General features: G+C 45.4%; 1 protein-coding gene across 1 annotated transcript; it reads left to right on the forward strand.

The window, feature by feature from the left end:
* The first annotated feature begins 6816 nt into the window (after positions 1-6816).
* Positions 6817-49232, forward strand: CUNH1orf94 (chromosome unknown C1orf94 homolog). The gene is made up of 7 exons (XM_017527997.2): positions 6817-8028; positions 27537-28225; positions 31135-31395; positions 32460-32635; positions 38932-39009; positions 42652-42848; positions 48772-49232. The coding sequence occupies exons 1-7, from the start codon at positions 7709-7711 to the stop codon at positions 48845-48847; spliced, it is 1797 nt and encodes a 598-aa protein (XP_017383486.1). The 5' UTR covers positions 6817-7708; the 3' UTR covers positions 48848-49232.
* The last annotated feature ends 22857 nt before the right edge of the window (positions 49233-72089 follow it).

Here is a 72089-nt window from a genome sequence, read left to right on the forward strand (position 1 = left end):
CAGAGCATTTGGGTCCGTGGGGACGCCAGAGCCACCGATGGAACAATTGTGGGTCTCCAAATCAACATGTCGAGGAAAGTCAGCCACCAACCAGGAACACCCACACTGTAACGTTATAAAAGAAAAGATCTTTACCAGTGTTAAGCAACTGAAATATTGAAGTTTGCTACAGCAGCTAGCAATACTCTTATACAGGCATCCTTGTTTTTTGCATAGTATCTTGTGTAGTCATTTGATTACTCTTCACTTACTCTTTCGTTCATTTGTTCATGCCACACTGAGCTGCATGTCAGAGTCTGTGCTAGGTGCTGAGGAAACAAATATAAAGAAGAATAAGACATTCCCATCGCCCGTGTCCTCTGGGGGTTGATAGTTTACTGAGAAGAGAGTTAAACAGCAAAGCATGATTGATTACTCCATAAGACATATAGCACGTGATAAAAAGAAGAAGGGCTCCTAGCTCAGCCTATAGGAAGGGGCAGATGAAAAGCAGCACTTTTTAGAAAGAAAACACAGAGTGGGCCAGTACAGGGACGGACAGTGGAAATAGGTTAGAAATTTTCACAGGGTGGAAATAGGCTCTGTTCTGACTCAACAGTCTTTCTATAACTGCCAGCTTTCTTATTTGTCCCTGTTGGTGGGTGGGCAACTCCTAGGATGGAAACCTCTTTTCTCCTGAGTCCCACGGCCTGTAATGTGTCTGGCATTCTCTCTCCTCAGATGTCTCAAAGGAGTCTCACCCCACCCGCTCCTCCACAGCCTACCTAGACCTGGGCTTACCCACTTATAGTTCTCCACCACAGCATGCCTCTCTGCTCAGCCCCCCATTTCAGGGAACAGTTTCCACATCCACCCAGATCCTGAGCCGGAAACCTATTTATCCTGGATTCCCATCTTGCCCAGTCCCCACATCCAAACCGTCACTGAGCCCTCCAGATTCTGCCTCCTAGACACCTCCCAGATTCTAACCAGAGTTCACAATGGCTGTGTTTCAGGTTACTTATAACAACTGAGTAACAGGTGCCCATTTCTGCTCTTGCCCTATTCAATGCATCTTCCTCTCTGCCACCAGCTGTCTTTTCAAAATGCTCACCCGATTTTACAGCTCCACTGTCTTCCCCAGACTTTCCCCCATATCCTACAGAGTAAAATCCAAGCTCCCTGCTAGGCCCTCTCTAGAAGAGCCTCCATCATCGGTCCCTGCCAGCCCCTCTAGCCTCAGATCTCCCTACTCCCAAATCCCCAAGCTCCAGCCATTCTGACACCCCTGCAGTCCTGCAATGAGCCATGCTTTCTCTCCCCATTCCCCTGAGTCCTTCTGTGTTTTGTTCTCTCTGCCTAGAAAGCTCCCCTCCTCCTTCTGTGTCTGGCCTTCTCCTATTTGCCCTTCAAAATTCAGTCCAGGTGACAGTTCTTACAAGTAATATTTGTCAGTAACATTCAGAGTGTCTGGTACATGATGGACATTCAGGGAATTGTTGCTGGGTGGGTAGATGGATAGATGGATGGATGGATGGTTAAGTAGGTGTTCAGTAATGTTTGTGGAATGGACCCAAAGGTATCTCTTCTAGACTTCATTATTTGAGTTCCTTAAAGAAATGCCTCCACTGAGTTATGATTTAATGTTATGCTGTCTTCAGAGAACCCTGATGTGAGAAACTGATGAACTTAACAGCATCTCTGTCTTTTATGAAAACAGAATTGCATATATTGCCCACTATGTTACTCAGTGTCCTTTATACAAGGACTCATGATAAATTCATGCTTGGGGTTATTTCCTGGAAACATTTTGTCTCTGCAGACGAAGATGTGTATTTTCTGCTGTCACAAAATAAAAACTCTGCCACCTAACGTGTTTCCATTTTTGCTTTAGCTGACAAATAAGGATACCCAATTTTATTGCCTTATTACCTCCATGCAGTCTGACCAATTCAGGTACTTGAAAGTAGCAACTGTTTCTGCTTTCTTTAGATGGAGTCAGTCCTTCCTTTATTCTTTGATGCTGTAGTTTGTACTTTTTAATCTGAAAGCTGCCTCAGATCATCTCAGCAGTAAGATAGAAGTCTTAAGTGACTGCATTTTAGTGACCAATGTCCTGGCATGGAAGTTAGGGAAAGAAGGGCAGAATACAGAGCTTCTAGCTGAAGGGTTTTCCATAAAGGGCCTCACCAGGAATCCTTGGCTCATTACTGGGGTCTGGCAGAAAGACCAAAGCAGGAAGAAAGCCAGCTGAATTCTGACTTTGTTGCCACCTTACTGGACCACCACTGCCACCACCATATTCTTTTCTCCTGTCATCTATGACCTTCCTTTTTCCTAACTTTAAGTGGAGATGTCATAGGCTGCCATCTTTACGTTACTGGGCTGTCAATAATAATAGCTAGTGATCATGATAATTATACATTTCTTTTTATTGAGAGCTCATCCTAAGCCAGGCACTCTGTTGAGAACTTCATGTGCATTTCTGTATTTAAACCCTCTCTCTACCCAAACCTATTGTTTTTACCACTTTGCTGATGAAGAATGTCAGAGAAGTTAAGCATATACAAAGCTGCCTTTATCAAGCAGTAGAACAGAAATTCAAATTCAAGTGTGTCAGCTGCCACCACCGGAGCTCTTAACTGCCTCCTCTCCTGTGGGCAAGGAATGAGGCAATAATAAGGGATAAACCCTCAAGAAATGGCAGAGATCACTGATGGTGTTGCCAGGAGAGAGAAGCTACAGAGTCACAGCTTTGCTTTCAGAATACTCAAGGTACCTTTTCAAAATCCTGGAAATGGCTGGCTGCTCTGCAGCCCTGTCCTGTTGCTGAGACAACATAAGGGGGAGGCCCATTCCTGTGAATGGCAACTCTCTCTCTTCCCTTCACTCTTGTGGTCAATTCCCCCAAGATATTTGCCTGGGATATCCCTAGCATGGATCCTGCCTCTAGGCAGTTTGACCCATTGAGCATTATTCGTATGGGAATGGGTGTCCCTCTGGGTTTTAGGGACCTACAAAGACGTTTGAGTCCTAAACATTTGATGATTAGTCCTACAATCCAAAGAAAACTGCCACATGGAAATCAGTAAATATTTAATTAAATGCAGAGTATAACATTATGTCAACTTCATTAACTGTTGAATTTAGTAGTCATAAAAATTTCATTGCATTTGGTAACAATTTGTAGGTTGGAGTTTTCTCTCTATGCAAGATTTCTCGAGTGGGCACTAAGATTGGTGAGAAATCACAGCCCATCACAAATTAAATAAATTACTCATGGCCAAAAACTTTCAAAAGCAAAATGGCAAAAATCCTTTCAATTTTCTTCTATAGCCAAAAAGTTATTTTTATGGTGAGAGGTGGGTGTGTTTAAAATATGTTAGATGAGGAACCTAAAAGGACCTACAAGAGTAAGCAGGCTCAGGGGCTAGGACGATTGTAAAAGAGCTTAGGTCATTTCCACCTTTCTGAGTCTTCCAGCCTAGCCATGTTTGTGTCAGAAATGAAAGCCAGGTGAGGAGAGGCTTTGACTGGGTGGGAGGTAAGGAGAATTGCCTCCTCCTTAGGCCTTCCTGGTTCCACAGAGGAAAGTTAAGAATCCGAGAATTCTAAATAATGATAGCCAATATTCATTGGATACATGCATTAACCAAACTATTATAAGCACTTTACATGTATTATTTCAATTGTTATAAAACAAGTCCATGAAGTCAGTATTTTTTTTTATCTATATTTCACAGATGAGCAAACTGAGACATTGAGTTTAAACCAACCTGCCCAGGGTAATGTAGGTAGTCAGGAAGAATTCAAGAAGTTTTCCAAGCTAAAAATAATTCACAGATGAAATGGTGTCCATGACCATTAAATGCTTCATTTCAAACTCTAAAAAGACAGACCAAGCTCGTCTTCTTCACTACTTATCTTCAGTACCTCAAACAGTGCTGGGCATAGATACATGTGCTAGAGGAACATAACTCCATGTTGGATGGAACCAGTTTATACCACACTGCTGTGTACCAGGCATTTATGGAATGCTTTGCCCCTGCCTCCTTCACTAGGTGATTCTATCTAGGGTAGACATTTTTTCATCATCTCTAATCCCTGTGTCCTGCACAATTTTAACCCATGATGAGTGCTCAAAAATGAACAAAGCCTGGGAAGGCATAAGTGATTCTGTGAGTCCATTTCTCCATCACAGAACAACTTGCCCAGTACCACAAAATTCTCCCCCCTACACAAAAGCTGCTATTCGGAAACTCCAAAGGCATGCATTTCAGTGTAATTAACAAGCAAACTATTGTATAACACTATCTGCCAGTTATTGTTCAAAGGACTTTCCATGAGTTAAGCAATTGTTTAGTAATACAACATCTATAGTAATTCTACGAAGCAAGTATTCTTTATTATCATCCCATTTTAAAGATTAGGAAATCAAGTGTTATGGGCTGAATTGTATGCTGCAATCCTAAACCCAAATACCTCAGAATATAACTGTATTTGGAGATCAGTTCTTTAAAGAGGTAATTAAGATTTTTTTAAAAAGCCATTAGGGTGTGTCCTAATCTAATATGACTGGTGTTCTTTAAAGAAGAGATTAAGACAGGGACACATATAGACCATGTGAGGACATAGGGAGAAGACAGCCAAGTACAAGCCAAGGAGAGAAACTTCAGAATGAAACTAACCATGCCAACACCTTGATCTTGGCCTTCCAGCCTCTAGAATGGCAAGGAAATAAAATTCTGTTGTTTAAGCCACACAGTCTGTGGACTTAGTTATGGCACCCCACCAAACTAATACACCAAGGCACAGAGTCACTTGCCTAAGGCTACATTGCCAGAAAACATGAACTCAGAATCTGAACCCAGGAACTCTGGTTCTCAAGTGTATGTATTTCATGATAATGGAAATGCTCTCTGTGTTATCCAATACAGCAGCCAGTAGCCACATGAGCACATAATACGTGGCTCATGCAAATGAGGAGCTGAATTTTTCATTTAATTTACATTAAAATAAAATTAAAACAACCTCATGTGGCTAGTGGCTACCATATGGACATAGCTTTATACCATTTCTAAGTACATCACTTAAGATTTTTGCAGAATTTTCTAGAAATCTCATCTGTGCACTCTAAAAACATGCTCTATCTTTGTTCCTTATCCCCGCTGTATTTGACTTTTTTGCAGTCCTTTCTGATTTAGCCCCTGTAGCCTGGTCTCCTTTGAGGGAGAGACGGAACAGGAAGAGTGAGTGAGCTAGCTAACTTTCCAGAATCCTGGGGCCGGGGCAGTGCAGGGTCGTTGGCGTTCTGCTCTAAGCTTAGGTGTTAGCCAACCAAATGCCAAGCAGCACAAACACTGAGTGACATTTTCAGAACTATTAATATTTCATCAGAAATGATCACTTTTCCTTTAAATACACTATTTTAAAAGGTTTTCTACATTCTTAACTATAATTTTATTCAGTCTAGGCCCTCGGAATTTTCCCCAAAGGAACATGTCTTCAATTTTGTAATGAAAATCAAAGGGGAATGAAGCTCGGATTTCAAAATTTAGAGTCAACATTTCCAGGAACTCAGCCCCTCTGTAAAGAGCAAGGTTGTATATTGGGCACTTACTGTATACCAGGCACTTTACATACAGTATACCATTAATTCATCCAACACATATTTCTTGAGTGCCTACTGTGTGCTAGAAACGTGATCTTCATAATTATTAACACCATTTTACAGAAAGGGAATCCTTCAGCCTGGACCAGCATGGAATGTTGCCTTCCCCTCTTCTCCCCAATGTCTCACTTTGATATTAGGTTGGTGCAAAAGTAATTGTTTTTGCCATTGCAAGTGATGACAAAAACCGCAATTACTTTTGCACCAACCTAATAGTTATTTTCCATCAGAACCCCATTGCCTCTGTAATTATTGCTGCTTTACCTGCTTGGCTAGTTTGCATCGATCTCTCCTCACTAGTAGACAGGCTAGTGGGAGCAGGGACCATGCCAGTTTTGCCCACCCTTAGGCTTCTTCAGTGCCCAGCAACTCATCAGGCACAGAGCAGGGGTTGTATCAGCACTGGGGGAATGATGAATGAGGATGGGAGAAGTTCACAGTTGCTAGGGTCACATAGCTGGAATGTGAGTGTCAGGATTCAACCCAGCCCTGCATTTATAGACTGCCATCTTCCTCAATTTATGTCCATTCTTCTTTCTTCCTTCTCCACCCTCTTGCTCTTCCTCTTCAAGGGTATTACTGGAGAAACAACCCCCAGATTCTTGGGGCCAGAGAGCCTCCCCCAGCGGAGGTACTCTGTCAGGGCCCAGTTGAATGAAGCTGCTTCCATGAGGGAAGGGGCCTGTTGATCAGCAGACAGCTGACTTAGCCCTTCTCCCTGAACCTCGGACCCCCTACCCCTGCTCCCACACACCTACTGAAGCTCTTCAGTGGTCAAGGGCTAGATCAGGCCTAGAGTGCTGGGGTCTGAGTCTCAGCTTCCCACTTCTTAGCGGGCCTTGGACACAATCCTTCACGACTGAGATTTGCTTTCCTCACATGTAGAACGATAATAAAAAGTACTACTAATTTCACGAGTTTTAATAGGATTGAATGTGAGCCCAGCGCTTGGCACAGGGCAAGCGCTCCGTAAAATGGCAGTTAGGACTAAAAGGCGGTCGAGGATGCTGGGGGGCGGGGGGAATCCCAGGCAGGAGCTGAGGTTTGCGTGGAGCGGCGACGCGTTTGGCTTTGACTTCTGATCCCTGGAAGAGCCCTGGGGTCCTTTGGGCCCCACCCGCACCCACCCGACCGGCGGGTCTTGGGCTCCGAACCCGGAGCGCCCCGCGCACCGAGCCGTTGCGTTTGCGTTTGAAACCCACAGAAGGAATTCCGCCGCTCGACGGCGAAGGTGTGGGAACCACTGGCAAGCAAACTGGTGGGAGCCGCCGGGCCCAGCCTGCCCTGCCTAGTCAGCGCGCTCTTAAGCCGCCGGGCCCTTCCGGGTGCCCACCCCGCAGCGCGGCGCTGCCGGAACAGGGGTCTGCTGTGGGCCGGGGCCGGAGGGCTGTGGGCCCATCCACACACGCCTCACCTCCTCTTTCCGGGGGCGGCAGAGCAGCAGCGGGAGAACTGGGGCAGGAGGGGCAGGTCGAGAGAAAAGCGGGAACTGGGCCGGGGGCGGAGGGGAGGTGGGCCGGGCCGTTGACGCTCGCTCTGCGCGGGGTTCCCTGGGAACGCCCAGGCGAGCGTCTCCTGCGGGGCCCCGCCCCCAGAGCGCCTAGTGAGGTCCCAGGCCCGCACCCAGCCCTCCGCGGCGCTTAGCGGGCGAGCATGGGCTGAGCCCAGGCGCCGCAAGGTGTCACGGCGGCGTCGCCAGGGGGCAGTGCCAGGGACTGTGGGGAGAGCCAGCCTCCCCCTCCAGCTGTTCCCAGATGTCATTCTGCCCGCCCAGGCGCCTGGTTCCTGATCTCCGGGGCATTCCACGGTTCCTAAGCTACTGGTTTTTGTTGACTTTTAAATATTTTCTTCTGAGGGAGACGGGGAGGGGGGCAAAAGTCAGGGAAGAGCAAGTAGAAACAAATCAAACTAAGCCCCCCTCCCCAAAAGAAAGCTGTCCTCCACCCACCCCTGCCACAGAAATCAAAGGCCTCTGAACCTAACCACCTTGCTGGAGCGACAGCCAGACAGAACTGACCCACTTCTGCCAAGCGCCATCCTCCTCTCCCTGTCCGGTGAATGAGGGGTGGTGGCGGATGTCTTCCAGCCCTGGGTGGACAGAGGGGCTTCCAGAAAGAGAGGAGAAGGATGGCCAGTGGGAATGGGCTTCTTTCGTCCTCGGCCCTGGTGGCCAAGCGCCCCTGCGCCCTGGGCCCATTCCCCAGATACATCTGGATCCACCAGGACACACCCCAAGACAGCCTAGACAAGACTTGCCATGAAATCTGGAAGAGGGTTCAGGGCCTGCCTGAGGCCTCACAGCCCTGGACCTCCATGGAGCATCTCTCTGTCCCCATGGCTGGACCTATAGGAGACCATGAGCTCAGCTTCCAAGAAGAGTGAGTACTCCCCTACTCGGTTGGCAGCAAGGGAGAAGGGAGGAGATGATGTCTGACTTTCTGAGGGAATGTTCTGGCCCAGCGTTGAGGCTGGTGAAACCCGAAAGGCTCTATACTCCCCTCTCCATGGTCCTTTGCTCAAGCTTTGTAGAAGAGCTGACCAAGATTCTGCAGTTACCTGGTTGAGGAGCCAGGTTAAGGCTATATTCCAGGCTGCCTCCTCACCAGCTCACTAAACAGGCGTTTCTCATCCTAAAGGCATATGAATCTGAAGTCCTTGAAAAACCACCCTAGACAAGGCTAAGGGTTATATGGCTCATGGCTTTCCCCAGAAGCAGCTAGAAGATCCTTCCCCTCTCCCACCTAAAGGCAAGGCATTCACATGGATGAGTCTGATGGTTTTAAATCACATCTGGAATTCCCTAATACAGGGAGCAGCTGTCCCATTCAGCCTCCACAGAAGCTGCTGCAAGAGCACACATCAAAATATTTACTGGGAAGGCACTGACATATTCAGAGGACATAATAGAAAATTAAAGTGCGAGAAGATGTCTGTAAATAGCCTGTTTCCTGGATAGGAAATCCTGTGTCTGGGAAACACAGAGCTAAGTGTTTCTCCATGAGGGCAAAGTTGGGCAGATATTGTTAAGGATGGATATTTGAAAGGAGAGGAAGGAGTAGAGAGGAAAAAGGGACCTCGTTAGGAAAAGAAAGTAAGTCCGCTGTGGTTATTAATACCGCCATTGAGCACTTATTTCACGTTTTGCATCTTCAAAGTGGACTGTAAGCTTAATTAATGCTCCCAGAGTCTCTATGAGGCATGTATTAGTGTCCCCATTTTACAGATGGATTAAGTGTTAATAATTAAGAGCTAATGAAAGATTAAACAATAATTAAGTGTTGCCTGCTCCAACACATGCTACAGCTCGGTTCAGAGATGCTCTGGAGTCGGGGAGCCATTCAGGCATTTATCAGCTGCCTCGGGTTTCAGGGATGTCTGAGCAAGAGCTAAGAAGAAAAGCAAAGTGTAACTGACACCCAGCTCTGCACCACCTTCTGTCCCTCTGTGGGCTCGTTTGCTTACTGCAGATGAAGGTGGAAGACTTTGGCGAGTCCTGCCCCCCTGCCCTGTACTCAGCACGACATGACTTAGACGAGAATGGCCATTCTACAGCCCAAATCCTGCTGTCAGGCCCTTCCGTGGCACTGAGCCCTTCTTCTCTGCCCATTGCCATCTGCTCTGGGACAGGGCCTTGGCAGGAGGACCCATGGGGCTGTGCTCAGCTCTCAGTGGCCAAGTAGCTGATTGTCCACTTTGTGGATCAAGGGTCAGTAGCAATTTCCAGTAGATGGCACCCTCTTTGCCAGGTCACACTGAGTTAATGGAGACAGACTCAACTTCCAGTCTGCACTTGGCTGAAAATTGAACTGGTGCACCTTTGGCCAGCTGCTTAACTCCATTTGGCCTTGATTTCCTCATCTGCAAATTGAGGATGATATGTGCTGCCTTGTCCACCTCAGAGTTGATAATGAGGATCCAATGTGATGGGAGACAGGGAAATGAAAGATGTATTATACAAATAGGGCTGCCCTTAACATGTACTTCTTCAGGTTGAGATTTGCTGCTGTTGTTGTTTGCTTCATTCTGGGGTTTCATACCTCAGGGTGCTTCAGGGGTCACTGTGGAGTCGAGTGGGCTGGTTACTGGGCCCCAAAATCCATTTCAGCCAGAGCTGTTTAGCTTTTATCAGTTTTACTTACTGGAGTTCTGAGTAGGACTGAATTTGGAAAAAAATGTTTCTGCTATTGAGAAGAGAGATGGGAAACCACTGACTTAGATAAATAAACAATATCCTAATTGTCAACCAAGCAGAACACAATGAGCTAGTCTTTTTGTTGTTGTTGTTGTTGTTGTTTTTGTTTTTTTCCTTTATTTTTCTTTTTTTATTTTTAAAAGACAGGGTCTCGCTGTGTTGCCCAGGCTGGAGTGCAGTGGCTATTCACAGGCGCGATCCCACTACTGACCAGCACGGGAGTTTTGGCCTGCTCCGTTTCCGACCTGGGCCAGTTCACCCCTGCTTAGGCAACCTGGTGGTCCCCTACTCCCGGAAGGGAGGTAGTCTTAAAATAAAGGCAGTATGCTAGTGGAGTCAGATAATTCTGGTTTCAGATTCGTTTCAGCCCCATGCCATTTGAAGAATTTGTTACTGTTTAATTTATCTGAACTTTGGTTTCCTCATCTGCCAAGCACAGATTAATACTATGCATTTTGTAGGGTCGTTGGAATGATTAAATGTGATATTTAAACATTTATGGCAATAATTCAGATATGTAAAAATTCCTTGCAATTCGGGTGTGATCACTTCTTTAAGCTCTACAATTATTGCATGAGGTAGGTAGTCTTTTAAACTTCCCACCTCTTTCTTTTTACTTTTTATTATGCAAATTTTCAAACACATAGAATAGTATGGTGAATACCTATATGTTTATCACTGAGTTTCAATAACTATCACATTGCGCCATTCTGGTTTCAAGTGCTACCCGCACCCCCTCCATTTATAAGTGAAATTCTTTGTACAGAGAACGTAACTGAGCTTTGGAGGGGTTAATTCTCTGCCCAAGATCCTACAGTTAGGAAGTGGTAGAGCTTCAGAAATGAAACCCAAGATCACCTTGGCCCTGAGGCAATAATGTCAGTTGTCTTCTCTTAGAATCTGAGGCATCTTTGAATAGCAAAGTATTTGGAAGTCCCATGTTCTGAATGATCACACACAGATTGAAAAGCCAGGGAGCTGTTCTTATTGTTTCTAGAATGACTTCAGGTGCACAAGACACCTCTCAGCTAGTCTTTCCACTGCTTAATTTGTAGACCAGTTTGGGTGGTATTTTCTTGTATTGGGGTAGATAGGTAAGCGCATTCTAGAACTCTTTTTGGCCAGAATTTATTTTTCTTGACTCTGTAACTATATGTCATAGGAACCCAGACATTTCAAATTTGAAAGAGATTTTTGAGGCCATCTGCTGCTGCTTGTCCCTGCCAAGTAGTGCACTTAGACCATTTGGACAGTTTCTCAGATGGGGAGCTTACCACTTCCCTTTGCTGCCCCTTCCCTTGCTATGAACCCCCTCAAAAGACCATTCACTTTCTGTCACTGAAACATGTCTCTATCAAACTAATTCCCATTGATCTGGATTCTGCCCTTAGTACTCCAAGCCAAATCCATCTCTTTTTTCTCTCAATAGGCCTTTAGATAGTGAAATACAGCAAGACAGCAACAACATTCCTCCCAGAATATTTCTGTCTCTATAAGCTAAACACCTCTGGTTTTCTAAGTTTCTCCCCATGTGCCAACTTGGTCAGTTTTCTGTCCATACTGATGGTCCTTCTGGCAGTGTAACTTTGAAAACGAAGTACAGTAATCCAGGGGTGATCCAATCCATGTAGATTTGATCCTCCCTGTCTACATCCTGGTTCCTGTTAATGACAGCCAATATCACACTCACTTTTCACCCCAAGCCGACTTTCAATCTGTGGACACATTTTGAATTTATTCATTCATTCAGTTATTTATTCAACAGATATTTATTAAACATCTATATGCTAGAACTGTGTGAAAAACTAGGGGGATGGAGCTGTGAACCCCATTAATTCCTGCCTTCCTAGAGCTCACATTCTAGTACAGGAGAGAAAAGAAGCTAGTAAACTCAAAAGCTGTGATAACTTTGGAATGTGAAAATGATAGTTTTCCAGTTGGAGCAGACCCATAAGAAACACATTAAAATAAACAAGATAATTTCGGCGATAAGTGTGATGATGAAAGACCACCTTGGCCCTGAGGCAACGGTGTTGGGTGTCCTCTCTTAGAATCTGAGGCATCTTTGAATAGGCAAAATATTTGGGAGTCTTATGCTCTGAATGATCACACACAGTGAAAAGCCAGGGAGCAGAATGAAGTGATAGGGAGGCTGCAATCCCAGCGCTTTGGGAGGCTGAGGTGGGCGGAACACTTGAGCCCGGGAGTTGGAGACCAGCCTGGGAAACGTGCCTAGACCTCATCTCTACAAAAAATACAAAAATTAGCTGGGCATGGTGGCACACACCTGTAGTTCTAGCTACTCGGGAGACTGAGGCGGGAGGAACACTTGAGCCCAGGAGGTCGAGGCTGCAATGAGCCAGGATTGCACTACTGTACTCCAGCCTGAGTGACAGAGTGAGACCCTGTCACAAAACAAAAACAAAAGGAAGAGCAAATGCAAAGACTGTGAGGTGGGAGTGAGCTTTGAGAGGGACCGCGAGACTGGAGAATAAGGAGGGATGGGACATGGCCATGGTATAGGTATGTCAGAGACAGGCAGGCAAGGCCTCAGGGGGCTGGAGGGGAGTTCAGGTTTTATTCCACATGATATGGAGCACTTTTGCAGGTTTTTAGGAAGGGGTGTAACACGAACAGATTCACTAATGTTTGAATCTCTCTGTCCAGCTTCTGCATGGAGATGGTTTGTAGGTATGTGGGAGAGGAAGTGGGAGGCCTCTGGGAAGATACTGTCAGAGTCCATGGGAGACTGAATGGTTGCAGTGGCTGGGTCAGAGTGACTACGGCAGGGATGGAAAAAGTGGAGGATTCAATGTGTGTTTTAAGAGGAGCCAATGGACCTGCTGGTGATTTGGGCACACAAACAGAAACCTTGAGGCTCATGCTGTGTTTCATGCACTAGTTCACTTGACAAATAAGAATGGAGGAGTGTATCAGTATCAATGTGACTGGGGTGTTGAGACCCAACACTCAGTAACTCAAGGCTGGTGAAATGAAGGGTCTCAGAGCAAAGGATTCCAACCTGTGGCCCATGGGATCTCTGAAATCATTCCCCAAATGCTGAGAGCCATGAGGATGTCTTTCAGGCAAAAGGATGTACAGAAGCTTTCCTCAGATTTTCAAAGAGGTGTTGACCCGTCCAAGAGGAGAAAACACTAGTAAATAGCATTAGACTCCAGAGATCTCCAGAGCTCCTTCTAGTCTAAGACCTCAGCTTGAGTTCCATGTCTCAGTCTTGCCTCTACCACTCCCACCACCAAGTTTCAAGCTTTTAAAATAATAATGACAATAAAAGACGTTATGTATTCCAAGCTTGAGCCCCTGGTTGGACAGTGGTGCCATTTACAAAGGTGGGGAAGAATTAGGGAGCAATGGTTTTTGGGGGAGAAATCAATAGTTCTGTCTAGTGCTGATTTAACTCTAAAATCTTGTTTAGTTATCTTTTAATTAGTCTTAAATTTAGGCTTAGAGAATTATGAGTAGCCACTTATTCAAGGATTACTTATTCATTCATTCCCCTAATCTCTAAAACTTCAAAGCTCCAGAATGAGGGCTTTAGATTTGCTGTTGACTCCATTGCCTAACTACAGAATGACATTTGTTCATTTCTTCATTTATAAATTCATTCAACAAACACAACTGCCTTCTCAGTCCCAGGCCCTATGCTGGGTCCCAGGGATACAGAGATAAGTGGAACAGAAGCCCTTACCTCAAAGAGCTCCCAGTCTAGTGAGTCGGATGAACACAGATACATCTGACAACAATGACATTCAACAAATATTGCCGGGTGCAGTGGCTCACTCCTCCAATCCTGGTACTTTGGGAGGCCGAGGCAGGTGGATCACATGAGGTCAGGAGTTTGAGACCAGCCTGGCCAACATGGTGAAACCCCATCTGTACTAAAAACACAAAAATTAGCTGGATGTGGATGCAGGTGCCTGTAATCCCAGCTACTCTGGAGGTTGAGGCAGGAGAATCGATTGAACCTGGAAGGAGGAGGTTGCAGTGAGCCAAGATTGCGCCATTACTAGCCTGGGTAATAAGGGCAAAACTCTGTCTCAAGAAAAAAAATAGTGTGTACCTATTATTGAAATGTCTGAAAAAAATACAATGATGGAAAAGCTGGGGACAGTCTCCGGCCTCCTTTATGAACCTTCAACATCTTGCAAAAGGCAGATCACAACACACTATAATAAGTGTTCTGAGGCTGAAGTGCCAGTGCCATGGAAGCACACTGAGAAGACACACAACTGGACTTTGTACTTGATCACTGGACTGGGCTTAGTACTTAGGGAAGGCTTCCTGAACAAGGCTGAGGGAAGCAAGCTGAAGCAGCAACAGATGAGACCCATGCACTGTGTGACGAAAGATGTGGGTACAGTTATCAGGGAGCAGGGATGTCATGATTACTAACTGCAAAGGTTTCCATAATTGTGTCCCTTAGCTAGGTCTTGAGAAGAGAGAAAGAACAGCCTACAGAAAGAGCCCAGCAGGTGCAGGGAAAGATGAGAAGTTCCACAGGAAGTGTAGCATCTGTTAGTGACCGGGGGAAAGTGGCTGGAGCTTGCTGGATGTGGGTGGCTTCCCTGGATGCTTCCAGACCCTCTGTCAGCACCCAAGAATTTCCCACTTACCCATCATAACAAACCTGGTCTGCAGAGTGGAAAGGCTTTGGCAGGCATTATTCCAAGCCAGACTCAGATATGAAGATAAATCTCCGAAATAAAATAAATCTGTTTAAGCATTTGAAAAACAAAAAACAAAAAAAGCAGAAGTGATTTATTGATTGGCAGCTTTCTGAGGCTATTTGTTGCAAGAAGGAAGAAAGCTTTTTTGCACTTATTTTGGTAAACTTTCACTGTTGGCTTCAATTGGCCAGTTCTCCACGCTGGTGAACGAGTGATATTTGGGAACCCACTGGGCTTCCTTGCTTGAATGGTTCTCCCAACAAGCAATCCTTTGTGCTCCTGCTATTTAAACAATTGGATGAACCTGACTTCTCTGGAAAAGTTGTTTAGAATACATAGCCTCTTTTGTTAGCATTATTCTTTAAAAAGTTTGAAACCTTGTGATGGAAGTGATAAAGACAAGACTCAGAAATGGAAACTCAGGCTGATGTCTTAGACTAGAAGCCAGCTGTGAAGATCTTTGGAGTCTAATCTCAGCTAGTGGTTCCTCCTCTTGGAGGGCTCAACACCTCTTTGAAAATCTGAAGAAAGCTTCTGTGCAGCCTTTTGCCTGAAACACATCCTCACATCACTCAGTATTTGGGAATGATTTCAGAGACCCTGTGGGCCACAAGTTGGAATCCTTTTCTCTGAAACCCAACCCTTAGGCAAGTATCTCCCCCCTTATTTTTTTATTTTTTTTTTTTTGATGTGAAGTCTTGCTCTGTCACCCAGGCTGGAGTGCAGTGGCACCACCTCTGCCTCTCAGGTTCAAGCAGCTCTCCTATCTCAGCCTCCCAAGTAGCTGAGATTACAGGCATGCACCATCATGCCTGGCTAATTTTTGTATTTTTAGTAGAGATGGGGTTTCACCATATTGGTCAGGCTGGCCTTGGACTCCTGAGCTCAGATGATGCACATGCCTCGGTCTCTCAAAGTGCTGGGATTACAGGCGTTTGAGTCACTGTACCCAGCCTTTCCCTCTCCTGAGCTTCCCAATGCTGGGTCTCAGCACCCCTGTTCTTGTTTGCCAAGTGAACTAGTACATGAAACACTGCTGGCAGACCCTGGTCCTTCCTTCCTCCAGCCTGCCACATGTCCTAGCCGCCCACCTCCATGATGGTCTTTGACGCCTTGCCTCTCTGCTCATCTCTCCTCTGCAACCCTCATCACATCTCTTCTCACTGCATTTGGTACCTTTCCCCCAGGATTCCCTCCACCCTTCGCCAATTTCATCTTATGGAGCAGGTCAACAGCACTGCTCAGACATCTTTCATGGCTCCACATGTCCTCTGGTCCCTTGGCCTAGTCTTTGGAGGTCTCCGTAATAGCCTGGCCTCCATCTCTAGATGCACATTTGCTGGTCCCCTGCACATGCTCTATAAACCAACAGGAGCTACCAGCAGGTGCACATCGCCTTGCCTTTGCTCATGTTATTCCACTACCAGGAATGCCCTTCTCTCATATCTCTGTCTATCTAAATCTTATCCATCCTTAAGGACCTAGAATAAGTGTGTTGCCCTCTGAATTATTTGTTGTTCATATCATTTAACATTTTTCCTTCTCTTCTTTCCACATTCCTGTTTTTAATTAAATAAACAACTATATTCCACCTCTTTCCTAAGTGTCTTAAGGTGGCCCAGATAACAAATAATAATAATAATAATAATAATAATAATAATAATAAGGAGACAGGTGAATTAGAGTCCCAGCACACTTTCTAGCCATAACCAAATTCCCCTAACTTTCCGTGCCCTATTTTCCTCATCTGAAAAAATGGGAAAAGTCAGAGAGACTCTTTTAAGGGATTACTATGAAAGCAAATGAAATGATATACATAAAGCTCACACAGCACTGCGAATAAGAGAAGGATTCATGTTCCTCATTGTCATCACTGTCATTTCATTGTCATCATTGTCATTATCATGGATAAAATGACAGGACATAATTGATATGGGACAAGGAGACATATACGCCAGGAAACTTAAGCTGAAGGGAAACTACTCAGCTGATGACAGCGTCTGGTTTGAGATTCTTGGCAGCCAGGGCAAAAAGGGAGATCATAGCAGTTGGTTTTCATAACTCATGTTGTCTTCTGGGAGGAAGCACAAGGGTCATAATAAGAGACAAATGCTTCCCTAGCTCTGGGAACCACATGGGATGGATCTTTTGAGGATGATGGAATGGAAGAGTCCATTTAAAAGGAGCTCTCTTCTTGACCATTGGCCAGAGGGAAGGACACAGCCGCTTAATCAGAGCTATCAGCACTGTTCCAGCGTGGGATTCTGATGAGGTGGTGGGCATCTGGCACATATTGTGTGCTGCCTTGTGGCAACAATTCCTCTTCTGCTACTGGACTATGGGCTGCTTAAGGGCAAGGTCTGTGTCTTACTCATCTTTGTCTCCCCAGTGCCCAGCCGAGTTCCTGGCACTTGGTGGCTATGCAGTGGGTATGAATGAATGAGGAAGTGAATGGTGAATAAGCCATAAAACTGCCACCACCCAGAGGTAGCCAGGATCCAAGCCAAGGTCATGGTCATCAGAGGAAGCACAGAATATCAATAACTTAAGACATCGCAGGTTTTTTTTTCTCCTTCTGTCTTAGGCTGCAGAAAAGGGAACTAACGTTTTCTTGAGCACTTTATATGTGCCAGGCTCTGTATTTTAGTCTTCTGCTTTATTTCACTTTCTTAGCAACTCTTCCCAGTAAATGGTCAATGTTACTCTCATTTTGTAGATGAGAAAGGTGAGGCTCAGAGAGGTTAAGCAATTTGCTCAGGGACATCCAGCTGAGAGGAAGTAGCAAAGCGGGTATAAGAGTTTGATGTGGCTTCAAGGCTTGAGTTCTACCCGGAACCACAGGCCCTTCCGAATAGCCCTTCCACGTCTGCTTAGCACTGGGAGCCATGAGTGGTGAAGAAAGATGAATCATGATTAACGTCCCACTTTGTAATTTAATCTTATGGTTTCGGGAGCTGTGTTGCAGGTTGTGGGAGCCTGCAGAGATGGGCCACCAGTGGTTTGCTTTAATCCCCTTTTTAATATCTTTGTTGCCAAGTTATTTCCAATTCAGCTCCCAAGTCACATTAAAAAAAAAACAAACCTCTTCCTTAGGGTAAGCCTTCCCTTATTAAACAGATTCAAATGAAAAGTTTTAAAGATAATTTGAACAGTAAGAATCACTCTGTAGCTCCCAGCCGAAGCTCCTTTATTGCTGTATTTATTCCCTGATATTTCCTGTCTCATTCCCCAGCTCACTGAATCCCACCCACTTCTTCACCACCCACTGCCCAACACTTCTAGTCCTCGCTCAGCTCACCTGTTCCCTAGAGAGAGAATCAGGTGGAGGACATTGTGGGGAGCAGGGTGTCTCACTTCCACTTGACAATATGCCTTCTAAGCCTGTCTCACCTGCCCTAACAGGCAGGACATTGTTGCAAAGCATCTAGAGGGAAATTTTCACCGGTTGGGTGTCTGCAAGTGCACCATTGCATCAAAACCAGGGTGGAGAGGTGGGATGTGAGACTGGGGGAAAACAGGGATGCCACAAGTGGAGAAAGAATAGTTGCTCAAAGTACAGGTACCTGGCCTCCATTCTAGATCAGTTGAATTGCTGTTTTTCCAAGGGTGCTCGAGAATCTGTATTTGAAACAAGCACTGCAGGTGATGTATGCATGTGTATGAAAGATTCTCTGATACTCTGGAGGAGGGTCAAAGATGATGAAACCTTAGGTTTAAAAGAGAATTGTTCAGCACATCTTTGAAAAGGATGTGTTTCAAAGAAAAGTGTGGAAGGAAGGAAGAAGACTGACCTTTATTGAGTTCTAAGTGTATGTCAGGGACATTTAAAAAAAAATTTGAATCTACTATGTGTGAGGACCTTTGGTAAGAAATTAGATGAACATAAAGCCCGGGCTTGGCATTCAGGGAGCTGAGAGATTTCAGTGTTGCCTCCTTTAACTCTGGGTGAAAATCACCATCCCCACTTTGCAGATGAAGAGACCGAGGTCTCCATGACTTCCCCAATTTTTCACCTTTAGTAAACCAGGCTCCTGGCTGTGAATCTGGGGCAGTGGGACTCCAAAGCCTGCAGCCAGGCTTGGCTCTCCCACACCACACTGTCTCAGTCAGAGCTGCTAACATTTGCATAGCGCTCTTTACAATTTACCGAGTGCTTTCACATTCATCATCTCACTTAATCCTCACTGCAGCCTGGAGGGTGGAGGAGGGCTGGGGGTGGGGAGGCCAAAGCTTTCCCCAGACCTCAGCTCAGCCCTCTGCCTCCTACCAGGAAAGTCCCAGGAGACAGAGTTTAAGGGGTTTCCAGGTACTTTTGGGACACAAGTGCACAGGCCCTGGGACAGCAACTGAATGAATCTGCGGCTTCTCTCAATTGTCCCTTACTCTTCAGCTGAAAGAAGTCAGCTGGCCGGGTGTGGTGGCTCAAGCCTGTAATCCCAGCACTTTGGGAGGGTGAGGCAGGTGGATTACCTGAGGTCAGAGTTCAAGACCAGGCTGGCCAACATGGTGAAACCCCATCTCTACTAAAAATACAAAAAATTAGCTGGGCGTGCTGGCAGGCGCCTGTAATTCCAGCTACTCAGGAGGCTGAGGCAGGAGAATTGCTTGAACTCTGGAAGTGGTGGTTGCAGTGAGCCAAGATCACACCATTGCACTCCAGCATAGGCAACAAGAGCGAAACTCTGTCTCAAAAAATAAACAAGCAAACAAACAAAAAAACACAGAAGTCAGCCTAAGCCCCCCACATAGTGAAAGAGGTAGAATCCACCTTCCTTCCCTGTTTCCTTTCCTTCCTGTTAGTTTTCCAAGCAGGAAGGCCATGGTGGTTTGTGTGTGTGTATATGCGCATGGGTGTTGTGTGTATGTGTACATGGGTGTGTGCATGGGTGTGCAGGTGTATGTATGAATGTGTGTATGTGTATGAGTACGTGCAGATGTGCAGGATGTGTGTGCCTGGCTGTTTCTGTGTGCATGTGTATGTGTATGTGTGTGTGGGTGTATGTACATGGCTGTGGTATATCTGTGTGCATGGTTGTGGCGTGTCTGTATGCACGGCTGTGATATGTGTGCATAGCTGCGGTATGTGTGTACATGTGTGAATGTATGTATTCATAGTGTGTGTGCATGACTGTGGGTGTGTGGTGCATGGATGTATATGTGCCTGAGTGTGTGTGTGTGCACGTGTGTGTGTGTGGGGGGGGGGCTGTGGTGTGTTATGTGGGGAGAGGGTACCTGGGCAATTCAGTGATTCCTGAATCTGGAGGAGAAGGAAGATGGAGGAAGACACAGGCAGCTTGGCAGAGGTGACCACCTCCCTTCCCTCCACACTGGGCAGGGGCCACACTGGGTGCTGTGACATGTACCAGAGAAATAGGTCTCTGATCAGAGAACATGGGTCTCTGATCCCTATGCAGACAGGTAGACTCAGAAACGCCCACCGGCCTTGGCCTGAGCCAGGGCGGGGGTCCACTGGGGAAGATGCTAGGCTGGATGCCAGAGTCACTGCTTACATGATAAGGGGCCTCTCCTAGCTTGGAGCCTTTGGTGCCCTCCCTTTCCCTCACTGCCATAGCTCCTGCATGTCCCCATGCTGGACACCTGCCTGTCCACTGAGTTCTGCCTTCTGCTGCCTCATCCTCCTGGCTCTTGGCTGGCTCCTGGCCTCTGGCCCTCCCTGAAACTGAGGCTCAGAGAAGGGAAGTGAACTGCAGAAGGTCACCCTTCAGAAAGGACAGAGCTGGGCTTTGAATCCAGTTCTCCTGACTGCAAAGCTCTTGCTCTTTCTCCTTCTTCCACTGTTAAGGGAAGTGGAGGGCAGGGGGTAAGAGGGGAGATTTGGGAGTCACGTGGGTCTGGGGCCCAATCCCACCCCAATACTTATTCTCTAGGGTCAACTTGAATGTATCTTTTAACCTTCCTGAGCCTCAATTTCCTCTTTCTCTATTGGGAAGGAAGATGCTCTGTGTCCCTCATGGTTGTGGTAGGGACAAGTGCCACCTATAAAACCAGCACCTAGCAAACTCCTCATAAATACTGGTTCAGGCCCCAGTCTCCTCCTGTCACTCCTCTAGATTGTTCTGGGAGAAATAACCCTCACCCTTGGGAACCAGAGCCTGAAACCTCCCTGCCTAAATCTCTCCAGTGGTTTCCCTGCGCCTTTCCTTAGCATCACTTCCAAGGCCTGGCAGATTCTGACTCCTGCTTTTACCTCTAACTTCTCCCCTCCACCTCTATTTATGTGCCCCACCCCTTGAACATTATTCCCAAATGATGCACCAGCTCTTTCCCGCCTCATGGTCTTTGCACATGCTGTTCCCTGTGTCTGGCAAGCTCTTCTTTGCATTCATTATCTGGCTTAGTCGTTATTCTCCTTTAGGCCCCAGCTTAAAAGACAAATGTGCAAAGAAGCCTTGTCTGCTCTCCTAACTTAGGTACCTGTCACTACTATTCTCACACACAGCATTTCACCATTGGTTTTCAGAGCAACATAGGTAGTAGTTAAGAGAGAGGCATCAGAGCAAGACTGCCTCAGATCACAGCATTGTCCCTTAGTAAGTCTGTGACCATAGGAAAATTACTTAGCTTCTCTGTTCCTTGGCTTCTTCATTTTGAAAACTGGGATGACTGTACCTATTTGTGACAAGAAGCTTTTGATATATAACAAATCACCCCAAAGCTTCGTGGCTGAAAACTGTGACTTATTTACCTCCAATTTCTTTAGTTTGGCAATTTGGGTTTGGTTCAGCAGGGTGTTCTGCTGCGGGCTGGGCTTGGCTGAACTTAGCTCATAATCACCCATGCATTTGCACTTAGCTAGGTCTGGGTTGGCTGATGCAACTTGGAGTTTTCCTCTGTGTGACCTGTTATCCTGGGCTTGTTCACATGGAGGTTGCAAGTCCCAAGAGAAATACTAAACTAAGCCCTAGTTCCCAAACACTTTTCAAGCCTCCACAAATGAAGATGAGAGGGAATTACCAAAGAGTATTGATACAGGAAGGTATGAATAAAATGGGGGCCAGTACTATGATTAGTCTACCACACTACCCCACTGGGGCTGTTCGGGGGATTAAAATGAGAGTTTCGCATGTAAAGTGCTTAGCACAATGCCTGGCTTGTTAGTTAGCACTAAATAAATAATTAACCTTTCTTATTATTTTGTGAAATAGGACCTAAGGCTTTGACACATTAGGTAGCTTCCTTTAGGACAGCCGCCAGCCCCATTAAACAGTGGGGATTTGAATCTAGTTTCTATCTCCCTCCAGGGACTGACCTCTTAACTAGTATGCTGTGCTGCTCCACTCACGTAGACATATAATAGCAGAAACTCACCAAAGCCACAAGGTCAGTCTGCAGATGGACCACAGTTCAAGCCCAGGTCTGTGCCGGACTCCAGAGCCCTCCACTTCACTCTAATCAGCCAGGTTGCCTTGGGTACTGTGTTTGTCATTGGTCTAAAATCTCATAGCTAGAAGAAAATATTTGTTTTGGTATCCTCCTCCAGCACTAACAATTTTCTGCTTGCATTTTTCTGTTGTTTGGCTCAGATGAATAGCAGTTTTCATCTTTGCTCTGTGTTATCATGTACACAGAACTGCTGTTGAGGAGCTAACAGCATGCTTGCTTAGTCATTATTCTGGGAAGGGGTGCCAACCAGTCAATAGCCTTTATTTTTGAATGACTCTACACCGCAAATGCAGAAATAATGCACAGCATCTGAGTACGGAGCCACCATCAGACAGCTATCATTTCTGGAGCTGGTCAAAGCAGAGGTGGCACTGCGTGGACCTGGAGCCACAGAACTGATTCTGATTTGCTTCCTTTGTCAGTAGCCCAGGAGTTGGGTTAACCTCCTTGAGTGATTCACTGTGATAGTCTGTGATAGATCTGGTAGTGTTTACCAATCCAAAAGAGAAAGCAAACAGCACGGGAGAGGTGCCAGGACTGGTAAAACTTAGGGGGAAAAAAGGTAGATTGCAGGAAATGGGGGTGAGCAGGCCTAACCTTGAACCCAGCAAGGTGTTGGGGTGGCCACAGAATTTTTCTGTGAGCCCCAAGGTGGTTCCTCAAGGTTAATGTGGGTTCTGTGTGGGGTCTGCCATGGGACCACCTTGCAGAGTTTGGGAGCCCTTACGACCGGGTCAAGCAGGATGGTCAGTGCCATCTGATTGGCTCACAGGGATGCCAGACCAGAGATGGGATGTGAGATGGAAGGCCAGAAAATGGACCCAAAGCCAGACAGGTTACCACCAGCTCTTAGAGGCCTTGACATGGGTAAAGGCAAGTGAGTTTGTTCAGTTATTTATCCAACAAATCCCGACTGAGCTGGAATTATGTGCCAAACACTGTTCTAGGTTTGGAGGCCTCTGTGGCGAAGGAGATAAAGTCCCTGCCCTTGTGGGGATAAAGACACAAAAAAGATACTATTAAAATAGATGATGGTAATCAATACTGTGAAGAAAATAAACAGATTGATGGACTAAGGTGGGGGAAGGACACTTTTAAATAACAGGCAGGAAAGGCTACTTTCCGACTGTGACACTGGAACTGAGACCTGAACGATGAGGAGGTGAGATTGCAAGGAGAGGCATTCCGTAGGAAGTGCAAAGGCCTTGGGGCCATAATGAGTTTAGCATTTCAAGTAGATAAAAGGACAACATGGCTGGAAGAAGGAGGAGATGGGGCCAATTTGTGTAGTGCTCTGGGCATCATAAAGGAGTTTGGATTTTATCCTGTGCATAATGAGAATCCACAGGAGGAGTTTCAGCAGGAGAATGGTTTGATCTGAGTTCTGAGAATGTCCTACCTCTGCAGGCATGCAGTTTTCTAGAATAAATAAGAACAAACAGATCTTGTTTTCTTGAAGTAGAGGGGCATGGTGGAAGGAGATCCTGAATCGCGGACTTTTAACTGTGAGGCAAATCTCGATTGCAGCGAAGTGTTTGATAAAAGCTCTTGGGAGGGAATGGAGGTGGGATGACAGTGATGGGGTTGATTTATTCACCCAAAGTGTTGATCCAAGATTACTGTCAGGCTGGGAGGAGAGTCTCTGGTAGTGTCCCTGAGGCTCTGCCCCAGACTCTCTCCTGTTCAACATTTCTATTTGTAAATTGGCAGAAGACTCATAAGATGTGCTCATCAGACATGCAGCTGACATGGAGCTGTCAGGGACAGCTAATGCCACAGATGACAGGCTCAAGATTCACTGTAATGATCCTCCACAGTCTGGAGTGATGGGATGAAACCGACAATATTCCTGATTGCATTCAGATTGGGAAACAAAGCCCGGCCAGGGATCAGGGAGAACTTGCTGGATAAAGATCTCCTGAAAGGAAGCCCAGGCCAGAGGTGGGGAGGAATTAGTGGAGGGAGCTGGACGCAGCCAACTCCCTACATAAGCTTCCTCTCTCTGAGTGACAAGGTCCTTAGCCTTTCAAGGTCATTCTTCTCACCTGTAAAGTGGGGATGATCCTGGCTACTTCCCAGGCATATGGGGAGGATTAAATATGAACACATATGTGGATGCCTGGTTTCCTGTCTGGCCTGTAGTAGGCTCAAGACATATGCGAGGGAAATATGAATTTGTAGAGGCTGGCATGAAAAAGATGGATATCCTGTGGTAACCTTTCTAGACCATGTAGCAGGGCTCATAGCTGGGGCAGGCCCCTATATTCTTGGCACACCAGTGCCAGCTTTCCAAGAGCCCCATTGGTTCCTGCGGTATGTCCAGAGGAGAATGGCCTGGAGGGGTCGGGTCTGAAAGCCATATCCCCTGAAAGCCACCCTGAGTTCAGACTGGAGAGAAGGAGGCAGTTGCAGGTGGGGGGTGGGGGACATGAATGTTTCCTTAAACACCACAAAGGCTGCAGTATGGGAATCAATGGGGCAGATGCTTTTTTCATTGCTCTAGATGCCTGTGAGGAGAAGTTGTGCAGAGGCACATAAGGGTGTATCATAACTAAGATCTAAACATTGATAATTACATTATGATAATTATGCTGTGAGCATTTCTCGAGGGCCCACTACATACCCAGCTTGTGCTAACTGTTTTGCACAACTTATAGAATGCTCACAGTCTAACCTTGACAGATGAGGAATATAAGGTGTAGAAGGCAGCTCTTGAGAGGCAGAGCAGGGATTCACATTCAGCCCCTGCTAGTTCCTCTGCCAGCCTGGCTTCTGGTTGGGGAGGGCAGGAGTGACCTCCCAGGTGCTGAGAAGGGACCATTGTGGGGAGTTTTTTGGTACAGGGATCTCAGGGCCCTGTGGGGCTTCTAGAAGCTACTCTTGACCATGTGTGTGTAATATTTGTAAAAATAAACCAGAAAGCAAACACAAATAGAATGATCAGTGTGTGATGACCCTATGTAACCATAACCTGGCTTTAGCAATGACCAACACATGGCCAATCTTGTTTCATCTAATACTTCCTCTCTCTTCTTTCCCTCCTCCTGCTGGATTAATTTTAAAGGCAGTCCCAGGCATCATTGCCTCTGTAAATAGCATGTACCTCTAAGAGATAAGGACTCTTTGTTGTTGTTAAGTATAACCACAATACCATTATCACAATTTTTAAAAATTAACATAATTGTACTGTGTCTTTCTAATTCAGTGAAGCGACTGATGTATGGCTTGCTTTGCAAAGTATTTGGGGAGGGGAGGCAAAACCTAGTCCTTCAAATGTCTGATTTCTGTGACTTGAGACTCACCTGTTCCTTTTGAGGTGGATGGTGAAGAAGAAGAGGAGGGGGATCTAAAACTTTAGACCGTGGATTGGCAGCCCCTTTATTCTGATTGTTCTCAGGGGACACAGCTGGGAAAGTGAGGCCTATTTATAGGCCTAAGTCTAGACATGGGAAGGAGGCAAAGGAAGGGAAGAGGTGACAAGCCAGGGAAAGGGGACAAAAGAGAGAGTGGAGGGATGGAGAAAATAATAGAAAGTGACCTTGCTGCACACACAGATCCAATGGCCCTCCAGGAGCTGGCCAGGACCAGCCCACACTAGCTAATGCTCACAGCTGACATTGACTGAATATTTCCTGTGCATGGGGCACTGTGCTGAGCTCACATGCCAGTGACCTCACCCAACGCTCTCAACCATCCCATGAGGTGGTGATGTTACATGTCACACCCATTTTACAGGGGAGGGCCCTGGGGTTCCAAGGTCTGACATGAGAAGAGCAGTGATGCCTGGATTCAAACCCAGGTCTATCTGGCTGGAGTCTGCTTTTTGCAGGCATTACTCTCTGCCTCCAAGCACGGTGAGGTTCCATGTGGGGCTAATGTTCACAAAATATGCTGTCTTGGCTGCTGGACTATTGGTACATTCCCATGTCTTTAGTACTTAGCTCTTCCCCAAGCTCTCCAAGCACCCTGGGGGCATCAAGTCTTTGCCTCAGGACTCCTCAGTACCCAGGGACTAAAGGTTTCCTGTCTGGCACAGCAGGAAGTCACTAGGACTGTAGACTGTGTCCATTCTGATTGACTGTTAAATGCAGTGACTATTCCCCTGGGTCTGTGTATGGTGTGACATGCGAATTGTGTGCCTTCCTGTTTCTGTTCATGTGTGTGTCTGTGTGTGTGAGTGCGCACGCACGCTTGTACACAATGAGTATTACCAGGAAGGCATAGACCCTGCTGGAAGCATTCCATGGTCACCCCTTTGGAGTCTCATCGTGCCCTCTGAGAGGGTGGCCAGAGCTGGAATGTGTGCTGGGCCTCCAGACTGCAAAGCGTAAACCGCAGCAGCTGAGCTCCCCTATGGGGCTCTTGGATTTTTTCCCTTGGGTCTTCTTCATCATCTTCTCCCTCAGTGCTCCCATGATAGTGGGCTGAGCAGTTTCCAGAATGCTTTCTGTGGGCCACCTCACCCACCTCTCATAGGAGCCCATTGAGTGGGGATAGCAGACAGTTCTAGGCTGGTGGCCCTGGTCCTCCTAGGAGCACTAAGCAGGAAGGTGCCTACTTGCCAAGGATGCTGGTGAGGTGGGCAGGGACACCAGCCAGGACAATAGGATTGCCATCTTCTCCACACCTGGAGAGAAGTGGCAACCAGGAGCCTAGAAGCCAGGGGACCATCAGATGCTATCAGGCAGGTGCTGACAAGCAAGGGTGCAGTGGAGGACCCAGGGTCCAAGGTGCAGGTTGAGGCAGTATTTAGGCACAGGGAGACCCCGGTGAATCAGTGCAGGGACCACCCAACTGCTGGTGCTGCCCATGAAGTGAGGCCCAGTGCAGAGGCTGTGATTGGGTCAGAGACCATGCCAGAGTGAACACGGGTATCCAAGAGGCTACTGTAGGGGACCCAGGGGCAGGAAACAACCAAGGCTGATGGTGGTATAGACATGAGAGCTGACCTTTGAATCACCCTTACTCTATGCCAGACACCATCCAAAGTGCTTTGCACCTCTATGATATTCCTAGTAATAAGAGAAGGAGACAGAATACCAAGATGCTGAACAACCTGCCCACGGTCACACAGATGGGAAGTGACTGGGTCAGGGTGTAAGCTCAGGCTGTCCACTCCACCATTCTGCAGTGAGGTAATGGGGGCTGCACTACGCTCCTGGGGGCTTCTCAGGGCTCAGTCCCAGCACCTTGGACACCACACATAGAGCTGATGGCTGGCTCCTGACCTCTTTGATGCTGGGCAAAATTCCCCAGTGAACCTTTTCTCTGGTCTTTCATTGCTTCAGGTCCTGAGCATGAAGAACAGGAGGGATGAACTAGAATTCAGTGAGACTGTGACTTGCCCTAGCTCACTCAGCAAGGTTGTTGGGAGACGACCCAGGTTTCCCCATTTTCAAAACCATGCTCTCAGTGCTGCATCCTGCGGTGTGGTGCAGAGCCCTGTGGGGGTCCACTGTGTGTCCACTGGGTTCTCTTACCTGGAAGTGTGTTTTTGTCATGCTGTTCATCTACCTCCGTTTTCTGGGGCCTATGTCCTGCTGCAGAGCCACACCTTCATGAGCTGGCACTAACACCGTCTGTCTCTCTGACCCATTTGCAGAGCTCTGGAGCTCAGCAGTGACAAAGATGAGATCTCCCTGTTGGTAGAACAGGAGTTCCTGAGCCTCACCAAAGAGCACTCGATCCTGGTCAAAGAGAGCTCTGAAGAGCTGGAGGCACCCGGCAGCTCTCCCGAGGGGACCAGAGAGCTGGCTCCCTGCATTCTTGCCCCTCCTGGAGTGGCAGACAGTAATGAGTGCCCCAGAGCCTCCATCATTGTCGGCGACAAGCTTCCCAAGCAGAAGATGGCCACATCCATTAATGGCAGCAGACAGGACTGTGATTCTGCCATGTCTGCTGTCACAGACATTCTGCGTGCCACCAAGGTCAAGAGCTGCAAGGGGACAGATGACAGGGACTGCATCCTGGGTGCCTCCAACTTGGAGGTCAGCAAGCTTCTGGCCCAGTTCCCACTAAAGTCCACTGAGGCATCCAAGGCCCCTGATAACAAGAAGGTGCTGGAGGAGACAAAGGTCATCAAGGACTTCCTACAGAACAACATGTTCAGTGGCCCTGGGCTCAGGGAGCCCATGGGGCTGAGTCCATTTCTGCTGCCACCTCCCCCACCTCCTCCTGCACCCCCTGACAAGCTCCCTGAGCTCTTTGCTCAGAAGAGGCAGCTCCCAGTGTTTGCCAAGATCTGCTCCAAGCCAGAGGCTGACCCTGCTGTGGAGAGGCACCACTTGATGGGTGAGTGGGGCTGGAACTGGGGTAGAGTGGGTGTGCAAGGAGGAGGTCCCTCCCAAGAAGCCATCAGGATTGCAGCATGTACATAAAGCATCTTTGTGCAAAGCAGGACAAAGCAGCCTCTCTGGTGGGCACATCCCGAGGGACAAGCTGTTTTCAACCCCCAGAGGCTTCTTTTGCTGGGTGTCCCTGTGCAGAGCACAGCTTTTGTGAGCAAACCCAGAGGCCCTGATCTCAACATATTTTGAGAAGAGAAATAGGAGCCATGTAGTAACTGGCTTAACTTTGGAATCAAACAGGTATTCAGAGTGCATTGAAGGAAGTGTTTACCCTAGCTGGCTTCAGGGCAAAACTGCAGCTTGGGGATGCCAAGATGTATAGAAGAGAAATTTGATTGGTAGTTGGGATCATTTGGCATCTGTCTCATGGAGACACCTGTTCTGGACGTGAGGCCTGGTCCTCCCTCTCTGGGGTATTAGGGTGGATACATAAATTATCCAGGCACAGTGTAGACTGTTGACCCTGGAATCTGTTTCCTGGGACTTACTTTATTGAGGAGGTCACATTCTTCCCAGGAAAGCCAGCCACCTCCCAAGATTCTCCTACTTTATGCCCAGAATTCTGTGTGTTGTTCTGATATAACCAGTCAGACTGTAAGGTTCCAAGAACGTAGACTGATGGACATGGCCATTGCCTAGGGTCAGCAGTCACTAGGAGAGTGACCATACTCCTGTTAGCCAAAAGAACAATTCCCTCTGGGCTATGAGCATGGATGAGTAAGTGAGAGATGCCCATATCGGGAGGGTCCAAATTCATCTCCCTGAGAAAATAAGAACAAGGTCGTCTCAAATATTCTGTGTCCTGGAGCATTACAGGAAGGCCGAGGAATCAGAGCTATGGATCGCAAGCTGGACTCTGGGTCCTGGACAGGGCTCTGGGAGCCAGAGGGCTTTAGGATGAGGGGCTGTGGGAGAGAGATAACTGAGCTCTTCCCAGAGGGGAGAACTTACCTCCTACCTCTTCTCCCAGAGGGACCCATGGATACTTCCCTGTTGGATGTGGCTGCTGGATTGGAAGCATTTCTGTCCCACCCACCCTGCCCACCATTGGTACATGTCTGTGTGTACAAAAGTGTGGGCCAAAGTGTGCCGAAAGAAGCTGTGAAGGTTTGAGTGTATTTGTTAGAGAAAATGCAGGAGTGGTGCATCTAAGCATGTCTGTGTACACTTTTGTGCATGTGTCTGTCCTGTGTGTAGTTGTGTACGTGTCACTAAGTCAAAAGAACAACAGATAGGAATGTGTATGTATCTGTGTGCCCAGACCTTGGAAGAGGGAGCTTCGTAGATGTTTAAGGTGCCTGTAAATGTGAGTGGGAATCTACAGGTGCACAGGTCTCTGGGGAAAGGGCTATTATTAGTGGGTACTGTTATTTCAGCTCACTGGCTAGGGGCTGAATTCAGCAACCAGAGAAACTCCTGGAAGAGACTCTAGGGATTTTTTTTTGCTAAAAATGTTGTTTCCTCCTAAATTGGACCAGGCTAGAGCAGCTCTTTCCTTTGCTGGGATAGTGCTAGGAAGACAGGCTTAGCCCCCAAGCTCAGCCCCCAAGCCACTGGACTAGGAGACCAAAAGCTGGTGGGATCAGGTCTATTATCAACAGGTAACACTGAGGCACAGGTCCTTTTTGGCTGCAACTAGAGAGATCCCGGTGACTGCTGTGGGCCAGCGCAATACACAGCCACCCAGTGGGTGGCCAGATCTCAACTCCCACAAGCTTCTTTTGCTGGGTACAAAAGAAGTGAGAATCTGTGATGGTCCCAAAAGTACCTTTACATTGGGAGAATAAATGCTCAGCCTCTTCGGAGAGAGACCTGGGTCTGCCACCAATCTTGTCCCTGCTCCACATTCCAGCTATATCCAGTGATTCACGATGTCTCTTTGATGCTTTGAGGCTTTTGTCCACAGTTATCCATGCCTGCCATGCCTTCCTCCCCACACCCCTAGATGTAAGGCCTTGCCGAAACCCTACTTCCTTCTGGAAGGAAGCTTCTCAGATAGAAGCAGTCTCAGCCACCCTGTTTTCCCATTTCTTCCCTCTGCCACCTCGTGGTGTTTATCTGCCTTGTCCTGGAGCTATTTCTGGGCATGTCTCTCTGTTTTTCCTCGTTATGAGCTCCTGCTGGGCACAGTCTGCCTCTGACTCACAACTGTGTCCCCAGCACTCAGGTCAAGGCCTGGCACTGACAAGTGAGCTGAATCACCTGTGAGTAATAAAACAAAAGTAGAATCCAGGATGAGAGACCACAAAGTGCGTGGCTCAGACCACATGTTCTGTAGAAATGTGTGTCTCCCTCACCAAACCATGTGCTCACTGAAGGCAGAAACTGTGTCCAAGACATCCTTCTATCCTCGGCCTGGCACTGTGGATGGTTCGAGAGAAGGAAGGGTGGAAGGAAGGAGGAAGGGTAAGGAAGGAGAGGAAAGAAAAAGCTAATTGGAAGAAAGGAATGATGGAAGGAAAGATGAAGGGATGGATGGATGCAAAGAAGGTAGGAAGATAAAGATGAGATAGACAGATGGGTGGATGGACAGATGGATAAGTAGATGGATAGAAGGAAGAAAGACAAAGATGATGGACAGATGAGTAGATGAATGGACAGATGGATGGATGGAGAGATGGATGGTTAGATGGATTGATGGATGCATGAGATCAGGGGATCAGATTAGGCAGGGGCCAGGGAAGATTTCAGGGAGAGATTGGGATTGTATTTGGCTGAAAGAGAGTCCCCCAGAGGGGCCCAAGCCTCAGGTGTGTATTACAGAGGATTCATCATTTAATCCACAAAATGGTGCTTCCAGAATCCAGTGCTTGGCCTTCTAGAGGCATTAACTCAGTTTCTCTCTTCCTATAGAATGGAGCCCTGGCACCAAGGAGCCAACAAAGGGTCGAGAGAGCCTATTTCTCAGCCAGTGGCCCCAGAGCCAGAAGGACACCTGTGGTGAGGAGGGTGGCTGTGACCCAGTGGGCACCACGTCACTTCCCCTGCCACCCAAGAAACCTGCATGTCCAGCTGAGAAGAACCTACTCTATGAGTTCTTTGGGGCCACCAAGAACCCAAGCGGGCAGCTGAAACTTCGAAACAAAGTGGAAGTGGATGGGCTGGAGCTGAAAGGTGAGCTGACCTACCCAGGGAGGGGCTGCAGGGGAGGGGGTTGCAGCGACCCTCACAGGCTTCAGGTGGCTCTGTCACCAAGTGGCTGTCTCATCTATAGAAAATTCACTGCCTTTCTATAGTTGTCAGTTTTAAAACCTACAAAATGGGAAAAATGACTTTCTCCCTATATCCCTTCTTGGGAATACAGTTGCTAGAGAAATGCAGTTGGCTTTCAAGGGTCATATCAGCATTATTCATAGTCACTTCTGAATGTAGCCCTGATCCAGCATGTATTATATCTTCTGAAATTGCCCAAGCCAAAACAAAAAATCCTTGCTTTAGATTATTTCTACATTGAGATTATGTTTCTGCCTTCTCTTCCTTGCCCTCCTACAGCTGTTCTAGTCAAACCTCTTTTTCCAAAAGGACGCCAGTAAGGGGGAAACAGAGGACCCATTTCTGATTTTTTAAGACCCCACGACATCTTGTAGAAAGGAAGAACCCAGGATTCTTACCTTGAAACAACTCAATCTAACTTCATTCGTTTAGACCAATTTTGAGTCACTGCATGCTGAATTTAATGTTTTAAAACATTTTTTAAAATTCCCACATAGATACAACAACCTGTGCAAGTTTCTTAGCGTTGCTAAATATATATCCTTAGGGAGGGGCTGCTTTAATCATTTGATAAGGAGGAATTCCAATGGCATAGCAATGGTTCATATAAAGTTGGATTTTTCTAAAGCAGCTGAAAGAATTTCATTTTGTAAGTAGGTGATATATAGCCCTAGCAATCTGGTTTATTGTATTCCCTTGCTAAACTGCCTTCTTTACTGGTGAATGATGGAAAGAAAAGCTCCAAGCCAGACCTACTGGGAATTTCGTCCCTTCCAGATTGGCAAGGCATGAACTAATGATGTTTGCCTATAGTTGGAAATGTGCTAGAACTTTGAAGAACCCTCTTGGAGCTTAAGTGATCTGACCTGTGAGACTGAATCCCTAGGGAAGTTGCGATGCTGAAGGTGTCCTGGCCTCTCCCTGCCTCCATCCCTAACCCACTTTACCTCTCCTGTGACTTGCAGTTAACACACCTGTGACAGTTGCTGACAAGAACAACCTGAAGCACACAGGGAATGTTTTCACTCCACACTTTGCTACAGCCTTGACCTCAGCAACCCTGAACCAGCCATTCTGGCTCAACCTGAACTATCCACCTCCACCAGTGTTCACGAACCCCTCCACCTTCCTGCAGTATCAGGTCAGTGAGCGGGCCTAGCTCTCCTGTGGATATCCACGAGATTTTTGGCCACAGAGGAGGTGTGGCTGGCAGGGGGCCTATTTCACAAAGAGCCTCCAGACTCTTTTGAATGCCTTGCCTACATGGAAGAGGCTTTGCGGGGGCTATGGTAGGGCATTGTCAACTTGTCAGCTTGTCGGTTATTTTTTTCACTGTAGTCACATGAGACCTACCCCTTGGTTTATGTGCGTGCGTGCACACATCTACACACACATATGTATGTAAAGTCCTAACTTTCTGTTGTCTGAATTCCAGTTCACGCTGTGCCCTTCACTGAGAGCCTTGTTTTGCTGGTTGTGGCTGGTTAAGTGCTTAGGCTCCCAGGAGAAGATGATGTGGCAGTCCTTGTTTCCCATCTCCTTCCTGTGACTTCCTTTAAGGTTGGATGGCATATATCCTAGATTACTTGGGACAGTTCCGATTTTGGTCTTCTGTTCCAAAATAATATTAATGGCATCCCTTTTCACTCTCATGTCCTGGTTTGGATAACAAATTACAGTTGGCCCTCTGTATCCACGGGTTCCACATCCTCAGATTCAACCAGTCTGGATGGAAAATATTTGAAGAAGGAAATAATAAAAAACAACAATACAACAACAAAAAATAATGCGAGTAAAATATAATACAGTGTAATAACTATTTACATAGTATTTACATTATTAGACATTGTTAGTAATCTATAGACAAAAGGATACAGAAGTATTTGCATAAGCTACATGCAAATACTATGCCATTTTACATCAGGGACTTCAGCATCCTCATGTGCCATTTTATTTTATTTCAGACAGTCTCACTCTATTGCCCAGGCTGGAGTGCAGTGGCACGATCTTGGCTCACTGCAATCTCTTCCTCCAAGGTTCAAGCGATTCTCCTACCTCAGCCTCCTGAGTAGGGATTACAGGCATGTGCACCAACACACCTGGCTAATTTTTGTATTTTTAGTAGAGATGGGGTTTCACCATGTTGGCCAGGCTGGTCTCGAACTCCTGGCCTCATGTGATCCATCTGGCTCAGCCTCCCAAAGAGTTGGGATTACAGGCGTGAGCCACTGCACCTGGCCCTCAAATGCCATTTTATACTGGAGACTTGAGCATTCTCAGATTTTGGTATCCACAGGATGGAAGAGGGAGGGTAGCCTTCGAACCAATCTTCTGAGGATACCAAGGGATGAGTATATATGGCCACCTTACTTAAACTACACCCAAGCAGTCTTAGCTTGTACCAACCAAAGTGACTTGGCATGCATTCTTGTTCTTGGGCTCGTAGCTAAAGGAGAAAAACAGTGGCCAGACACAGAAGGATAGTAAAGCACCTCTAGCAGGGCTGGAAATTCTACTCACAGAACTTATTTATGCAGGCAAAATGTAGTTTCTTTATTCTGTCGATGTAACTTAATATCCCTTAAGAGCTACCACCCACTGGGTAGAAGGAGGGAAAAATTAAATAAATGTCCACTCTGGTTTAAGCCTTAGTCTAATCCAATAATTTAAATAGTCCCTTTAGGCAGGACTCAGTTTTCTCAGGAAAGATTCTCCATGCCCAAGATTTCTGTTTACTGTTCCCCTCACCGGCTTCTCTCCAGAATTGCATGTCGTATGAGGAAAGGGCAGGAACTCAAACTGTGCATCCAGGACCTTGGCAATTTGCTGCCCCAGCCTGGCCCAGCACAGCCTGAAGCGAGAAAGTAGGGAAGGAAACATCTCTGACTTGGCTTGTCCTGTTGCTGTGTTTTCCCCTCTCCACCCCTTGGAACCCTGTGTCATTCTTTTCCTTACAACACAGCTCAAGCCTTATGTCCTATGGGGGAGGGGGATTGTCTCTTCTCCTTATCAAATGCCCATCAGTGATAGACTAGACAAAGAAAATGTGGCACTGGCCAGGCATGGTGGCTCACGCCTGTAATCCAAGCACTTTGGAGGCCAAGGCGGGTGGATCACCTGAGGTCGGGAGTTCAAGACCAGACTGACCAATACGGTGAAACCCCGTCTTTTAAAAAAAAAGAAAATGTAGCACATATACACCATGGAATACTACGCAGCCATAAAATACAATGGGTTCATGTTCTTTGTAGGGACTTGGATGAATCTGGAAACGATCATTGTCAGCAAACGGACACAAGAAAACCAAACACCCCATGTTCTCACTCATAGGCGGGTGTTGAACAATGAGAGCAAGTGGACTCAGGGAGAGGAGCATCACATACTGGGGACAGTTAGGGGGAGGGCTAGGGGAGGAACAGCAAGGGGTGGGAAGGGTGGGGAGGGATAACATGGGGAGAAATGCCGGATATAGTATGCACCTATGCAACAACCCGGCATGACCTGCACATGTACCTCAGAACCTAAATTAAAATAAAAAAACAGCCCTTCAAGCTGACACACCAGACTTAGCTTCTGAATCTTAAAGGAACTTAGCAAAGCCTCTCTCTGTTTTGTTTTCAAGCTTTTTGTTTGTGTGTTTGCTACAGAGAACAAGTACCTATACCCTTCCCAGGGAGAGAGAGCTCACACCTCATTGTGGAGGTGAGAGGTTGTGATGAAAATGACCTAAGAAGGAAGCCAAAGTGAACTAGTTTCATATTAGTAGTCTATTGTCCTTACACAGGTCTTGGAATGTCCTGTTCAGTGAGTCACTGACTCCTTTACCAACATGCTTCTACCCTTGCATTTTTGTTTGGTTATTCACTATTCATTTATTCACCTACTTGTGATTTACTCACTTCTATGTATTTATTTACTCATTCATTTAAGTAATTTTGAAAACCTTTGCTCCCCACACCTGCTAGAAGCTAAGCATTGTGCCATGTAGAGGGATTCAAAATGACTAAAGTCAGGTGTGGCGGCGTGTGCCTGTAGTCCCAGCTACTCCAGAGGCTGAGATAGGAGAATTACTTGAGCTCAGGAGTTCAAGTCTGGCCTGGACAATATAGTGAGACCCTGTCTCTGAAAAAAATGAGGAATAAGATAGAAGCTTGGAGTCTAATGCAAGTTCAGGAATAAACCAGAGACCAGCTCTATATGCATCTCCACCTCTAAAGGGGAAACAACTGCATAATTTATTTAGTGTAAGCCGATTCACTCTAAAATGCCCTCACAGAATTCACCATGTAAAACTAATTTGCAATGGTTTGCTTTATTAAGTGGGGATAGCATCTCTTTGCTATGTTAATTTCTTTTGACTTTTTGGAGTGGATGAGATTTGGACATATCATTTTCTGAGCATGAAGGTCCTCTGTCTTTAGCATCATATGGCTGACTAAGAGGTTCCTGGGCTTCTGAGCAGAAGCAGCAGAAGGACCCTGGCTGGTAACGCCTGCTGGGTTCTATGAGACAGTTTAAGCACTCAACAGGCCCAGCTGAAATTGGCTGTGGAAGGCGTTGGTCCTCCCAGGTGATAAGGAAGTACAGCATAATTTACCTTCTTCCAGCTTCTATGATCTCACAATGCCATCCAGCTTCAAGATAGCTGATCAATGGGCCTGAGATAATAGACGGTTTTGAAACCAGGAGACTTGGCTTTAAAGGTTCTGCTGCTTCCAAGTTAGGGCTTAGGATGGTTAGCTGCTCAGAGCCATGGTTTCCTGGTTTGTGAAATGGGTTCATAATAATTACAGCAGCAGCAGCAGCAGCAGCAGCTACTGATATGGTTGTAAGGATTAATTGAGTCTGTGGAAGGGTAAAGACTCTGTAAAATTTAAGCTGTGACACAGATGTTGATTTTTATTATGATTCAGCCTCAATCTTCCAAGGAAATGGGGTCAGAAAGCTCCACAGACCTTGAGGGACAGAGAGGAGAAACGGGGAACAGTCTAGCCTGGTCTCTTTCCTGCTTAGCATTAGGAATAAAGATGAGGTCCCAAATCCGGTTTACTCAGAGCTCTGTGGTGGAAGGACTCAGAGACGTGGAAGACAAAGTCCCCAACACCGAGGAGCTTCAGAGGCCCCTGGGCTACTTGGCATAAAGAAACACTACTCCCAGTTAAGGAGGGGGGGTGCATGGGAAGAGGCCATGGCTTAAGCAAACAACAGCGAATGTTAATTTACCCTTGCTTGTGATTTTACACGCTTGCAATGCTAACAACTAGAAATGTTCTTGAAGTCATGCAGTGTTTTCTAACTGATGACTGTGGCACCATCTCCTGATAATCCACCCTGGGACTGATTAGGGGTGGCCAGCTGTTTGCCATCCACAGAGCCTAGGGCAGACTGGCACAAGCAGGTGTGAGATGGTGGAGGCTGGGGAAGTTGGCTGTGGAAAGCAAGCGGCACCTTCCTCCCTGGTGCTCCCAGGAGGACTAGGGCCACCAGCTTAAGCCCTGGATGGGCTCCTGTGAGGGGTGGCTGGGTGGCCTATGCTAGGCATTCTAGAGACTGCTCAGTGCTGTACCCTGGGAGACCTGAGGGAGAAGATGATGAAAAAGAGGCGGAAGGAAGATAAAAGAGTCCCATAGGGGATCTCAGCTGCTGCACCGTAGGTTTTGCAGTCTGGAGGCATTAGCTCTGGCCACCCTCTCAGAGGACACAATGAGTCTCAAAAACAGTGACCATGCTCCCAGCAGAGATCTTTGTGTATGACAGTGTGCACACACATATGCACACAAACGTATATACACACGTTTGATGTACACACATATAAACAGAAACAGGCAGGTGCACAACTGCCCAAAGAAAGCAGAGGTAAGTGCTAATGGGGTTGAGAGGAGGGGGCAAAACAGAGGAGGGACACTCAGCAGCCTGCCTAGTGGTCTTGGAGCTCATGGAGGGCTGGGAACAGGTGAGGCAACCCCATCAGTCAGACTGCTCTGTCCAGGTTCAGGCAGAAGCTGGGGTTGCAGGGACAGGACAGTGATCGTGATTGGAGAGACAGGCTGCCCCAGGCTGCAGGGCTTGGAGTAAAGAGGAGCAGGTGAGTAGTTTCAGGTAATGGAGTGAGCAAAAGTGGGAGGGGCCTGAGCACAGGAACGTCAGGAGTGTCCCCTGCATGGGAGCAGAGAGCAAGGAGAGGCTCTGAGAAGATGTGCCCTCTTGGGGACCTGGAAGATGGAGCAGGAGGAGAGCAGGAAGATCTCCTCACAGACTCCACATCAGAAAGTCCATAGGCCATGAGGAAATCCTCAAGGGTGTAGTGTCAGCCATCATCAACACTTTGGTCATTGGCACAAGCTGAGCCCAGAATGAAGGCAGCCTCTCAGGCCGCAGGTCTTCTGAGATGTCCTAGGCTGAGAGGTGCTTTTGGTGTTGAGCCTCATCTAAAGGGAAAACTCTGGAATGGCAAGAGGAGGCAGATTCTGAGACTGGAGCTGACCACTCCCACAACAGCAGTTCTGCTGTGTGTGTGTGTGTGTGTGTGTGTGTGTGTGTGTGTGTGTGTGTGTGTCTTTTGTCTGTATGTGGACACATGAGCACCCCGAGACAGAATTGTGAGTAAAATGTCAATTTCCCATCTGGCTGAATGGCCAGAGAGCCTATTTAAGGGAGGAGGCAGTGAGAGATGACGAACACACCGAACATTGAGTCCTTACTATGTGCTGGGCACTATTCTAAGCTCTTTAGATGTATAAACTCATTCATCCTCACACTGCCCTGCTCCGTAAGCTACGGACACAGGTGTATGCATGGACACATAGACATATAGCAGCAGGAACCCACACTAATACACCTGGGTTCACAGTTGTATATTTGTACACAGAAGTACACAGTTGCATAGACAAAAATGCAAACACACATGCAGGTGTACTTAAACATGGATGCAAACCAACATACACATGTAGAGATGTACATGGACACCTTGTGTCTTCAGGGGGTAGGTATGGGATTAGGGGAAGGCATTTCGAAAAGTTGTGTGGACAGCAACAAAGAGAATGTGGCTACCTTCATAGGCTTTGCAGGCCTGAGCACATGTGATTTTTTAGATAAGGGAAAAGAGGCTCAGAGACGTGAAGTGATTTGCCCAAGGTCACACAGCCACTAAGAGATCCAGGGCCCAGGAGGCAGTCAGGCTCCTGAAGCTCCTGTCTCCTATACTCACTGAAAAGGCAGTGAAGACTGCTGAAGATTCCTAAGTGGTGTGAATCCTGCTTGTCTCGGCCTGATCCCAGCTGGCCTCAGACAGCCCATGGGTCTGGCCAGTGATGTGATGGGACAAACTCAGCCCTGTCTGGAGGTCCAGCCATGTGGGCTGGAGACTGAGCTGAGTAGCTGCTGCCTTCTGGCACAGAAGTCCTTGCCTGGCCATACTGAGCCTCTCTTTCTCTCCAGGGCCTGTACCCACAGCAGGCAGCGAGGATGCCCTATCAGCAGGCTTTGCATCCCCAGCTGGGATGTTACTCCAGACACGTAAGTAAACCATCTCTTCTCCTCCGTCCTGACTCCATGAAGGCCTTTGGGTCACAGGGTGCACCTGCTCTCTCTTCTTTGTCCAGCTGGTGACCAGCCAATATACTTCCGGCCCACCATTGGCTCCAGAGTACAGACTCACATACCAGCATGCATGTGGAAAACACAAACCGATGTCCATATGTAATAACAGTGAACACTTAATGGAGCCCTTCCTGTGTGCTGGGCCCGCCCTTAAGGACTGTGACTGCACTAACTAATTTAGCCTTCAAAATTACCCTGTGAGGTAGGTTATAGATGAGGAAACCCAAGCACAGAGAGGTTAAGTAACTTGTCCAAAGTCATAAAGTGAACATGCAAGTTAGGTGTTGCTGTGGCAATACACAGCCTCCACAACTCGGGGACTTTCAAGAATAAATGTTAATTTCTTGCTCAGGTCTACGGGCTGGCTGAGCTGGGCTGTGGATCAGGTTTAGGTGGGTTCTACATGCCTCTTCTGGGCCTGTGCTGAAGATTCAGTACCTGTTGCTATTTCCATGGCGGATGGCAGGAGCCCAAGAGGGCAAGCAGAAACATGTGATGCCTCTGAAATCCTCAGCTCAGACATGTCCATGGGAATTTCCACCCACCTTCCACTGGTCAACGCAAATGATATGGCTTTGCTCAGCATCAGCGGGCCTGAGGAGCCACAGTCTTCCCATGTAGGGTTGCCAGTCAAAATCCAAGACACCCAGTTACATTTGAATTTCAGATAAACAGGGAAAAAATGTTTAGTGTAAGTATGTCCCAAATATTGCATGGGATATACTTATACTAAAAATATGTATTATTTATCTGAAATTTGAATTTAACTGAGTGTCCTGTATTTTTATTTGCTAAATCTGGCAACACTGTTTTCACAGGTAGGTCGGGATGAATATCTGTGGGACAATAATTGAGGTTTGACCTCTGGCAGGCTGGCACTCCAATGACCATGTTTTACCATGTCTTGTACATAGATGCACAAAAATACCACACAGAAATAAAGCAGCAGAAATAGAAATGCAAATACACACACACACACACACACATGCAGATAGAAGCACAGGTATAGTTGTATACATGCCACCAACCTGCAGGAGTCTGTGTCCAGGCACAGGCACACAAATAGATACAGAAGCACATTGAGGGATATTGAGTCTGGGGGCAGGGATGGGGGTGTGAGGAAAGGCGCTTAGAATGGAGAAGTAGAGGGTACCAACACCCAGCCCGCTATAGCCCCAGGCTGGCCTTGCTCCTCCACACAAAGATGGACACTCCCACACTTCAACTCATAAAGCCTCTGCCTCTCCTCTCTCTCCAGGGAGCTCCACCCTCCCTGCAAACTGCACCTCTGGCCTGAAATGTGTCAGAATGTTTGGAAGGGTAGGGAAGGGCCCGTAGGTGTAGGCAGCTTTGTTACCTGGGGCAGCACTGGTTTCTCTGCAGCAGGAGCCCTTGCATCCTGAGATGAAGCTGATATGAGAGATGATCTGGGTCAGGGAACCTCAGCCCCATCGTCTCCACCCCTTGAACAGGGGTATCATCCACCTGACTCCAGAGAGAATCTTTTTAGACAATTGTGTGTATGTGTGTGCACGCGTTCATGTGTATGTATTTGAAGAAAGTAATATAAAAACATGGTAAAACAAATTTTAAAACTTGGAGGCAATCACTGTTTAATGGTTTTTTACATATTTTCTGGTGTTATCTATTTATATAAACATTTTTATATAAGTGCGGCATTCTGGGCACACTGTTCCATTGCTTTTGTCAGGGAGGAGTGTATTTGGAGATGAATCCAGAGCAGGCTATAAAGCTTTGCTTTATAGTTTTATCAGATACCTGGAATCAGGGGCACATTTTCAATAATACTGTGTGAGCTCCAGGGCCTGCCTCCTCCACTTTGATCCCCTCCCAGGGCCAGGCACTTCCTCCCCCGTGAGGACAGGGGTACTTTCTGCCATGCTAACCCACATCTGTCCTGGGAGGTGCTATTGGCGTGTTCTGACCTTTAGCTCATCACCTTGGGGTTTGGTGCCTGTGCCCAGCATCACCAGGTGCCACATCTCTACTGGAGAACACTGGGGAGGACCGAGAGGGAGGACTCAGGTTTCCAGAGAGGACATAGCAGAGAGAGGCTGGTGCAAAACAAGGTATGGGCTCTGGGCTTACCCTGCTGGGGTTCTGACTGCAGCTCAGATGCTGGAAACACTGAGAAAGTTGCTTCACTTCTCTGAACCTCAGATTTTCTGCCTCCAAACTGGAAATCATAATGGTCCTACCTCACAGGACTTTCTGGAGTTTTAATGACAGCATCTAGGTGAAGGGCTGGGCACATTCCAAGCACTCAATGGGTGCTAGCCTTTGTGGATTTTTTTTTTTAGATAAGGGCTTGTGGGGTGAGAGAGAGCTGTCAGAGTGCCTGAACCCTGAGCACTTGGACCCCAGACTTGTATTAAAATGGAAATCTAGAAGTTTCTTCAAGTTCTGACCACTCCCCTCAGCACACAAGTGGATGGATGTCAGCTTTGTATGAGAAAAGCTTTTCTGATATTTGGAGCTGTCAGTAGTGGAATGCAGTGCTCATAAGGCAACAAGCTCCCCACCTTTTAGGTATTCAAGCAGACACCTTTGTGGTCTTTTCTTTCCTCCCTCCTTCCTTCCATCTCTCTTCACTTTCCTCTCTCTTCCTTTCTTGCGTTTATTCATTTAACATATGTTTGTTAAGCAGCGACTGTGAGCCAGGCACGGTCTTAGGGCTGGGGAGATAGTAGTCAACGAGATGGATGAGGTCTCTGCCATGTCAGAGCAAGATGGTGGGAGCCCCAGTTCTTGGTGGGAGTTTGTTATGGATAGTCTGGGAAAGCCCACTGAATTCTTGTATTTCCCTAGAGTTTGTGTTCAACCCCATTGCCCTTTTTTGCCCTTCCTCCTAGACTCACACTGTCCACTATGGCAGCCACCAGCTATGTGTGGCTATTTAAATTTAAATTAGCTAAAATTAAGTATAATTCAAAACTCAAGTCTTCATGCACAGGAGCCACATTTCAAATGCTCAACTGTCGTGTGTGGCCGGGCCGGCGGCTCCCACACTGCATGGCACAGAAGTAGGACATTGCTGCCGTCGCAGGACTTCTGGGCAGGGCTGTCTCGGACTTGGAATCTGTTGAAAGGATCTCAGGAGAGATAGAAGCCAGAGCTGTGTAAATTGTGCCAGCTTTTTGAAGATAATGAAAGTCTTAAAAATAAAAAAGGGGCTTTTGAGATGGTTACTGACAGAGGGAAAATCTAGGAAAACAGGGAAGGGAATGGAAATAACATTGATTTGTTATTTACTATATGCCTGTCTCTTTACTTGCGTCACCTGACCCCATCCCCACTAACAACCTAGATAGTGTTTTCCCATTTTGCAGATGGGGAAACTGAGGCTCAGATAAATTAGGTAACTTGCTAGGCTCACTATCAAAGTTGAGCCCTAGGCTTTCTCCATTTCAATATGTTGCCTTCTGCATACCCAACAGGGACTGAGGGGCACAGAGGCTGAGGCTGGGGGCGGGTGGCTGGGGTTACAGTTGGGCTGGGGAATGGTGACCTCACCCCTCTCTTCTCTCTGACCTGCAGGTGATGCCATGCAACCCACAGCAGATGGGACAGCAGATCTTCCGCTCTTCCTACACCCCACTAACAAGCTACACCCCTTTTGTCCAGCCCAATTATCCCTACCATCAGAGGACACCTCCAAAGATGTCTGCCAACCCCCGAGACCCTTCCCCCATGGCAGGAGATGGACCCCAGTACCTCTTTCCCCAAGCATATGGGTGAGTCAGCACTCACTGGAAGCCTAAGGGTATCCAGAAACCTGGTGGGAGTCGGGGCAAGTGGGGTGGGCTTACTGGTGCTTTCTCGGTATGTGTGTCCCATGGCTGCGTGGTGGGATGGGCCCTGCACCTGTGGCCAGTAGTTATGTGGGTCCTGGAGGAACTTGGTGCAGAGATGAACAGGGTCTGGGGCCTGGTGGGCCCCTTTCGTAGGTGCATTTCAGGGCTGCTTGCAGAAATGCAACTGCACGTCTATAATATATGGATACCCACTCCACAGGCAGGACAGGGGGTACAATGATGCATTTGCCTTTGCCCATGTGCTTGGTTACAACAGGATATGTCCAGCTAATCTCCTTAGAGCTCTCACCTCCTACTGTCGGCCCCCTGAGCTCCTTGCCCGGCTAATCTCCCGAACATCCCACTGACTTCATGATGGGCTCTGCTGAAGAGCCTTCGACTGCTTATCAGGGCTGCCCACACTTTTCCACCAAGTTCCCAAACTGTAGAGGCAAGGAGCTTGTATTTCCTGGGACGGTCTGAGAGCTTAACAGCAAACAGCCAGCACAAACTCAACATTCTGGCTGAAAATTCTACTCAAATTGTGCATGCTGTTGAGTCATAAATTTGTGTTTGTTTTAATATAACAATACGTAGCCACTCATTCCCACCCACAAAACCTTCCACTAATATGGATGCTCCAATGGGCAGGTGGTGCTGTGTCATTCCTGGGAATCCCAGTCTCCCAGGCTCACCCTGGAGAACGGGTGACCTGGTTTGAAAAACTCACCTTATAGGATTAAGGCCCAACTTCCCAGCCTGACAGTGATTCCCATCCTTCTACCTCCCCATCACAGAACCTCTACTGCAGTGCCAACCCATGTCCCCAAACTCTCATCCTTTCAATCAGTATTTTCTCCAAATAGCTTGTTAAAAGGGATAAATGCTAGAAAGTGGTTTCAGTAGTCAGATCTGTTTGGGAAAAGCTGTGGGAAACAGAGATAAACAGATTTCTTAACTGTTGGAATTCTCAGATCATTTAATTTCCTAGGGTGCATGAAGAATGTTCAAGGAGGTGGTTGATAGTATTATTTAAACATGAAATCCACACCCTTAAATAAAACATTTCCTTCCCTCCTTCCTTTCTTCCCTCCCTCCCTCCTTCCTTCCTTCCTTCCTTCCTTTCCTCCTTCCCTCTTTCCTCCTTTCTTCCCTCTCTCTCTTCTTACCTTCCTCTCTCTCTCTTCCTTTTTCTTGCAGAGTATGCCATGGTGTGTTCCACCTAACACACCCTGGGAAAAGCTGTGTTAACACATGCAGTTAATTTGAATTTAGCCTGCGGGGGACCCATAGATGAATAGGACATACTTCTTCCCTTCAGAGAACTGAGAGCAGATGAAATGTGGGCACAACAATGTTAGTGCCTTGGCAAAGTGAAAACCATCAAAGTGACCAAAGAGGACAGAGGCAGGATCCCTGCAGGAGTGGAGGGAGGTTCCAGTGAGCTGAGCCGGGAGGAGGGCATTCCAGGCAGGAGGGGCAAGGCCCTCAGATGGGAAGGCGTGCGGCAAGCTGGAGGCCTGGGAAATAAAGGTGTCTGGCTGAAGCATTAGATTTGTCTCTGAAAAAGATGGAAAATGGGATTGTAAAAGAGAGGTTGGGACTGGATTATGAAAGGCTTTGGACTGCTAGGCCTGGGGATCCAGGGAAGATTTATGCACGTCAGAGTGAATTGATGGGCTGGCAGGAAGAGAAAGAGGAAGCAAGATAGGGTGTGGCCTGGAGGTGACTCTAGGGACCTGTGGGCGAGATTATCATACCCTGGAGGTGAGAATAGAGACCCAGACGAGCCCCCTGCAGGCTGGCCAACTTCTACATTCTGTGCTGTGACTCTGGGCTCTGGAAAGGTAGACTTGCTGCAGGGATACCTCTGGCTGTCTCTGGGAGGGAGGGTGGTCTCAATGTCTCCTCAGCCAGGTTTTGGGAAGCACTGATTGGGAGCTATGAGACCAGAGGGTTGAGACCTGGTCTCTACAGGTCTGCAGAGGGGCAGAGGTTGGAGGAGTGGGAAGGCAGCCTGAGGAAGGAGCAGCCTGAGAGGTGGGAGGCAGCCTGGGGAGAGCCAGGGACAGTGGAGGCAAAGAGGAGGGCGAGGAGGAGGAGCAGGGTGGATTGATGCTCTGAGAGACTGGGGAGACCAGGGACCACAAGGTCAGAAAAATAATATAAGGGGTGCAAGCCTGAGTACCCAGAGTGGATGATCTGTTCATTCAAAAAATATTGATCCAGCATCCTGTGTGTGCCTGGCACTATTGTAGGCACAATTCACTCCAGGGATACTGGAGTGAATGTGACAACGTTTTTCCTTCTTTTAAGGCGCTTTCATTCTAGGAGGAGAAATGGACGATAAGGAGATAAGCGAGCATGCACGCAAGGCCAGGTCCTTGGGATATGGGTTGGGGTTGGGGGAAAAATCAAGGGCAGCCTCTTGAGCCAAGATCTAAATGAAATGAGAGAATGAAACACACATATAGGTGGGGGATGAGCCTCTGGGCAGAAAGAATAGAAAGTGCAAGGGCTCCGAGGTGGGAACCTGTGGCTGGAGCACAAAGTGTGAGGGAGAGAGTGCGTGGAATTGATATCAGAGGTAGCCAGGCCAGACCAGACAGGGACTGGTAGGTGTGGCTAGAGGTTTTGTTTCAGGAGCAGTGGAAAACCTTGCAGGATTTAAATTTATGAGGACATGTTCTGATTTTCTATATAAAACATATCACATTGACCAATGTCTGAAAAATGGACTGTGAGGGTAATAAGAGCTGAGGCAGGGGAGCAGGCTAGGAGCTTTATAGTTGACTAAGAGGCATTGGTGGCATGGATGAAGGCAGTGGCCCTGGGAAAGGGGACAAGTGAAAAGATCTGTGATGTATCATTTTCTTGGTAGAGCTGGTGGGGCGTGATGATGGTTGAACATGTAATGAGGGAAAGGGAAACATAGCTCCTTGGTTTTTCGCTTGCGCAACTGGAGCAGCAGCAGGGATAAAATACTAAGGTGATTGGGCCAGGTGCAATGGCTCATGCCTGTAATCTCAGCACTTTGGGAGGCCAAGGTGTGTGGATCACTTGAGGTCAGCAGTTCGAGACCAGCCTGTCTAACATGGTGAAACCTTGTCTCTATTAAAAATACAAAAATTAGCCAGGCATGGTGGTGGGTGCCTGTACTCCCAGCTACTCGGGAGGCTGAAGCAAAAGAATCGCTTGAGCCTGGGAGGTATAGGTTGCAGTGAGCCGAGCTCATGCCACTGCACTCGAGCGTGGGCAACAGAACCAGACTCCACCTCAGAAAACAAAACAAAACAACTAAGGTCATGATGCCTAGAGCAAAGATCTGTTTACCAAGAATCGGTCTTTTGGAAAATTGAGTCTCATTAGACAGTTGGGTAGAGCTCTTGATAGATAGGTACCTATAGGAGTCTGGAACTCAGGGGAGAGGTTGGGGCTGGTAATACATTTGGGAGCCCTTTGCATGTAGATTTCAAGGCATGGGATGAGATGGGATGATATGGCCCAGAATACACAAGTATAGAGAAGAGAAGAGGTCCAAGGGCTGAGCCTTGGGACTTCCAGCATGTAGAGGCTGCGGAGATGTGAAGGAATCAGCAAAGATTTTATTAATAAGAAGGACTATCTAGTGAGGTGGGGAAAAAAATGTTAAACTAGTATACAAGAAGCCAAGTGAAGAAAGTGTTTCCTAAGGAAAGGGCTGGCTTTGGGGGGCTGACGCGAGATGCTGGATGGAACAAGATCAAGGTGAGGCTGCGCCTGGTGGGGAGGGTGTGTGGGCCTAAGTGGAGAGTTTAGTGTGAAAGACAAGGAGGGTGAGCAGAAAAGGAGGAGTCAAGAGACAAAACCGTGTGAAGGGGAGAGGAAGGAGCAAGAGGCTTCCATGTCCTCAGGGAAGGAGAAGTAGAGCCCTCCCCTCTGCCAAGTCAATTTGCATACATTCGTCAGGGTGGGATAACCATACAATTTATCTTCCAAGCAAGAATAAATCTGAGAGTTAAAAGGAGTACAGATAATAATTATACCAGGCCGGACACGGCGCGTTATGCCTATAATCCCAGCACTTTGGGAGAGCGAGGCAGGTGGATCACCTGAGGTCAGGAGTTTGAGACCAGCCTGGCCAACACAGTGAAACCCCGTCTCTGCTAAAAATACAAAATATTTACTGGGTGTGGTGGTGGACACCTGTTCTCATTCTGTTCCTACTGCAGAGATTGCAGTGAGTTGAGATCGTGCCACTGCACTCCAGCCTGGGTGACACAGTGAGACTCTGTTTCAAATAAATAAATAAATGAAACTATAAAATAATTATACCAGAAATACCAGCATAGAGGCTGGCCCACACAAACTAGGACATATGCTGTCATACTCAACAGGCAGCTCAAGTTCCTCCTCCTCCAGGAAGCGTTCCTTGAAAGTTCTCATCCATACAGATTGCTCCTCTTTCTGGCCCTCTAGCGTACATCCTGTCTAGATCATGCCAGTGGCCACTGATCTGATCAGAAGTTTTCAACCTGGAGGAGCTAGCTGCATGTGTGGCAATCAGATATGAGCTGCGTCATGATAACGGTTGATTACTGATAATTGTTAAATACTGAAGTATGGGTTACAGACTTCATTTTGTAAGTCAGAGTGGAATGCAGGGTATCCCTGTAATAACATCCTTATGGTTTCTGAATAATCTTCCAATATGATTTCTGAAAGAGAGAAACAGAGATTGGGTTACCAATCTCATGGATTGCTTACGAGGCACCCACATTGTGTCAGGTCCTGGGCACTGGATATGAAATAGGCAAAGTCTCTGCTCTCTTGGAAGTTATTTTGGTGAGAATGGAGTGAGACAACCCAGCCTAACTTGCTCCAGGACACTCAGTGAGCTGCTGAGGCACTACAAATGAATGCCGTGGTCTGTTTCCATTATTTCTCTCCTCCTCCACCCTCCTTTTTGGTTTCTTCAGTTCATAGGAGGGTACATGAACATGAGTCTCTTCTATAATATGCCTCCGCCCAGCTGAAAAGTGATTGAGAATCCCAGGATTAGATTAAATCTAGCCATTTGCTCTCCTGTAATTTGTATTGAGTTCTGTTCCCATTCATTCAAAATATCTGAGCAGATGGATGAAGAAATTACAGTAAGATTCCAGAAGTGTGAGTAAATGATTCCATCTGGAGAGGTCAGGGAAGCCTTCACAGAGGAGATGGCTTTTGAACTCTATTTTGAAGTATGGATAGGAGTGTGCCAGGGAGAAAAGGAGAGGCACACGCTCTTAGAGGGTGAGGCTCACGTCTTAACTCTTCCTTCCCTGAGGGTCCAGCAAAGCCCTAGGCACTCAGTGGTGTCTCAAGGCTTACTTTTCAGACAGGGTTGGAGGACCTGATTTAGCTTGGTGCTGGTAAGGGGAGGAGGGACTCTGGGATTGTCCAGACTCGAAAATCTAATGCTAGACCTGCCCCTAAGTTCTCTGATGTTGTAGATTTTCCTGAGGGACACGTCTGGTCCTCTAAGGCAGGTAGAGTGGTCACAGGAATACAGGTAAGATGCTTAGATCCAGAGAGGGTCCCTGTTCTGTGGGTCTTGGGCAGAAAGAGAGGGTAGGCTCCCTTGAAACAATCTTTACAGGTTCCAGGGGCTTCCTGATCTAAGTGAGCCTAAAGAGAAGCTCTTGTTTGTCCTCTAATTGTATTATTTTAGTGTTTCACTTTCCCAGAGCCAAAGCTTTTTCTTATGCCAAAGCCTTTATTCTCCAAGCCTGTCGTGGTCTTCACTGTTTCTGACAACCATAAAGTTAATATATTATTTTTTTCTAATCTCTCCAATAACATTAGGAATCTCATCATGGTGTTCACACTCCCTCTCTTCCAGGTTCGGCTCAACATCTGGAGGTCCCGTGATGCACAGCCCCTATTTTTCCTCCAGCGGGAATGGCATAAACTTTTAGATCGCCTTCTCTTCTCCCTTCTCCTCCCTTAGCCCTTGGATCAGGACTAAGGGCTCTGAATTTCTGGGTTCTGCAAAAGCCTAATATGAAGTTTGGAAAGGCAAGGTTTCGACCAGGTCACAGACAAAACAGCAAGACCAGATTCATCTATTGGCCAACACCAACACACAAATAGCCCCCTCGCACATGGCACAAGCTACACACACACACACACACACACACACACACACTCTCTTCATATTCATACTTACTTGCTCAACCACTTATGCATCTGTATTTAGCTAACATGAGTGATTTTTGTTTTTGTTGTTGTTGGTAAAATAGAAGTAAGACACTTAATTTTAGAAAGTTTGTATTTTATGATAAAACTATGAGCTGCTTGAAATGGAGTGTGCCTGTTTATTTTTGTGGTGTTCTGCGTAATCTTTACTGCTCATGTTCCCCACGAGACTCAGCGTTTACTCAGGACATGAAAGGAAACCACAGGCTGGAGTCCTCGAAGTGCTGCTATCTAAATATGGAACTCCAGGGATCATAAGCAAGAGGGCTTATCTCTTTTCTCCAGTGATCCACTCATTTTTCAATGTCCCAGTGTATGCATCTCAGGAATGGACATCATAAAGAGAATGCCTTCTGTCCCATTCCAAGTGGAAGTTTTCCATAAAAAGTCTCTTTTGGACAAATGATTGGAAAATGTAGCCTGGAAAACAATTTCAAAAGTAACGCCAAATGTCACAGACTATATCCACTGGTCGTGCATCCATACCAAGATAGAGGTCAATCTCAAAACTGAACCTAATGGCAGCATCCCTGGACCTATGTTGTTCAACTCTTACCAGTGACTCGAATAAGGACATTGAGAGCAACTGGATCACATTTACAGAGGACATGAGTCTGGGAAGAAGAGACAGCCTGGATCTGTGACAGCACACATTCTTTAGCTCTCCTATTGTGCACCCTTGGCAGACATCGCTAATCAGCTATGTCATTCTATTCCCCTGGGCTTGGACAAAGCCACAGAGTCATTCTCCCTGTGGTGCTCCAGACAGCTGTCACTGATCAGAGTTAGTCTGTGAAATGAAACCCATGGGCCATGTGTAAACAGGAATTAATGTAAGGATATGCTTTGGTCTAAAAAAAATGAACTGTGCACATCCAGTTTGGACCAGCATTCTCATTTCTGACCTGCTCTATTACCAACCCTATTATTCACCTGGAAGTGGAAACTCACCTTGGCTGAGGCCAGTGAGAGCTGGTCTGGGGAACATTAGGAGTCCTAATCCAGATAGCAATGAGAGGCTGGGGATCTGGAAGTCATCGGTGTCTCAGGATGGGCTTAAGTCCAGTGCCCACAGTATCATTTCTTTTGCTCTCACAATGTAACCGCACTGGCCTCACCAGTCTTTCTTTCTGGGTCCTTGGAAACCAATTTCTCTCCCAAGTTCCCTCAGGATGTATGCCTTCTTAACTTTCTTCATGGTCTCATTCTAGGATTCCCTGGGAGTCCTTCAACTCCCTAAGCCAATGTTGGACCCTACTTTAGGCATTTCTTGTTTCTTCTTGATAGCCTTGGTTAACAGTCTGTCCCAAAGTTCTTTCTTAAATTATACTTCCAGTTATTGATCCAGGCTACACTATAGTTTGCCACTCTCGCTTGATCTCAGCATGTTGGAAAGCAGGAAACAGTAAGGGAAAGAAAGATCATGGGTTTGCCTTTGGCCAGACCTGGCTTCTTAGCTACTTTCCAACTATAACTTGAGGCAGAAAACTTAACTTCTCTGAACCTCATTTCCATGAATGGCCATGTTAAGAGTTGTGAGGACTAAAAGATAATGCAGACTTAATATAAACTTTGTCTATTTAACATAGACTTGCGACTTTAAGATGGCAGAGTAAAGATGTTTCTGTTCCTCTTCTCTTGAAACTTACCCCCAAATAACAAGGAGAACAAGTGAACCTGTACAAACTCTGTCCTCAATGAAACTAGGAGAAGTTGGCAATCCCTTCCCATATACAAAGGAAGAAATGGGATAGAGGAAAGGGAAATCCCTTATCAGGACAGGGAAGATCCCACGGCAATGCTTGCCAAAGGAAATATCAACAAGAAGCTAGTCATTTCTCCTGCAGAGCCCTGATGGCCCTAAGAACTGGAGGTGCCAGATGCTAGACTCTATGGAAGGTGGGGCTAGGAAGAGGTGAAAGCAACCTGGCCCCACAAAGCCAAAGGCCGTGGCCAATTCTGTAGGAGACAGGAGGCATTTTCTCCAGAGAAATGTACAGACCATGCATAAGGGCTGTGGAGATGAGGGCCCAGGTGGAAAATGGGGATCAAGTAAAATACACATACACTCCTCAATGCCAGCAGCTAGGTTTAACCAAGAAGCAGAGGATTCCTCTGGAGAAGTTGAATTCTCCCAAGACATTTGGAGGTACCAGTGAAAATTACCCTATGATTAATGCCCTTTTACAAAGAGCTCCCAATGAACTTTTTAGAACGGTCTCCAACAAGAAGGAAATAGATCAAAGCAAAGGTAAGAAGGAACTAAGGAAAGCTAGACAGACCATGATATTCTAAGGGAGATAAGGTAGTACATTTTAACAAGGACAATATGCCATATGCTTATTTTTAAAAATGTTTTTGGAAATTAAAACGGTGATAGTTGACGTAATTTTTTAAATGAAAGGGCTGGATCTTTCATCAGAGAGATCTCGTGAAAGGAGAATGAAAAAAGACATAAGGGTGGATTATAAAAGATAAAAGATAAGCAAATGAGAGATCAGTCCAGGAGACCCGATATCTGGCTAAGGGACATTTTAGGCATCAGAATGAAAATGAGGGGATGGAAATACTGATGAAAAAAAAAAAAGAAAAAAAATCCCCAGATTGAAAGGCCCAAACAAGTGCTCAGCAAAGTGAAAGATGGACATCGAAGAATATCCCTATGAAATTTCAGAAGAGCAGGGTTAAAGACAAGATTCTAAAATTTTCCAAAAATCCAACTCACACACACATGTTCAAGAACCAAGTGTCATCAGAGTTCTCAACAGTAGCACTGGCACCTAGAACACCTGACACGAAGACAACAGAACTTCAAGTGGAAATAATTTTTGACAGAGAATTCTAAATTCAAACTCTGCCCTGTGAAGATCAAATAAGATGTTTTCAGATATGCAAAGTCTCAAAAAATGTACCTCCCTGCATATTTTTCAGGAAGCTAAGGGAAGGTGTGCCCCACTAAGACAAGTGGTTAAACAAAGAAAGAAGATGTGGAATCTGGGAATTCAATGTGAGAGGGACGCCAAGGAGATTCCTGGGGTGATGGGAAAGGAACGTCTTCACTCAGGAGCCATGAAGCAGAGCCTCTGAGAGCCACCACCACCAGTCCAGATTGAAGTAGGAAGTTGGTGAACTCCAGAAGAGAGGCATGTCAGTGGGGGTCAGGGAAGGGCCAGAAAAAAATGATAGATTATCCTGACAGAGTTGATTCTGTGGAAAATTGCATTAAGAGTTGCTTTATAGCAGTTGGTGAGGGTGAGAAGATATAACTATAAATTCAAATTTTAAAAAGAATAATTGTTATTAACTCAGCAGTGAACAATATTTACCTGGTCACAATTATAATAAGTTCAAATATAGATTTAACAAAAAATGGTGATAAATTATAACTATGGTGGGAGGAGGAAGGCGGAGAGAGGGTGTGAATAGCGCTAAAATTCTCATTTATCATAATAGGAAGGCAGCAGGTAATATCTAAAATGGATGATACCAGGGATAGTGGAATTCATATAATTATCTAGAAATCTGGAGATAAACACCAAGATAAAGAGCCAAGAGAGTTAGGGGGATTGCCTAAGGAAGCAAGATGGATTTGTGGGAGATGATGGTGCAGGGATCACTGCCTTGTTTATGAGCCTTTTAGCACGATTTTGTTTTTAAACCATGTATATGCATTACTTTAATAAAAATAAGCATTTATCTAAAAGAGAGAAATTGCATGTGGAACACTAGTATGATGCTTGGCACACGGTAGGTATCAAAAATGCTTGTTGAATCGTATCGAGCTGCCTTCTGACACAGCTAGAGCCCACTGCCCCAGCTCTCATCCCAGGATGTTTGAGAATCAGATTCTCAGAAGTCCTTAGAAATTGTTTTCTCAAGAAATTCTTGTGGAGAAAATTTAGTTAAAGGAGGGCCTAGAACCAACAGTCAATGTGTTTCCAACACATTGCACCCTGACTCTGTTCGCGTCTCAGGGAATCCCAGAAATAGTTGAGGAATAATGGGAACAGGGACCCTGAGTGCTTCCCTGGTTCAGCAGCATGAAGTCTGGATGGGACTGAAAACTCCCAGCTCTTCTCTAGGTTCCTTCCAACCCACCTTCCCCCACTCCATTCATTCAGCACATAGTCACTGAAAGTGTATTCTTAGGGATACAGCAATGGGCAAGACAGACATGAATGTTTAAGCATAGATATTCGATCATAGTTACTGTGAAAAGTGATGAGGTTACTAAATGCACACGCTGGGAGCTATGAGAGTACATATCAGGATATCAGGGTCACCCAACCTAGTTCACAGGGTCAGACAAGCGATGACTGCTCTTTTAACATTCCTGGTCCTTGCAGTGAATTCTCATGTGACATGTTTTTAAGTTGTAAGCCTCTAGTTTTCTTCCTGGACACACTCTATTTGTAAATCTGTTTTTCTTTCTTTCTTTCTTTCTTTTTTTTCCAAGGAAGTCTCACTCTGTCCCCCAGGCTGGAGTGCAGTGGCATGATCTTGGCTCACTGCAACCTCTGCCTCCTGGGTTCAAGTAATTCTCCTGCCTCAGCCTCCTGAGTACCTGGGACGACAGGTGCATACCATAATACCTGGTTAATTTTTGTATTTTTAGTAGAGACAGAGTTTCACCATATTGGCCAGACTGGTCTCGAACTCCTGACCTCAGGTGATCCACTGCCTCGGCCTCCTAAAGTGCTGGGATTACAGATGTAAGCCACCGCGTCCAGCCTATTTGTGAACTGTAACTACATAAGTAGTCCTTATGTAGTTTAAGCAAGTTGAGGAGTAGCATTTTGGAGGGGGGGGGGTTCTAGAAATACTTCATAAAATAATACCAGCTACTAATCATCAAGCACTTACAACGGGACAGACACAGTGCTATATACATCACCTTTATTATCTAATGTTCGTAATAACCCTGTGAGCTATATATTTATTACAGATGCAGAAACTAAGGTTCATGGTGAGTAAGTATCTTGTTTCAGGTCACGTGCTGAGCCAACATTTTTACCCACTTCTCCTGGTGCTTCCTTGTTTCCCATAACAGCGCACAGTGAATGAACTTTGTTGGAACTAATACCATATGGTTGATGGCTATTAAATTTTCAGACAACTAAGATTTCTGAGGCATTTTACAGTAAGTGCTGCTGTCATAAGAGAGTAGGAGGCAGAGGCTGAGGAGATCAAGGAAACAGTGGTGGATTCTCCATAAGAAAGGCAGAGGTCACCTGAAACAGGGAAATCAGATCTTGGCCTTCAAACTCCTCCTCCTGGGCTTCAGATACTTCTCCCACCCTCCCTCCTTTGGGAGGACTTCCTTAGTTCTGTGTCATATGTTCCTCTGCATGGCAGGGATTGTTGATTGATACCAAATATGCATTCCCTCTTTCTCCTTAGTAAAGGAACCCCACCTTCAGAATGACACATGACCATCCAGAATATATAGGTTATTTATGGCCAAATGGGCTGTAGGCAGAAGTGTTCTGTGTGGTTTCTGGAGGTGGAGGTCTTGTGATGAGGTTTGTAGAGCAACCAACCTCAAGAAGGAACTGGGCCTCTTAATACCTTTGAGACTGTGGAAGGGCCAAACCAACCCTCCCACAAGGGAGTGCCTATCCCTGGGTTTTGTTTACACAAGAGGAAAGTGAACGCTTTTTAAAAGCTACTGTAATTTTGGGGTTCTTTCACACGTCACCAATCCCAATCCTAATTGACATTTTAAAAAGAAGTAACACTATTTCTTCAAGAAGACAATGAGTTCGTGTCCTTTGTAGGGACTTGGATGAATATGGAAGCCATCATTCTCAGCAAACTGACACAAGAACAGAAAACCAAACACCGCATGTTCCCACTCATAGATGGGTATTGAACAATGAGAACATACAGATTCAGGGAGAGGAGCATCACACACTGGGGGCAGTTGGGGGGAGTTAGGGGAGGGACAGCAGGGAGTAGGGAGGGATAACGGGGAGAAATGCTGGATATGGATATAGTATACACCTAAAGTAAAATAAAAATAAAAAGAAGACTGTCCTCTTTTTACTACCAGATGTTCCTGAGATTAGGTAATATTCATCCATCCATCCATTCACCCATCTTTCTATTTATTCATCCAGTTATTTAGTAGATATTATTGAATGCCTCCCTTGTAGCAGGCATTGGGCTAGGTCCTGAGTTACACAGGTAAACAATCATATGCTCTGTCCTCACAGAGTTAACTATCTCACAAAAAAGAAGGCTTTTCAAGAGAGAAAGCTTTCCTTGCCACAACCACATTACCCAGACATCACCAAAAGGAGAGGGAGATAATTGACTTAGTGGGGTCAAGCTCATAAATGAAACATATTTGTCATTTGCTTCACTTTACAAGGAGAGAAACAGTCCTAGAGAATGCAAAGGTGGCCTATCTATATTTTCCAGGATTGTATCTGTTTGTTCAATAAATGGGGCCAAGTCCCCACTATCAGTCAGGGCCCAGGAGTGAGACAGAATTATTTCAATTATTCAACAGAATTATTCTGTTGACTTCAATATCTCAATTATTTCAACAGCAAGAATTTAATATATATATATAATGGTTAATTCTGTACTGAAAAACAGAAAAGGCATAAAAAGAATTCAAGGGTATCGCAGAAGTAGCGACTGCGGAAGCAGCTGCTGCCCAAATGGAATAGGGTGTAATGATTAAAACCTAACAGGCTGGAGGAGGAGCCTCGAGGAGCTTATGTCTGGATCTGGGAAGCAGGGGCTGTTTGGCTGATGTTAGTGTCTCTGGGCACAGAAGAGGGCTTTACGGTGTAGGGACCCGTTCTCTGAGGAGGAGGCACATTGAGACTGGTTTTGCAAGTTTGCAAGTTTTGGGAAAATGGTAAACTGGATGCAATTGTTATCATTGGAAAAATGTTGCCATTGCCAGGTTGAGGTTGACCAGCACAGAGCCAAATGGGACCAAACAATCCCTTCTTCCCAAGTAATCTCTAGCCTCTAGTGCCCCTTATTGGCAGAGCCTGACAGGGAACCAGAGGGCAAAGCAGAAATATGGCTTGCAGAGTTTCAAGAGCAACAGGAATGAGTTTGAAGCCAAGTAACCAGCCTAATAACTGGAAAACCCTCAGTTATAGACTGAATGTTTATGTCCTCCCAAAACTCATATGTTGAAATCCTCACCCCCAGTGTGATGGTATCTGGAGATAGGACCCATGGAGGTAATTAGGACTGGATGAAGTCCTATTAGTTCCTATTAGGTTAGATGGGTGTAGTGTCCTGATAAGAAAATATACAAGAAAGCTTACTCTCTCTCCCAAAGAAGACATCATGCAAGCACAGAATAAGATGCAAGCCACCTACATGTCAAGAAAGAAGACCTCAGAATAGAACCTACTTGCTGGCACCCTGATCTTGGTCTTCCCAGCCTTCAGAACTGTGAGAAATAAACTCCTGTCATTTAAGCCACCCAGTCTATAGTATTTTGTTACGGCAGCCCAAGCAGACTAAGATATTCTCCAGTAACCTTGACATGGGAACTTCTTAAGGTTTGTGGAACATTCTAAATTTACTAAATGTAGAAGTGAATACTCTCCAAGGGTTATCTTCTGAGACATCTCAACCAGTTCACAAGCACCCCAAGCCTTAGAGGAGGGCATGTGTATGTTCCTGGATACTAAAATTCCCTGAACAAGACAATTTTTGCATAATGTTTCTTCAAATCTTCTTCACTCCTCAGAAATTGCCTGTTGTCCTTCAGGAATCACCCTAGGAAACAGGAGGGGCTGGGTGGGGGATGATCAAAAACTATTAATCAACAGACAAGTTGTCTTCTTGCTGCATCATAAAGTCTTAAGGCTTAGCTTCAGCAGTTTATTAAATTACCAGAATGCCAAGAAAAATAGCTTTAATAACACATTTCTGCCTATCTATTATTTTTTTATAACCTAGAGTGGAGAATTAAAAGGCTCCCTACCATTTAAAATAGCATTTTTAAAATTAAAATGAATATGTTAGAGGGATTTTTTTTTTAACTAAAAAAAGAAGCCATTGATTCAGGATGTGATTACTCTAAGCCAAAATTTTATGGCTAAATCTTTGTGTGGTACAAAGGAAGGAGGAGAAATGGTTTTCCTTGAAAGGCTTAAAAGTATATTAATTAGAACAGGTAGATAGGCAGATCACTTTGTCCTCACATGTGGTTTAGTGTTACAAATGCTATTTTCAAGAATTATGATGTAGAAGTAGCCAAGATAAAGATATTGTCTAGAGACTAACTGGTCACCCAAATGGAGGAGCCTTGAGGGGAGCAGAGCCACAGTAAAGTGCCCACAGTTGAGGTTCTGCTTCTGAACTTTGCCAATTCAAAAACTTTATCAGATCCTCAGAACTGACTTAATTCACAGGTTAATGTATAAACCCAACTGTAAGTTATTTCTAATGAGAGACTCCCCAATAATTTTTAGAAAGCAATTGTTGAACTCTAACTATGAGATAGACTCTAACCATAGATTAAATGGTAAACACACCACAGGCTGTGCCCACAAAGTTTATAGTGTGGGTGATGGGGACGGTGAGAGATACAAATATACTACGAAATGTTTCTACTATCATGGAGAGAAGTACAGGTGCCATGGAGATACAGAGCGCTGTCGTGTTAGTTATCTACTGCTTGGTGTAACAAATTACTCCAAGACATACCAGCGTAAAACAATAACACTTATGATCTCACAGTTTCTGTGGTTCAGGAACTTAGGCATGGCTTATCTGGCTCCTCTGCTTTAAGGTCTCTCACAGGATGCAATCCAAGTGTCTTCTAGGGTTGCAGTCTTATTAGAAGGCTTGACTGGGGAGGATCTCCTTACAAAGTGAGTACTAGCGTGTTTGTTGGCAGGATTCAATTCTTTTCATGCTATTGCTAGAGACCTCAACTGGTTCCTTGGGAGCATCTCACAACATAGCAACAAGAAGGCAAGAAAACGTGCCAGCAAGAATCTACTAGCAAGATGGAAGGCACAATCTTTTTTGTAGGCAACATAATTATGGAAGTGGCATCTCACCATTTTTGTCATATTTTATTTGCTGTAAGTGAGTTACAAAGTCCAGCCCAAGGAGAGGGGAACACACAAAGGCGTGAATCTAGGAGGTGAGAGTTATTGGGAGCCACGTTGGAAGCTGACTACCCAAGTGGTTTGTCTTGGATTGGGAGAAGCTGGGGGGCTGCCTGGAAAAGCAGCCCCAGTAGAGCACAGTAGTTAGTAGTTCTGGAATCATTTTTCTTGTATTCAAAGTCTGATTCTACCACCTTCTTTAGTCCCTTCTTTAACATCAAGGTGTTTCATTCAACACATATTTATTGAGTGCCTACTTTGTGGCAGGTACTGTTGAAGATGCTGAGGAATGAGCAGTGAACGAAACAAACTCTCTGCTCCCAGGAAGTTTGCAACCTAGTCAAGGAAGAAATTAACTATTATCAATGGTATTTGACTGGAGTCCAAAAAGACCTCAGGGAATTACATGCACATACCTGGGGAGGAGAGCCTTCCAAGCAAAAGTAGTTATCAAGGCAAAGAACAATAATAGTACCTACTTTATATGGTTGCTGTGAAAGTTCAATAAAATATATGCTATAGCCAGGGGTGAGAAGGGCCATGCAGAATAGTAAAGCAGGGTAAGGGATGCAGAGTGGGATGCTATTCTCATTATATTTTCTTTTGGTAAATTTTATTTTTGAATAATTTCAAATACACATACAGAAAAGTTGCAAGAATAATACAAAGATCTCCCACATACCTTTCACTCAGGTTCCCTGTTACTGTTTTGCTATGTTTGCTTTGTCATTCTTTCTTTTATGTTGTTATTTTCTGAACCATCTGACAGTAAGTTACTGATATAAAATCACTTTACCTCTAAATACTTTAATGTTTATTTTCTAAAAACAAAGATGTTTTCTTTACATAGCCATAGTATAATCATAAAAATAGGGAAATTATCATTGATACTATTATCTCATCTGCAGAACTTATTAAAATTTTAACACTTATACTTTTTTTTTTCTAGTCTAGGATTCTATCCAGGATCACATGTCCCATTTAATTGTCATGTCTCTTTAATTTCCATTAATCTGGGATGGTTGCTCAGCTTTTCTTTGCCTTTTACAACCTTGAAATTTTTGAAAAGTACAGACTACTTTATCTTGTATTCAAAGTCTGATTCTGTTATTTTGCAGAGTAACCTCTCAATTTGGACATATCTGATATGGCAGGAAAACCACAGAAGTGAGATGTTCTTCTCAGCACTGCATCTTAGGAAGCATATGGAATAGCTTTATTCCATTACTGGTGATATTAACGCTGATAATTTAGTTAACTCTGATGTTTGCCAGCTTTCTCCAACATAAAGACATGACTTTTTCCTTTAAAATTATCTAAAAGTATTTTAGGGAGCTACTTTGAGCTTATATAATTATCTTGTTCCCCATCAAACTTTTACCCACTGGTTTTAACATCCATTAATGATTCTTGCCTGCATCAATTACTGTACGATGGTTGCCAAAAGGTGATTTTCTAATTCCATCATCATTCTTTCTGCATGTATGAGTTAGCATTCTACTACAGGCTATTTTTAGATAGAATCGTCAGAGAAGATTACATAGGGGAAGAGTGCTAGGCAGAGGGAACTCTAAGTGCAAAAATAAAAATAATATTTACTTCACATGGCTGCCATGAAAAATAAATACATACTATATGTAAAGCATAGTGCACAGCTTTTAAAAATAATTCAATGAAAGTAAACTACTATTGCTATTAAATAGTAACGTAAAAGCCAAGATCTATTATAAAAGACAAGAAGAATAGGGCAATGAATTTGAAGCTGAGTGGGGGGGGCCAAGTACCACAGGCAAAACACTAAGATGATCCCCAAGGACCCATACCTTTGTTTAATTCCCTCCATCTTGAGACGAAGGAGCCTGTGACTATAACAGGATATCAGGTCCCTGGATAGGTTGCATTATCTGGCATATTACATGACCTAATCGCATGAGTCCTGGAAAGGAACAAGTTCCTTCTCGGAGAAAGAGAACTGAAGCATGAAGAAGACTTGATGTATGAGAAATTCTCCACTTCAGCCATTGAACATGGAGTTGCCCATGTGACAAGGACAAGAGAACGGCCTCTCAGAGCTGTGTGCAACCCCCTGAGGACAGCCAGCAAGGAACTGAATTCTGCCAACATCCTGGATGAGCTTGGAAGAGGACCCTGAGCTGCAGATGAGAATAGAGTCAGCTGACACCTCAATTTTAGACTCGCAAGACCTTAGGCAAAGAACTCATTCACACTGTGCTTAGACTTCTGACCTGCAGAAATCATGAGATAATCAACAGATGTTGTTTTAAGCTGCCATGTTTGTAGCAGTTTGCCACACATCAGTGGAAAACAAACACACGGGGGGAACAACATTCAGAAAGATCTCCAAGCGAAAGAAAGCGTGAGGACATTCAGCATGGCTGAAGCACAGGGGTAGTTCAGGGAGTGAGAGTATGAGAAACCAGAGTGCAGGGGCAAGCAGTGTATCCAACCAGCGCAGGGGGTTCAGACAGATGCAGTTCAACAGACATTTAGTGAGGACCTTGGTGCCAGGCCTTGTGCCCTGACAGGCTGCAGTCCCAGGGATAAATAAGACCCAGTTTCTGCTCTCAAGGGACTCACATTCTGGTGAAAAAAAAAAACAAAAAACAACCCTCAATGGAATTAGAAAATTACCATTGCATCTCCATGGGAGAAGTCCTCTTTGCTTTCTTCATATGTATCCCACCCAAGTGCCTAGAACAGTGTCTTGCATATAGCAGATGGTAATATTTGTTGAGTTGAATTAATAGAAGTGATATTTCATCTGGGCCAGTGATTTTCAACCAGAGGCAATATTGTCACCCTGGGGCAATGTCTTCAGACATTTTTGGTTGCTACAACTTGGAAGGGGATACCAGCATGTGGTAGGTGGAGGTAAGAGATGCTGCTAAACATCCTGCAATGTGCAGGGCAGACTCTCATTACAGAGAATTATTTGGTCCCAAATAGTGCCAAGATTGAGAAATCATGATCTAGGCAATGGTGAGACCCAGTGAAAGCTTTTCTCCCCAAAACAACAACAAAAACAGCTCTTTAGTGCCTACTACACCCAGTGTCCCTGTGTCTCCCATCTTGTCAGGGCTGTATAAGCAATGAAATTCCCCTTTGTCAGATCCTTTTAGGGCTTCATGAAGTCCAGCTTCCTTTCACTGGCATTCTTCCTGCAAAACTATTAATGTCATTCATTAGTCTCCATTATCCTCTTAAGATCAGTCCCCTGCTTTGGTGTGGGAGATACCAAGCAGTGTGCTGGTCAATATTTAACAACCAGCTTTCAAAAAATTATGCATCTATGTACTTGTGTGCATAAGTTTACTAAAATTTAACTGATACAAAGGATGTGTAGCATATCATTTCATAAAAGAAACAACACTTTATTTTAAATTCCATATTGCCAGTCAGTTTCTACAGAACACTTTAATTGATTTTTGTGGAGCTCTGGTATCTATAGCCCATCTAGGGAAGCAACTGGGAAATGAGTGTAGGTCTGACATGAATGGTGGCTGATATTTTCTTTTAAATTAACAAGTAAGATGAAAGTGAAGCAAGGAGGGCATGCCAGAACTCCATTCGTTCATCAATGAGGTGAGCAACTGCTTTGCTGAACCAGATAATAGTTTTCAAACACTGGAAGAATATTTCCTCAATTTTTATGCCATTTGCCATGTAACATTTCCAGACATGACAGGCTTTTAAGTTTAATCTGCATTATTACCATGTTCTCCATCACTTTCTTAAGTCTAGACAATCAACAAAACAGTAAAGCAAGCCCTGATTTGTAGAATTATTATTTTTTATTTCCCTGGTATAAATACTCCCACCTTGGCTGACTTCAAGGTACCAATGCGATGTTGCTGAACACTGAGTCAGGCAGAGCTGAGCAGTAGCATACTATGATGTAACGTTTCCACCATATGGAGATAATAGATGAAAATAACCCCCAGATCATAGATAGTAGTAAAATGATGTAAAATAATTTGGAGATGATGAATTGTGTATATTCGTTATCTTTGTTTTTAATACAATCTATTCAATTATAGATTTAGAGAATTTAACTTTCAGTAATGATTGTGCGTTATAACTGGTTCACAAAATTCTGCAGATTTAACAATGGACTCCTGCAAGCCAGTATGAACTGGTTCCAGTATATCATCGGTTTCCGCACTTAAGGCCTTGCGCTGATGGTCAGACATACTATCTAGTTGACAATTTGAACAAATTTTGGACAAATAAGAGTTGTCTTATTTTGAACTTCTGGGAATTGTGTATGAACTACGCACACATGGTATGTATGTGTTGATCCCTGAGAGCTCGTCCTGTCTACACAGCCGGCTGGCCTTATGAGTATTATGGGATGAAGATACCTGATGTCTTAAAAACTTTATTTATTGTACTTTAAGTTCTGGGATACATGTACAGGTCATGCAGATTTGTTACATAGGTATATATGTGCCATGGCGGTGGTTTGCTGCATCCATCGCCCTGTCATCTACATTAGGTATTTCTCCTAATGCTATCCCTCCCCAACCCCCCCACCTCTTGCTATTCCTCCCCTAGCCCTCCACCCCCCAGGCTGCGATGTGTGATGTTCCCCTCCCTGTGTGTCCGTGTGTTGTCACTATTCAACACCCACATATGAGTGAGAACATGCGGTGTTTGGTTTTCTGTTCTTGTGTCAGTTTGCTGAGAATGATGGTTTCCAGTTTCATCCACGTCCCTGCAAAGGACATGAATTCATCCTTTTTTACGGCTACATAGTATTCCATGGTGTATATGTGCCACATTTTCTTTATCCAGTCTATCATTGATGGGCATTTGGGTTGTTACAAGTTTTTGCTACATGAACAGTGCTGCAATAAACATACATGTGTATGTGCCTTTATAACAGAATGATTTATAATCCTTTGGGTATATACCCAGTAATGGGTTAACTGGGTCAAATGGAATTTCTATTTCTAGATCCTTGAGGAATTGCCACACTGTCTTCCACAATGGTTGAATTAATTTACACTCCCACCAACAGTATAAAAGCATTCCTATTTCTCCACATCCTATGCAGCATCTGTTGTCTCTTAATTGTTTAATGATTGCCATTCTAACTGGTGTGAGGTAGGAAGATACCTGATTTTTACCATCCGGTGGAGTCTGTTGACTTTTCCTTACCCTGCTCCCTGTGAGGTTCTCTTTCAAGCAGCAGTAGTGGTGAGCAGGACGGAGGAAATATGGATTCAGAAACCTTTAATTGATTTACACTGGCTGCCACATGCTTGCAGGAGAAACATGCAGCAAGGTAACTTGCTCAAGACAGTCTCAAGCACACAATCTCAGTGTATTCTTCTATAATCAATCACCCTCAGTGTCATCCCCACATGATGTCACGCTTTAGCCTCTTCTCAAACCCCTCCTGTGTACACCCAACTTCTCTCTCAGTTGGAGCTAGCTTGACTCCATTTTGTACTAGCCCCACTTGCAGGTGGGTTTTCAATTTCTGACGTAATTAATGGGAGGAGAAAGACAAATGGAGTGGTGGCCACATAGGTTAGCCTTTGCAGGGTCCTTTTTTAGACATGGAATCCGGCCATATCCATTGCTCACCTCATGTCCTGTGGTCTCATGGAGGTGAACACTCATATCCTCTGAGTTATTTCGCCGGTTTCTTCCAATGACTCAGTGAACTCTTTATGTTTTCTTGAATTCCCCAACTTAACAGATTTTTATTTCCACCAACTAAGCATAAAACACAAATCACCCTAAACATATTTAAGCCGCATAATTATACCTTATCCACTATCAAACCTCTTATCAAATACACTTAGTGCTTAACCTACAAATTCTCTCCTCTAATGCGATTTTAAGCCAGTTTTAGACTTTAAGGACGTTATTTGCTTTATGCTTTTTAACAAAGATGAATGAGGGTTCGTTCTGGGCTAATGGTGGGAGATAGATCAGTGAATAAGAAAGACAGACATAGCCCCTCCTCTCAAAGAGATTTTAACCTGATTGAGGAAAATGACATTAAGCAAATGGAGATATAAATATAAAGTTTGAATGATGAAGAGAACAGTAAAGGCAAGAAATGGGGGTCCTACGATGAGGGGATGTACTGGGAGTCCGAGAAAGCATTACTGAAGGAGTAACATTTGAACTGAAGAATGAAAAGGACTGAGCCAGGGCAGGAGCAGAGTGTCAGGAAAGAGGGCTCCAGGGATAGGAAGCCACTCATTCCAGGACCCCTATAAGAGTAATGAGAGGTCTCTCTCTGATTCGGGAATGGAGGAGGTGGGTGGTATGAGGTTGGGTGAGAGATTGAGATAAGTCCAGATGACAGTCAGGTAGGCTTAGCTATAGCTTTTATTCTAACCTTAATAAAACATTGAAGTCTTCATACAAGAGAGTGAGTGTTCCAATTCATTTTCCAGACAGATCACTCTGGATGGAAGTTGAAAAGCAGATTGGGGAATTAGAGTAAAATGAGAAGCAGAATGATAGTTATGAGGCAGTCATAGTAGTCTGGAGGAGACCAAATGGTGTGAACTATGATGACTGCAGTGGAGAGGAACAGAGACAGATTAGAAAAAATAGGAGACAGAAATGACTGAATACATTGGAAAAATTATCACAGTGAAGGGGATGAGAGAAAAGGAAGTGTCAAGGATGGAGCTCAGGTTTCCGGCTGGGTGGAAAGAGGGGCCATTCATTTGGGAAGACTGTGCTGGCACCAGCTTAGAAGGACAGCATATGACGTATGATGTAGGAGACTGGCAGTTCCACGGGAAGGCAGGGTGAGAAACAAGATGACTTGAGCTGCTACTGCCTTTCACCTCTCACCAGAGGTGAGGAACAGTTAGACAAAGCGGTAATTTTCTATTGATAAAATGTACTGGCTGTTTTGCTCTCATCCTCTTTAATAACCAGCTAGTCCTCAGTCTCACGGTCTTTGGCCATTCATTCAACAATTCTAACTAAGTTCAAACACTCCTAGACAGTGTCCTTTAAAGTGTTGGGCAGGTAGCAGTAGTGGTCTTCCAGATGATGGCAAGTGGCATAGAAAATGACTTCTCGACGCTGTATGGAGATGGCATCACATCACATTGAATCACACAGTGAGAAAGTAATTTCCTTTTCAATTCTTTCTTGGGCCTTCTGATTACATCAGGGAGAAAGGCTCGGTTTGGTGTTAGTATGTCTTTACACCTCTATAACACTTGATAATCTCTCTTCTTAACAAAGAAAGAACAAGGCCACGGTCTCGAAGCATTTTTAGCAGGCCACAGTCTCTGGGTGGAATTTAATAATATGGTTTTGTTTTCAATGTAAAAACAAAAATTAAGATTACCTCCTATGTGTGGCAAGTGATATTGGTTTTTCATCTACAGCAGTGAAATAAATAAATCTATTTTAAAATGAAGCTCCAAGTATGAAAAAAGAGTTGTGGAAAACACTAATTAAATAATCGTATACTTGGCACAGGAATATGGCAAGTTTGATGGAGTAGGAACATATGGTCAAAGTCTGGAAAATGTAGCATGACACTGAAGTGATCATTTGTTATTCATGCATCCACTCTTCCTTCCTGGGGCAACATTTCATGATCTGCTTGGGTGAAACACCTCTCCCCAACTCTCCGCCCACAGTCTCCCAATGAAGTTGATTTTCCTCCTGGGCCCTAGGAGACAGCACTGGAAGCTTGGATGAGCTAATCGGCATATGCTGTCACGCCAGCCAGTGATTGGCTTATCCATGGGCATCTGACCCAAATCAGGCCAATCAGGTGCAAAGCTTGGATCTGAGCACAGTCAGTTGGCTCTAGAGGCCATGCATGAAACCACTGTGATCCCCTGACTCCTGTATGCTATGTCCTTTGAGGTGAGATCTGAAGGGTGAATATCAGAATTATTAAATTCTGATGCCATGAGGCTGCAGATGTATGTAGTCAGGGCCCTGACCGCATAGTGAGGCAGGAGAATAGGGTATGGAGGCAGGGAACCTAAGGCCGTTTCACGCTGACTTCCTAGAACTAAACTGAAAGGAAAGCCCTAACTTTCCACCTCTAACAAAAGGACCAGAGGCTACTCCCTTTGCAAACGCCCACCTTTTTTTGCCCTGCAGATGGGAAATTGAAGGTACCTCTGATCGGTCGCTCTTTGCAACCAGTGACGTTTGCATAGGAGTGTAACTTTGTAACTTTGCTCCACTCAGACTGATTGCGGCCAAGTCTTTGTTTGCACAGAACTGCAGCTTTGTAACTTCTCTTTAGCTTCTGATTGGCTGCTTTCCGTAATCAATCAGATGTTTGAGCAGGAATGTGACCTTTGTAATTTCACTTCAGCCTCTGATTAGGGGCCGCCACTTCATTTACATGAGGTGAGCACCAAGTGGCCAACGGAACCTCTACTGGGTATTTGGATGGGTGAAGATTCTGTATCCAGGGCCGTTGAGCCGCTGCTCAGGCTGGATCCCACACTGTGAAGTGTATGTACTTTCTTTTGTGTTTGTTTGGTTTTTTGTTTGTTTGCTTGAGATGGAGTTTTGCCCAGGCCGGAGTGTGATGATGCCATCTTGACTCACTGCAACTTCTGCCTCCCGTATTCAAGCAATTCTCCCGCCTCAGCCTCCCAAGTGGCTGCGATTACAGGCGCCCACCACCAGGGGCTAAAATTTTTGTACTTTTATTACAGACGAGATTTCACCATGTTGGCCAGGCTGATCTCCAACCCCTCATCTCAGGTGATCTGACAGCCTCGGCCTCCCAAAGTGCTGGGACTACAGGCATGAGCCACCACACCCTGCCTTGCACTTTCATTTGAATAAATCCCTGCTTTCATTTTTTTGTTGCTTCATTCTTTCCTTGCTTTGCTGTACATTTTATCTAATTCTTCCTTTAAAACCCCAAGAAGCTGGACAACTTGAAGTCAAGCCCCACTGCTGGTAACAATAGGACCTTGTAGACCATGGTAAGAACTCCATTTGGAACTCTATCCCAATAGCAATGGGAAGCCTTTAAATGTTTGTTAGCAGGAAGATGACAGGCCTCGATTCGTATTTTTAAAGACCACCATGGTATATAAAGCACTTAGCATGGAGTCCAGCACCTAGTAAATGTATTACATTGGAGAATGTCCAGTGCCTATAGGATACATAATTGGAGCTCAGTAAATGTGTATCTCCCTTCCCTTCTGCTTGTTCCTGAGGTTGCTTCTATCAGAAGGAGCCTCTAAGGGCCTCTGGGAAAGTAGTCATAAGTAGGATGTTGCCTTGCCCAAGGGCATTGAAGTTTACTGGAGCCTGTGAGCAAAGGCAAGAAGCAAAGATTAGTGGTCTTGGAACTTTTAAACTTTGGTATCACTGAATTTTTACAGTTTTAAAAAAAAAACACAACAGACTCTGGAGTGAACAGTTAATGAGGCAAATGGAATTAAAAAAAAGAAATAAGCAACACCAGTGTTAAGGGAGAAGGTCTGAATTAACACAGGTTGCTAGAGTCAGAAGAGCACTCTTTTTGGGTCATGGCCAATGGGCAGACAACATGTTTAGCCCACAGGAAACAAGGTTCATCTGCTTACAGACCCTGTTTGCATGTGGGAATGAATGCATAGCTACAGGAGGATGAGAGTGTAATTTGGAGATAGAAGTAGTCAAAGGAATTCAACTGAGAAATAACATCCTGGCACACACTTAAGACATAAAAATAAAATCAATTTCACAAGACCCAGAAAGCCTGATTCTTCTTGTAAAGTGTCCCTGTAGAATCTCAACAAGCTTCGGTGCCCCCAGTCTTCTAGCCCCTCCCACCACTGTGCCTTTGCTCCAGCCTCACCGTATTCTGCAGTCCCTCAATCTCTCACCTATCTCTGTCCAGAGCAGGGTGTAGTTGTCAATCCTGCTGCTACCCTTACTCTTTCCTAGGCTTCCTGGATCCAGAGGCTCACCCAGACCCACCTAACTGTGCAAATGCACCTCCTGGGTGACACCCACTGTCCCTGGCCTGTCGCTGCCCTGAGCTTGGACTGGCTTTGCCACCTCCCTTTATACACAGATTCCCTCCCATGTCCAGATAGCGTGGCTCAGTAATTAAGCACAAACATTCTTTGGTTGAACAGACAGACCTGGGGTATGGAGTAGTGGTCAAGGGAGCAGTCTTCAAGTAGTGGTTAAGGTTGCTGGCTAATTTCTGGCTTCCCTACTTACTATGTGTGCTATCCTAGATTGGTTATTTAATCTCTGTGGGCCTCAGTTTTCTCATCTGCAATATGGGGATGATAATACCACTTGCCTCACAGAACTAGGAAGTTTATTAAATACATTCAGAGATATTATGAAGTGAGAGCAGCTTGTGATACCTAGTAAGTGCTATTATTATTATTAGAACCCTTTCCCTACCATTTATCAGCTGAGAAACTGTGCAAGTGACTTAATCTAAGCTGGAACTTCAAAACAACCCTCCTAGTCCCCCTGCAGTAGCATATCCATTCCCATAAGAAAATAGGAATGCTTAGCAGTCAAGCTTGGTGATCTCTAGGCTCAGAATGTTTTCTTTTTTTTTTGGGGCCATAACCCAGATAATGAGACTATGCACCTGCATTTAGTAACCTATGTCATTCAGTTGCCTCTCTTCCTTGGGGACTCATCCATGGCTGTACCTTTTTACTTAATTCCTTCTGTATCCTTATGCCTCAAACACAAAAGTTTCAACTCTTTTCTTTTTAAATGCAGTGTTTACTGACTTCCGAAGTAAAGTCTCAGGCCATCTCCAGAACAGGGCTAATTGCAGGACACACCACACAGGATGGCTGTGGGGATGACAGAGGGTCATGTAGACAGCCTTGATGAACAGTGATATGGTTTGGCTGTGTCCCCACTCAAATCTCAACTTGAATTGTAGTTCCCATAATTCTCAGGTGTTGTGGGAGGGACCTGGTGGGAGGTAATTGAATCATGGGGCCAGGGCAGGTCTTTCCTGCACTGTTCTCATAGTAGTGAATAAATCTCATGAGATCTGATGGTTTTATGAATGGGAGTTCCCCTGCACAAGCTCTTTTGCCTTCTGCCATGTAAGACATCCCTTTGCTCTTCCTTCATCTTCCACTATGATTGTGAGGCCTCCCCAGCCAAGTGGAACTGTGAGTCCAGTAAACCACTTTCCTTTATAAATTACCTAGTCGTGGATATGTCTTTATTATCTGTGTGAGAACTGACTAATGCAAAGGGTCCCAGCTACCATCAGAGCCAGAAACCTGATGTTGTCCTGAATCCTTCATCTCCTTCACCTCCTACATCCACATGATCACCAAGTTCCACCAATTCTACCTTTCTACTGCCTCCTGAGCATGACTCTCCACTTCTGATTCAGGACACCCTTATCTCTCATTTCCATCACTGCCGGAGTCACTGTACTGCTGGCTCTTTCTCTAGTGGGGTATCACTTCTGTGACCCATCCTGCCCCACCAGAGGCCAATAGGACCTTCCCAAAACAGAAACCTGGCAATGTCCTGCCCCTTCTTAATACTGTCCCTTGTTTTCTTATAGCCCCAGAGAATGCCCAGACTTCACTTAAGATGACTATCACCCCCTACCTTTAACATAAAAAATGTTCCTAGACATTTTCTCAAATCTCAACCCATGACAGTAGCAATACTTTTAGTTGTCAGTAGGAAAAATGCATGATGCCAGCAAATGCTCTGACTTAAATATATTTGAATTTTTAAAATTATTGCAATATTTATTTACATTTTAAAATAGTATATATAATATATATTTGCAGCATTTATTCATTCAGTGGAAAATTCTCAGTGCACATAAGATTTGAGAAATCTTTGGAAATAACTTCATGGCCCTGTGAAGGTCTTTGGGGGCTTACAAGTTGGAAATAATTGGCCTAGAACTTAAACTCTAAGCTTCTTGTTCCTCCCGAAGAGGAGAACTTGTAAAGAGCCTCCATGAACACCACCCTCCCACATATATTCAAGCTCCAGCTGCGTAGATATTTTCTTTTTGTTTCTCCAGAGAGCACCAGAAGCTTCCACACCCTCAGAAGGTTTCTGCCCCCATCTTTCTCTCTGGTGAATTCCTACCCCTTTTCTGCGCCTCATCTCAAATATCATCTCCTCTGATGAACCCAGCAGTCTGTTACTTTTTCTGATAAACACAGCAGTTTGCCACTTCTTCCTCTGTAACAAAACTCAACCAGCACCAAAATTAATGTGTTGCAATTGTGTGTCTATATTTTTTCTCCTTTTAAAAGCTCCTTCTGCAATGATACCTTGACTGCTTCATCATCTTTGTGCCCCACCCACTATGGCAGCTTTTGCCATTAGTAGGTGCTTAATAAATGCTGAGTCTAATGAGCAGATGAAGGGAAAATCCCTAGAGAGATTTGATCTCATCAGTATTACTGTGCTAACGGGAGAGAGCCAACTGACTGTCCAAGATAAAGATTGTGTATTTTAATATCATCTTGGGGGAGTTAACAAATGGTGGGTCCTTGATGTCCTCCAGGAGGTTGGGCGGCATGGAGACAGTCTTTTCCAGGGAGGCTTGTAAGCCTCTCCTTTGTATCACAGGTGGGTTTCCATTCTGTCTGTGATTAGGGAAGGAAGCCCAGCAGATGTCTCCTCCTCTGATGGAGTGCTTAACCTTGCACAGTCAACTGCTTCAGGGTAGAATGAACTTGTTCGGGTAGCCAGCACCCTCACTGTCTCTGATTATCACTAGGAAGGAGAAAAAGCTCCCTTTGTGGTGGAGATCTAACCTGCGTAGGGTCTAATCTGCTGTCCAGTGTCCTAGTACTAACAGGAGATATTTGATGGAGGGAAGAGGCAGCTGATGTCCACTAGATCCACAGATGAGAGAGCCCCCAGGATGAATGCTGTCTCCCCAGCCAGCTCCCGCACTGCCTGTGTCCCCAAACATTCAACTTCTACCTGGAGGTAGTGTGATAAAATCTGCTTCTCCCCGGGTGCTCAGAGTTCACAGACTCAGTATTGGAGGTCAAGAGAGTTGGGTTCAAATTCCAGCTCCATCATTGAAATACTATGTGATTAAAAATGTTTATATATAAATATAACATTCATGCCAAAGAATGATCAGAATGTGCGCTTATCAAGAAGAATGAAAACCTATGTTACCATGATTCAGCATAAGAGATAGAATATTGCCAACACCTTTTACTCCTCCTGTGTGCCCCATGGTAAACCATATTCCATCCTAATCCTCCCAAGGTAATCGCTATCCTATATTTTATGTTTGTCATTCTTTTGCTTTTCTTTAGAGTTCTCTAACATGTATAAACACATAAACAAAATATGTTTATGAACTTTATATGTGGACTCCAACCTGTGTGTATTCTTCTGTGACTTCTTTTTACAATCAACATTACATATATGATATTCATTCATGTTGATGTGTTCAATAGTTATTCATCCATTTTCACTACTGTATAATATCCCGTTATATGTATATGCTGCAATTTTCCTGAAGTTGGATATTTCAGTTGTTTCTAATTAATGGCTAATACGACTAATGTTTCTATGAACGTTTAAGTACAAGTTTTTGTTTTTGTTGGAGACAGAGTCTTGCTCTGTTGCCCAGACTGGAGTGCAGTGGCACAATCTCGACTCACTGCAACCTCCGCTTCCCGGTTTCAAGTGATTCTCATGCCTCAGACTACTGAGTAGCTGGGATTACAGGTGACTGCCACCACCATAACTTGCTAATTTTTGTATTTTTAGTGGATTTGAGGTTTTGCCATGTTGCCCAGGCTGATCTTGAACTCCTCACCTCAAGTGATCCGCCTGCCTCGGCCTCCCAAAATGCTGGGGTTACAGGCATGAGTCACCACATTGGGCC

Source organism: Cebus imitator, unplaced genomic scaffold (assembly GCF_001604975.1).
Source record: "Cebus imitator isolate Cc_AM_T3 unplaced genomic scaffold, Cebus_imitator-1.0 Scaffold51, whole genome shotgun sequence".
Lineage (NCBI taxonomy): Eukaryota > Metazoa > Chordata > Mammalia > Primates > Cebidae > Cebus > Cebus imitator.

Bases quoted from the DNA above. Each gene is read 5' to 3' on its own strand.
- CUNH1orf94 (XM_017527997.2), top strand. From the start codon at position 7,709: ATGAGGGGTGGTGGCGGATGTCTTCCAGCCCTGGGTGGACAGAGGGGC. The intron at 31,396-32,459 runs GTGAGCTGACCT...TGTGACTTGCAG, and splicing joins GGATGGGCTGGAGCTGAAAG to TTAACACACCTGTGACAGTT. The intron at 32,636-38,931 runs GTCAGTGAGCGG...CTTTCTCTCCAG, and splicing joins CCACCTTCCTGCAGTATCAG to GGCCTGTACCCACAGCAGGC.